This window comes from Magnolia sinica, chromosome 1, assembly GCF_029962835.1.
Source record: "Magnolia sinica isolate HGM2019 chromosome 1, MsV1, whole genome shotgun sequence".
Lineage (NCBI taxonomy): Eukaryota > Viridiplantae > Streptophyta > Magnoliopsida > Magnoliales > Magnoliaceae > Magnolia > Magnolia sinica.
Genome location: NC_080573.1, coordinates 92553662 through 92625750, shown reverse-complemented (window position 1 = coordinate 92625750; position 72089 = coordinate 92553662). Strand labels below are relative to the sequence as shown.

General features: G+C 39.6%; 1 protein-coding gene and 1 non-coding gene across 2 annotated transcripts; both read left to right on the top strand.

Moving 5' to 3' along the window:
- The first annotated feature begins 18620 nt into the window (after positions 1-18620).
- On the top strand, positions 18621-69326 carry LOC131251625 (protein TIC 100). The gene is made up of 11 exons (XM_058252465.1): positions 18621-19337; positions 30037-30108; positions 30861-30950; positions 31068-31241; positions 31323-31413; positions 32217-32279; positions 32373-32439; positions 43081-43184; positions 43255-43381; positions 67503-68233; positions 68811-69326. Exons 1-11 carry the CDS (start codon positions 18697-18699, stop codon positions 69201-69203), a joined length of 2553 nt encoding a protein of 850 aa, XP_058108448.1. The 5' UTR covers positions 18621-18696; the 3' UTR covers positions 69204-69326.
- On the top strand, positions 38392-38498 carry LOC131221786 (small nucleolar RNA R71). Its single transcript, XR_009159590.1, has one exon. It is a non-coding gene; the product is annotated as a small nucleolar RNA R71 (small nucleolar RNA).
- Positions 69327-72089: the final 2763 nt, after the last annotated feature.

Genomic DNA, 72089 nt, shown 5'->3' with positions numbered 1-72089 from the left:
GCTCAAAAGATTATGCGTCAATCCTTTAATACGAAAGGCATTCTCATTTTTGAGAATATTTATTCCTTTGATAATTCCCTGTCCAATTACCTTAGCAGTGCTTCCATCTCCATAGGTGACTATCCCATCATTAAGATTAGAGTAATTTGAGAGAAGGGATTTGTCACCCGTGACATGTCTTGAGCATCCGCTATCTAGGTACCATTTAACATCATTGCCTGCTATATGAGTTGAGTGATTAACAAGACAATTTTTCTTTTCTTTCACTACTGATTTTGTGATAGGATTTCTTATTGCGGTAGTTTTTGTTTCTTTAATCAAGTTGGGTAACTGAATCGTGTTTCCTTGTCTCATAAATTTATTAGTTTTCTTGTTTAATTCAATCACTTAATTCAATAACTCCTTCATTTTGTTAGTCATTATGGGTGGCGATGGATGTGTATTTTCTTTATCCATATTCCTAAGTGGACACCTGACCTCTTGTATTGTCTTTCTAGTTGGTCTGAATTTACCTGCATGCTTTTGACCAGAGTTGGGTTGTGTCCTCCTAGGAAATATGCATTCAAACTTATAATGACCAAAATCACCACACAAATGACAAACAGGAGTAATCTTTGTTTTACTTCCTGAAGCAGTAGATTTTTCAATTACTGATGCTGCATTTGTTTTAAACTTATCGTATCCTAAGCCACTCTTGTCTTTTCCTTGTCTTCCCATCCCTAACAGTTTCTCTAATTTTTCACCACTTTGGAAAAATTTATAGTTTAGTTCAACAAACTTTCTGGCTCTCTCTAAATAAAACAGAAGTGTGTGATTTTCATTTTGATGATGTATGTTTTTATATTTTAATAGTTCATTCTGTTTGCTTAGTTTTTCAGACTCAGATTTAAGAAAAGTATTGATTCTTTCGAGCCTATCATTTTCTGAATGGTATTGTTGTAGATCATTAATTAGATGTGTATTAATTTTCAATGTTTTACCAAGACCTTTTTGCAACAATTTATTTTTATTTTTGGTTATTCCAAGTCTTTTAAGGATATTGATGCTATGAATGTAGAGTTGATTGTAAGCATCCTGTAGTTTATCCTTTTCTTCTTCTTCTTTCTCAGTTTCCTCATTATCTGATGGAAATGATTCAGTGGCCTGCGGTTCTTTAACGTTCTCGGTTTCAATGGGAATGTTTGAGGCAGTAGAGACCATAAGAATTTTCAGAGATTTTTGGTCTCCATCGCTTTCTGAGTCACTATATTCTGAGTTTGACTCTTCCGTGTCATCCCATGTGGCTGCCATCGCTTTTCCTTTAGTTTTCCTATTTGGGCATTCGATAGATAGGTGTCCAAACTTTTAACAAGTATAGCACTGTGGTTCCTTAGACTTTTTACCACTTTTACCTGTAGAATGTTTGTTGTCCACCTATCTTCCTTTAAATGGACAGCCACGATTTTTCTAAAAGAACTTTCTGAATTGTTGTGCCAACAAGGCCACTTCCTCATCTTCATTCTCTCTTTCACTTTCAATGTCCTCATTTGTTATATTCTTTATAGTTTTGAGGATAGTAGTTTTGGATTTAAGGGTTTGTTTGAAGTGTAGTTCAAATGTTTGTAGGGAACCTACTAGTTCTTTTACTTTCATTTCATCTATGTTTCTACACTCTTCAATGGTTGTTACTTTGGGATTAAACCGTTCCGGTAATGATCTTAGTATTTTCCTACAAATTTTTGGGACCGGAACTTTTTCACCTAATCCACCCATGGAGTTACAAATGATGTTTAATTTTGTGAAAAACTCCATGAAGGGCTCATGCTCTTCCATTTTGAGACTTTCAAATTGTGATGTTAGGAGCTGTAATTTGGACCTTTTTACTATGCTTGTCCCCTCATAAGTTGTTTCCAACAAGTCCCATGCTTCTTTGGTTGTACCACACATACTGATTTGATTAAAGACTTCTTAGGACAGCATAGTAGATAACATTCATGGCTTTAGCCTCAAAGGTTTGTTTTTCTTTATCAAAATTTGTCCACATCTCTTTGGCTTTTGGTTTAGTGATAGTTATGCCATTTTCAAGAACTATTTGATCAGTTGGTGGCACATATCCTCTTTCAACTATATCTCAAACTTCATGCTCCAAAGATCTCAGAAAGTAATGCATTTTAGCCTCTAGTATGCATAATTTGATCCATCAAATACTGGAGGTCTAGTGACAAATGAGCCCTCTCCTTTGGCCATATTACCAACTTCAGTCAAGATCACTCTCTAGGCGGTGAAGCCCTTAAGAGAGATCCTCTCTGATACCAATTAAAATTGCGGTAATGACTGCTTTAGTTGAAGTGGGAATATGCCAATATGTCTTAGAGGGAGGTGAATAGGACTTTTTAGTATTTTATAGTAATTCAAAATCCTATTAATCTTATCCTGAATAAATATGCGTGTATCAAGATTTCTTCAAAGTAACTCTAATGGCTTCCAAGCCAAATAGAGGATCCAGTTATAAAACTATTTGAAAGATAAACAAGATGCAAATTATAGTTTATAATGGATGTGGCTGTGTGTGAGGTGTGATCTCAGATAATCAAATATGAAAACATTTATGAAAATCACACAAGCAATAGAAGACAATACCAATCTCAAACACAGTCATTTTTATAGTAGTTCGACTACTTGTTTACTCCACTTCCAGTGGACGCACTCAACCCTTGAGTGTACTGGATCTCACTAACGGAGGTTTCACAATAGGTTCACCTCAAATCAGAGGTTTTAAATCAAGTTCACCTCAAACCAGTACAACTTACACTAGGCTGACTCTAACGTGTCTACACGACACAAGTTTATGCCCCACATAGGAGTAAGGGTTAACACACAGCACTTGAGTTTTTCTGCCACATAGGCCAAGGATCCACACAAGGAACCTCACAAGTTTATGCTTTCATGAGCAAGAGTCAACACACAGCACCTGAATTTTAGATCACACAGGTCAAGGGCCTACATAAAGACCTAAGAATTTATGCTCTCCACAGAGCATGGGTCAATACAAAGCACACCCCATATACGCTCCCGTCGGAGGCCTCCTATGAGGACTTGAAAGGGGTGAGAAACACCTTAGACCCTGTCACGCCCCAAACTCAGAAATCGGGCTCACAGAATTCTCGATCGCCGAATCCGGCACTGACAGCCTCCGTAGAACCCCATTCTCAGCTCCTCGTGCCCATCCGCCAGGTTCTGATCCTGGGATGCCACGAGGAGGATTTTCAACATCAGTTTGATTCATAATAAGCATAACCAAAGTCATAACCCACAAACAACAACCAAAAACTCTATCACTTTTCCACTATGATCAAAACTTTACAAGTACAAAGCGCATAAAGGGAAATACAATGATGATGAACAAAAAGCTCCAAGATGATCTGCTAAGTGCTCCTACCTCAGCGCTGCTATGGTCCAACGTCACCTGCACGCAACGGTCGTACATAAGCTTATGGAAAGCTTAGAGGGTGGTGAAAGTGTGTGCGCAAGGTAGTAATACAATTCTGCAGTATCAGAGTAATGCAAAATATGCTGATGAATTCATGAATACTATTAACCGTACCAAGGCTATGCGATGTAAGGCATGAATGATGTCGGCCATACCAAGGTCATGCAATACGAGATACAACTTAAGCATATGAATCCTTATCTAAGTCTACATATCAATACAACTCAACTTTGGAATATTACCAGGGTCTAGTACACTGCAAACCAAATTACCGCCCCATCGCGTGCAACAAGGTGAGTGGAAGAGACCTCACTATCTATCTGCAATATCAGGCCCGACTCGTCGATAGCAGACCCATTCCTCGAGCTGGTCAAACTCAGCCTAGCTTTGCCCCCACCACTCGGGTGGATAAGGCCGCACCCCCTTCCAACCAACCACGACATAGTGAAAATTACAGCCTCTTCGGCACTCATTGCTCATGCATCCACTCGGTCTAGACGTTAGAGCAACATCCTGGTACCATAAGGGTTTAAAGACTTTCACCCAGGTATATCTATAGCACCCCATGTAGAATAAGATTTTCGATATCCAATCCTGCCAACCACGATATGCCTGTGGAGGCTATGGCCTTGATGTCGCTAGGGCGTACAGTATACATGGCACACAATGTGAGATGCATGAATCACGTAATCCAGTCATACAACAATTATGCGCGTACCGCGCGCTCATGTGGGCATCTCCCTTTTTTAGGGAGTCCCATAACAATCTGCCCAATGGCATGTATTATGATCAATCACTCATCTCATCACAAGCATGCAGATGATGCGTATGAGCATGTATTATGATGTTGTGTTGTCACATACTCATAATCGGTATCGATAACCGGTGTCGGCCTTGATAATCCATAGTATAAAGATCGGCACTCGGCTGTGGTTATATCAAATCTGATAGCATAAAGTCATTCGTCTAAGGCGAATGGGGCCTACTTTTTAGGTTAACCTATTAAGGGAATGATGAGAATGGGCCTAACAAGGCCTAAGGGAAGGTCACATTGTGGACATTCAACCATCATTGCCCGTCAATGTGGACATCTAACCACATTGCTCCCAAGGAGTGGCCTACATAGGGCTAAACATATGGTGGGCTCATGGCCTCACGTACAATCATGATGGGCCTCATTTACGTCACATAGGCCTCGTCATATGGGCCAACATACATCTCATCGGGCCTCGAATATACAACAGGTGGGCCTCTTATATCAAGCGGGCCACATCACATGGGTCGTATTTATGGGCCGCACCAATGGGCTTCATGTATATCAAATGGGCCGCACCGATGGGCCTCATTTATATCAAATAGGGCTCAACCTTATTTATATTTGAGATTCGACCTATTCATAAGTTAACATAGAGATAAATGAAGTGAAAACAATATCAGCTTAATTGAAAACTACCATGGCCCTTAGAAGTTTGAACGGTAGATGTCACTATCCACTATTTAAATGGTGGGGTCCACTTGAACTTTGGATCTGACTCACTCATTTTTCCATGCCATAAAATGATCTCACAAGTGGTTGGACGGTATGGATACAGCGTGCGCATCATGGTGGGCCCCACCATCCAAATAGTGGACGGTGTAGAAATACATACATCAATGTGGGGCCTGCAGGCTTGCTGTCATCAAAAGGAGCAGCAATATAGCTGTTGTACGTACAGCTTGCTGCACTAGAAAGGCAAAGGTGGGTCCCGCAAAGGGCCCACCATCATGTATATATATAATATAATACAATATATATATATATATCAATGTAACGTCCAGGCCCTTGGACGGCCTGGACAATCACATACATCAAGGAGGGCCCCACACGTGGGGTGTGTCCCACCATCCAAGGATGGTGGATACCTCGCATGCATCATGGTGGGGCCCATCTAAATGGATGGACGTCGTGAAAGGGTCCCATGGACCCCACTGACGTTCACACATCATTGTTAGCCACCCGTACAAGGGAATAAATGCCAAGACCTCAGCGTTGAAAAGAGGTATCTTTCACCCAGTCTACCTCTTAAACTATGGATCTGGGTCCCACTATTTGGATGGTCTGGATCTTACGTGGGACCCATAGAACTGCTGACGTTGAAAAGGCAGTGGGTCCCACCATCTGGTAGATGGATGGCGTGGACTAAAACATCAAAGTGGGCCGTACATGGCACCATCCAAACGGACAGTGCTGATGAACCATGTAGGCCAAGGTGGGGTTCACGAGCGTGGCCCACCAGAGGTTGCTGTGTACAGCAGCAACCTTGCTGGCTGCTGACCAGCGTCACACCAGCCAATCTGTTTTCCCAAATAGGTGGGTCCCACATGGGGCCACACGTACATATGTTTTATAATATTATAATATATATACGTGTCATACCTATATTAATATAATATTATATCATATTATATATCATAATATAATATAATATTATAATATATATATACATACCATGCATATTAATATTATATATATATATATATGTGTGTGTGTGTGTGTGTGTGTTTGTTTAAAGCAGCAACGTCTAGCCGTCCATCTGGACGCTGGACAAAATACATACGTCTTGTGGCCCACCGTCCCATCCTTGTTGGGTGGACGGCTAGATGAGAAACACATACATCTGGTGGGCCCCACCTTCACACGTGTCACATGTGTGGGGTGGCCCCCATGCAAATGGATGAACAGTTTAATAAAACACATGAATTCATGGTAGGGCCCATATCTTGGTCGATGGCAATATAGCAGTCACCTTGCCGCTTTAAGATGGATGGACGGCGCGGATGATATCATGCATCAAGGTGGGCTACAAGCCATCACACAAAAAAAAAGAGGGAGAAAGAGAGAAAAAGGAAAGGGAACGTGTAGGGGAGGGACCCCGCCACTATTGGGCCCTCCCTTGAACAATACATCCATCAAGTGGGTCCCACAACAAGTGGGCCCTTAAATCACCAAAAGGTAAAGATGTGGGTCCAAGATCACCCACCGTCCACTTCTTCTTGCTCCCTAGGCTTCCTTTACTCCTTAGCTACGATCCTAACGAAAGAGCTAGAGTTTTGATAGTTGAGATGGGGGATGAGAGGGTAGGAAGTGGGCCATACTAAAGCCCCTTCATGAGAGCTTAGGAGAGCTTGAACGTGAAGCTCTTTGGTTGCTTGGAAATGAGTTTGAGAAATGAGAGGGAGAGGGTTGTACAGAGAGAGAGAGAGAGAGAGAGAGAGAGAGAGAGAGAGAGAGAGAGATGGGTGATGGAGTGATGGATGTGGTGAGTGATGGGTGTGTAAGAACTTTTTGACTTTATCGGTAGATGGTATAAGAAAGGTATGGGGTATGTAAGAACTTTATTGACTTATAGGGTTGGTTGGGGATATGTGTTGTTGTGTACTTGACAAGTAGTTGGCTTTTGATGGGATTGATTGATTAATAAATGTGACATTGGGTAGAGATTCTCTTAGGTTTAGCAACACGCGGCGTTTTCTCGAACTGAACGCGGGCCCACATCTCCTACCTGGGTATCGCCTCGGCGCGCGAGACACGGCATCGGAACCATGGCAACGGCGCGGTCACAATGGTACAGGTCTCAGGTTGAGCCGACTCTGGTTTGCAAGACTCAGCTTAGGATCACATGCAAATGTCGGATAAAGGTCGAAGGTTGCCAAAATTCGATAGGGATGATCGCGGGAACCTACAGAAGGGTACGAACTAAGATACAGGTCTTACAGACCCAATCTTACAAAAGGAATTATCACAACAGTCCTCTAGACTCTAATAACTTACAATAAGTAGATGAGCCCCATTCAGCAAGTTGGTGTAGATCTCCTCCTTTGATGACGAAGAATCTTTGGCTCCCTTGAACCGCAACTCAGAAGATGTACCAATGTAAGGTGACGGGTTAGGTCAAGGTTATGATGGAATCCTACTCTATTAAATGTTTTCCTATAAAGGAGACAGAGTGTTTCCAATCATCTATGCATTCAAGGCATCCCAGCTTAATGATTTTCCATTAAGATGGTAGTTGAAGGATCCTTGAATGCTAAAGTCCATTCCCCAATCCACTCTATTGAATGTCAATGATGAGGGTAGATTGGAGAATGAACTTCCATAAGAGAAAAGGCTTAAGGTATATGATATGGGGTTAAACACTTAAAAACACTCTCTATTTTCTCTACCAACAACTAAGGGCAAGCTATCATTAAATAGGTAAAAGGTTCTAACGGATATAAAATGGTCACATTTTTTACAGAGTTTGATATCATTGAGCAGGGTCGATATCATCGAGCGTATACTCTCGATAGCATCGACTGACCACTCGATGATACGAACTCAACTGTCAAACGCTTTTTAAACTTTTTGCCAACTGGTCGAGGAGATCAAACATACATCGATGTCATCGAATTTCGAACTCCGATTTCATCGACACTGGCTTCGATTCCTCGACATTTAAAAATGTGAGAGCACTTGCCTTTGAAACAATCAAGTATAAGATATGATCGAGCATCACTCAATATCATCGAAATTTGAATGTCGATGATATTGATGACAATGTCGATTCATCGATAATTCCAAGGAATTTTCCTATAAGCTTGCTGGACAGTTTATGTCCACTTTCGATGACATCGACCTTGCCTCGATATGATCGATATTTGAATATCAATTTTATTGAGTGACTCTCGATCCAAGAAAAAATAACCTAAAAGCTTGCTGGATAGACTTGTGTCCCAATCCGATATCATCGAAGGTCTACCGATATCATCGAGATTTGAATTCCGAGGATATCGAGGAGCCCTTCTGTAACACCCTGAAAATTGAGGGTCGAGCAGAAGCTTGGCTCTCGAATTCCAACGCATCACTTACGCAACATAGATAATGATGATTAAATGTTGTCCGTATTAGTACATTAACCATGAATGGAATTACACTAAATCAACATATCATACTCCAGAGATAATTAGATTATGCAAGCGAAAGACTGTGATAGATATATAAAGCATTTAAGTGGTTGTAAGTCCCTAGAGTATGAACGTATTACCAGGTTAAATAATTACATGTATAATTTCAAATTTTACAAAATGATAAGGTGTAATGTTCAACTAGTCCATATCCCTGTGATCCCGTCGACGCAACTCCAGGTCTACATAGACCCGCCAGAGAGTTGCAAGTAGGAGAACTCCTCATCATTATAGAAGTCGGGCTCTACCTCGTAAGCCACAACAGCATTTGTAACTACAACAGAGTCTGGTTGGTATTTCAAAACACCGTCCCAGAGTGGGAGTGAGTGATCAACTAGTGGAGCTATAAGGAAAAGTTTAACATGTTATCAATTCAGTCAAACAGTAATGATAAAGCAATACAACAAGCATTCCTAAGGACTCTAATTAATGCAAGGATGATATGTATCAATGATGCATGCCCTCGCCTACACTCCTTCTGCGACATCATCTCACAGTCACGCATGCTAAACTCCTACTGTGCTAAACTCCCATGCCAAAGGCACATGCAATGCGATGCATAATTGTGTTAGCCAAGTTCTTAATTAGACCCATTCATACAACAGATTCGGGAAGCCAAGGTACCTCCCTTTATATCATTTACCCAAACAATGATCCATCTAGGGTTGTCAAGCCTAGTTAATCACATACGATAGGCAAGTTATAAGGCAACGTCACCCTTGATTTAAAAACAGTGGACATGCAAGTTCAGGTTACTATGGGAGGCTCGTCACCTCGGCATAGGCCTAGTCTATACTCGAAGTCACTATGAAAAAGGCTCAGCACCTTAGCGTAGGCCGACAACTAGAATACAATGTGTCATACCACCGTATTCGACTCATGAGTTTGGGTTGCTCAATGGACACTACGGGGAGGCTAGTCACCCCAACGTAGGCTAACAGCTCGACCACAGTGTCCCATACCATCATGCTCGGCTCATGAGTCTTGACGGATCACAGTACCAAGGTTAAACGGGTTTTTCAATGGTAAGTGGTACCTTAGATTCAAGCAGTAGCGTCCATACATGGTGAACATACATTAGGCCAATCGGGTTACTTGACAAGCTTGACTAGTCCGAGCGCACGTTGAATTAATCGACATGGAGCGCATACACACTCCTTGTGGCCTAACCACTGTCGATAATCATCGTATGACTCAGATTCATCGAATGTGTCAGTGGTGGCGAAACTGATTCAGTCACTCGATTAAAAGTCGTTACTAATTGCCTGGACTACTTATTAGTCCCAATTACACTCTAAAATAGTAGCATTCATATATGGTAGTTATAATAGTATTAAACAAACAATCCAAGCATCGTAACCATTTGAGCATTTCATATAGGACATAGTGAACATGACATCATACATATGCATTTCATACATAAATCACGTGCTAGCAAGATAGGTAGCATGAAGGAAACTATAACTATAGCTAAAGTAATTTAGAATCCTATCTCAACACCCTTATAAAATACATTTCAATCAGCATTTTCTCATTCAGACATTTTACCAAACACTTAGACTACACATATCAACCTACATGTAATAAGTTAGTCAAAACATATATAATAGCAAATCCTTTCACATAGAAGTTGCCACACATACAACAATCATGTATTCTCATTCAACAATCATGACAAGCACAAATCATGATTTCATATTCATTCAAACATTTCAACAAACACATGGAATGCATTATATTCGATATAGTTCATATATATGTATAATACTCGAAAAACAACGCATCTAAGTACATGTGACAGCAATCAAGTCAGTCATAAATCATTAACTGACATTGAAAGCCTTGAAAACTATAACCTAAATGTTTATAGTCTGCACCTTTCGTCGGTACACCAATTACAAACTCAGCTCGTACACTGCACCTTTGTTTACGGCACAACGGCTACCTATAGCATGAAATAGGTTAGCTATTTCACCGATCTACCTATTTAGATACCTAGAACAGATTAGGGTTAGGATTCCTTACCCAAAAGTAGAGTAAAAATCACTGGTATAGCAACATGGAATGGAGGATTTAGCACATGGAGCGGTGGGATCGAATACCAGCAACTATCTCTCACTCTCTCTCACTTCTCTTCACTTTTTCCTTATATTTTCTCCCTTCTCTCTCCTAGGGTTTAGGAAATTCGTATGAAATGAGAGGGGTGGGTTAAAGCCCTTATATAGGCCAAGAAGTGAAGTCAATGGCCCCAGGGCCAAGGTATACTTAGGTTATAGCCAAAAAAATGACTGATTCGGGCCAACGGAGCTCATCTGGAGGTCCATTTCCTACATATGGTCCAGAGAAAGTTCCTTGACCATGGATCTAAGCTTGGCTAAGATTTCGGTCCGATCGGATTTATGATCGACCGCGGAGGACCAGTTTCAGTTCAACGACTATCGTCACTCGATTAGGGCCACAAGTACACTAACATGTGTTGGAAAATTTTCTTGATCCAAGGGTGTAATTGGGTCAGAATCTGATAGTCTAAAACCTTAAATTTATCCTGCAAGTGAACGGCCCAATTTACTTAAGTTAGAGTTCATTTTCTAAAGATATTTGCGTTTCTCACATACTTCGCTTCGGGCTCAAGTTATGCATTTTCAGATATTATTTAGACTTGATTCTTGTCAAGCCCAATAAGGCGGTCATAACCATATAGTTTCACATTAATCAGACTTTCGACGCATTGTCAGTCTGATACGAAGTTTCAAGATGCTCCCGAGAGCAACTGGGTTTTGAGGTTGATCCTAGGTTTTTAAGTAATGTAAAGCTAGCGATTCTGCTGGTTTTGGGTCTTGTAGTTCGTATAGAAAGTGATTCGAACTAACTCACCAATTAATTCAGTTTAGTACTTAATTAATTTTCATCTAATTTCTAAAGGATTCGGTCCTTAACAATTTCTGCCTAAGGTGGTACTCGGGTCATTATACAAATTTTTCCAAGACGTTACACCTTCGATATATCGAGAATCACATGACTTGCCTTAGTAGCATTTTAGACACAATTGACCAGATGTCGATTTTATCGAGTCGACTCGATGGACTCGATATTCAAAATTCGATGATATCGAGAGGTCCATCGATGTATCGATAATTTAGTCCAGAGATCTTTGTAGTTGCTGGACATCTTAAGTCCTCATTTTGATAATATCGAGTGAGCTTCAAGGACATCGATAACAGGGTTCGATTTCATCGAGTTATGTATCGATAAATCGACAAAGGTAGAAAACTTAAAGATTTTCGTGAGTTTGAAAAAAGTTTCTAACAAAAAACCCTAGGATGTTCTATACAATTTTAAGAGTTTTAATTACCTGGTGTTTTGGGACATGGGATGTGAGGCTAAGATTTACCTGTGACGAGTTTGGGCACATATCCTGTTGAGGCTGACGCTTGATCAATCTTCCTATGGGGGCTCCTTTGTCTAGCTAACTCCATGCTAATGTTAATTGACAAACCAGGGCACTTTCATGGGGGAGAATGGGAAATGGAGTGTTTTGAATAGAGTGGTGTGAGGGGATGGGTAATAGAGGTATATTGGAAAACATAATTTGTAGGTGTGGTAAAATAGGGACAGTTTAGGTCTTTTGGTTAATGGGTAGGTGTGGAGGGTATGGGTGAGGGTGAGGAGTATTTTAGGATTTTAGGAAAAGTTACTTTTGGAGATTCCTTACTAGATATTCTAGGTGGGCCCCACATCACACGTACGTGGTGTAGCCCACCTTGATTAGCACTCATGCATGCATCTTTTACTCTAGGTATCATAATAGGGCGTGTCATGCAGCATTGGAATCGCAGCACCCGCGCGATTGCTAGGGTACAAGTCTCGAGAAGGTTGTGATAAAAAATAGTCGATCTGGTCTACTCAGAACATACCGGTGCCAAAATTGAAGCATCGGTCGATTAATCGGGGCACATGTCTTAAAATAGTTATATCTTAGAGGGAGTGATTAGGACTAAATAAAATTTTACCAATTAACACACAATCACTTACTTAAACTAATATACCGATTTAAATTAAGGTAATTAATTATAAGCCTTCCAAGCCAATAGAGGGTCTAATTATATAGACTACAATACATATGACATTCAAATAACTAGTGTATATATGATAGTATACATGTGTGTGTGAAATGTACTAATTTTTAACTCTTAGCATTCATCTAATCATCATACATATAATTCATTAATCAATCACATAAGCATAATTAAACTAGTGTTCAAATGACAATCCTAAATATAAGCATGTATAGTGGTTTGGTTTCCCTACTTCACTCCTAGTGGACACACTCAACCCATGAGCACAATGAATTTCACTATCAGAGGTTTTCAATCAGGTTTATTTCTAACCTTTACGACACTACACAAGGACCTAGATACACTCCTGTCGGAGGCTCCCATAAGAGATTTTAGTTGGTTTTCTATTGGCTAACCAACAACCTCGGTCCTTAAGGACCTATGTTTACTCCCATCAAAGGCTTTCATGGAGACTAACACATAAGCACTCATATCTGGTGGATTCGACCTTACAAAAGAGCCTGTCCTATACAAGAACCTATCGAGTTTGTGTTACAAACTCTTACCCTTATTCTTTTACAAGGAAAGAGAGTATGGACTCACTAATTGATACTTGTCAAATTAAGCCCCTTTGATGCGTCGTCTCAGGTTGCTTGATTAATGCTCTCCCTTACTTCAATCAGCTCCCCCTTTAATCTCCCGATCATTGATGCAGACAACTTTCTAATGCTTTAGATCTAAGATCAAACACCTTACATGTGATGCTCTATAAAGGTGACCAAGGTGATGTGAGGTGGGTAGAATCTCCTACAATTAATGAAAAGTTGAACTCCTAGGGGATTCTCCTTAATGAACACTTTAGAGGTTGATAGACACAAGAATTTGCCAATAGAATCAGTATCTAAACTTTAGAAAAGGCTTGAGATCATGATCTCTTGTATAGGAGCTTGAAATGGTAATTAGAATGAATAATCACCAATAAGAGAGCATGAATCTCATTAGGATAGAGCCTAAGAGGTTTAGTAGGGTTTGCAATGCACTAGGTTCTTTAAAATACCAAAATCCATAATTTGCTATATATATATATATATATATATATATATATATATATATATATATATATATATATATAACTAAAGGCTCCAACGGATCCTTAATAGCTAGGTTCGATCGATCGAGTTGGGCCGAAAATGGTCAAGTAATTCGTTGGACTGTTTTAGCCATGTTCAATCGATCAAGCTTGTGCCTCGAGCACTCGAACTAATTCATAATTAGGCTACATGCTTGCTGGATGTTTTTGGCCATGTTCGGTCGATCGACTCAGTTGATCGAGTTTTACTCGAGTACAATAAAAAGTCTACTAGTTTGGGTAGTTCGATTTCCAACAGCTTGAGACCTTTATAGCCTATCTTTTCATGTTTCAATTAGGCTCATAAGTCTAAGGGATGATCAAAATAAGGTTTATCTATTAAGTCATGATCATCTAGAGGTTTAAGGTTGTTTTGGCTCAATGTTAGGATCATTAAGGCACCTCATTTCTTGTTCTTTACTCCTTGATGCTCCACACTCTCGTCTTTGATCTTTAGCTTCCAAGGGCTCAACCTACAACATGACACATGGACTCACATGATTGACAAATAAGGTGCACAAATCGTTGTATTAATAAATAGGACAACCATCCATATGTTCCAATATAACTTGAGGTTTAAGGTTTTGCGACATTACGAACAAGGGTTGATTAAAGATTACCTTTTCCGCATGTATACCTAGCTCGATGGTAATCGAAAGTGTACTTTTGCAATTTGTCAGTAGTTAATGGGTTATCTCCTCTTTTACCAATGTTGCACCTATCTCTTTGACATCACCTTTGATACTATTTAACTGATTTGACTTCGTTAGGAAATTAACAGGAAGCATGAACACTATGTTGCAGGTTACTTTTAATGGTGGCCATGTTCCAAATGTGATAGTCATCATCTCTTGTTCACCAAATTCCTCACTATGTTTTAAGTTTGTGGCTTACTGAAAATTGATGTTTTCTTATAAAATCTTTGCATTCGCCAATATTTTTTCAATTATCAGATCTTCTCCCAAGGAGCCATCATCATTCGAATATTTTTCTGACAGGTCATCTTGCTTTGCTTTGTCAGTGAATTCTTGTTCATTTTGGATGATTTGTTAGCTCTCACATAGGGTAACCATCTTAGCTTTTGTTTCTTGTTCGAATTATTCACCCATGTCCAATTTCAACTAAAATTTTTTTGACCATAGACAACGGGCCATCTTAGTCAATCATATGTCAGATTCTGCATTTCTATACTTTTTTTTTTCACATCTCTCTGTCGTTGTCAATGGCGTTTTTACATTTTCATCATTTCCTACGGATACTACGTAAATTTAGGAAGAATGACCCTCGTCCATTGATTGGCCGTATTCGCAATTGGTTTGACCATTCTTGGTCATTTTCCATGATATCCTTCAGCTAAGCTTTGCTGATTCGTACTTGGATTAGTGTTCTTTGTGTGAACAACTTGGTATTTTTGAATGTTATTATACTTGTCATATTTATTAACTTGACCCTTTAACGGATGATATTCCTTCATCGATCGTTGCCGCTAAATATCTTCATGGCATCTTTCACATAAATCATTCTCTTTACCTACCACTTTATCACCAAAAAAACACTGCCCCTTAATGTTTCTTCTAGACTTGCCTCTCTTGCCGACGTAACTTGATTGATAAGGATGTTGTTCTTTTGCCGATGCAATATCTATTTTCTATTTTGGGGCGTTCATGTTTCTCAGATTCATAGTGTCCATGTTGTTTCCCGAGGTTGGTGGAAATGGGTCAGGGTCAACTAATATCGCTTCACTCTTCCTTTTTGGGAACTTAAGCATTATAGTATCTATAGTCCTAGATTACATCCCCGAAAGCAATACAATTCCTTATTGAATGAGAATATGAGCAATGCCATTTACAATATTCTATTTTCTTTAATTCTTTCACCAAAGGAATTATTTGTTTTAGTGGAAGTTTTATGAGCTTGGCAACCTATAAGAGATCAAATATTTCATCGGCCTTTGTGATATCATGAAAGAAATACCGCCTACTTTGTTCTATACTTCCTTTAATTGTGTTGAAACCTTGATGAGATGACTCATCTATTGCTTTTGTTAAGGTCATGCACACGAATGATTTACCAAGACTTGTTTTGGCCAAAGCTATTTCATAGTTTGAATCCTAATAATAAGTTCTTGACGAGGAATTTTTCTTTTGATTTTCTTCTCGCAAAATCCATTCATATTTGATCGCCTTATCAGACAAATCAACCAAATATTTGAAGTCCATTCCTTCAAACTTCAATGTGCAGACCTCCTATAGCTAGTTTAACAAGCTAAGCTTCTGGAAGAAATACTTAGAACTTGTTCTTTACTTTCTTGAATTGAGTAATGTATATTTCATCCAGTTCACCAGATCGTTGTCTTAGGCATGATAAATCGGCTAAAGAATATTCAAGTTCAGTTCAATAGAATTGAATATCAAACAATTCCTCAATGCTTGTTAAGTTTGAATTGAATTTACCAACAAACTAATATACCATGTGAATGTCATGCTAGTCATTGAATTTGCAAACCATTTGAGTTTTAAATATTCATTTGCTGAGAACTCACCATATTGTACGATGAAGAGACCAATATATTCCACCGTGGACTGGCTTATATCCTCGTAAAATAATGAAAATTCTTGTATTTTCATACCCCTCAGTACTTTAGCAAACCTATCTACCCAATATGTGTATGGCTTATGATAAATGGGTCAGTTAGTACGTCGACCATGGAGATGGTCGGTTACCTCGTTTATCAAATTAACTATTTTCTCGTAGCCTACTGGAGGCAGTTCCGGGTTAACCATTGGCAACACTTGTGCGACTTGGGTAGGTTGTACTATTGGAACCTGCCCCCCAAGTGGTTCATTGATTGACATGAATGAACTTGCAACAAGTATGCCGTGATTCATATTATTTTCATTTAGACGGTTGAATTGACAATTTCGTCCATTCCTTCTAATGCCTACCTGAAGTGGCATGTTTCAGCCTCCCAGGTTTGGATCTGGCTATATGTTATGTGGAAGCATAATTGGCGGCTCTGGGAGAAAACATTGCCGAATCTAGGCATCTCTTGATTAAGCTGCAGTAATCAGGTAACTTGTCATTAAGGAAAGTTATGAGCCTGTTTATAGCCTTGGCTTGAACCCAAGATTGTTCCACTTGTACTCTGCATTTTTTAGTTAATTATTTTAAACTAACATTAATACTTTTCAAAACTCCATTAGCTTTAACGTAATTATTTTGGGATGATGATCCTACTTCTGGAATAGCTAGAAGTGGAGGATTAGGGACCTCTAGTTCAGCTGCATTTAAAAAGCTTCAAGGGCTTCATTAAAATATTGTTCTTCAATATTTTCACTTGCTTGAGTAGATCACTTGTTCATGTTGTTATAAACGTCAATTAACAACTGCACACCTGTCCCACCAAGCATACCAAAATGGTGTTGGTCTCGAACTCGGCTATGCGGAATACATGCATGGATTGCGGCCATGCTAAAATTGATTGAGTTCGATTTAAACCGTGACCATCGACCCTTGGCATTGAGATAGAGCTAGGTTTGGTTGTGGGCTCGACCGTTCATCTATTCAACCAACTGTCGTGTGCTTTTTACTCGGATGATTAGCGGCGGTTGGGGCTCTTCCTCTAATGAGCTCTTTTTTGCCTTGAAAATTCAAGAACTTTTAAAGGTACAACAATTGTATGGTCGAAATAGAAAAGGTTGGAGAGAAATGGATGCGGGAAAAAAGTGTATAACTTATCACTATAGTGGGATCACCAACCTGGCTAAGAGTAGCAAGGTGCTTCTGAAAGTGGCATGCTGATGAGCAAGGCAAAGACAATATTGAAGATTACAACTAGTGTCAGCCCATCATATGAGTGTAGGCGGACGGGTTCCTAAGCTAAGGTCTTCCTTTAGATATGGCATGCAGGCACAAGTGGAAGGGAGTTATAACTAATGACCATGATTAAGAGTCAGTTCAATGTAGGGGCAAAGATGGACTGAGACTAGATCTACACTAAGGGTTCGTTGCTACTGAGCAGGGGAGAACTAAACCTAGATACACAATGTTATGCTGGATTTGTAGTTGGATTTTTGCTCTGGATATACTTATGCTATTTATAGCTTTTCGAAAGATACTGAAGAACAATTGTCAATCCGATATACTTATGCTATTTATAGCTTTTCGAAAGATACTGAAGAACAATTGTCAATCCACGAAGCGTCTTCGCATGCAACCAGGTAAGAAAATAAAAGTTACATTTTGTCAATCGTGACCTTATCTTCACTGTATGCTTAGAACGTGGTTAGGATTGACATGGTTAGAACAATTGCTTATCTTTATCAAAAGAAAACCAAAAATACCGAAAACACTTTTTAAAATGTGAGTAGATTCCTGAATCCTCGACGCATACTTCTCAAACATCGTTTAGGCCACGTGGTTGCATCAACATCGTTTACCTAATCCGTATAGATTTTGGTGCAAACAATTTCAAACACCATCATTGGTTTATTTTGTTGTTGATTTGATATTGATGTAATGTAAACTTGCCAACATTATATTTCTAGTATGATAAACCAAATGATGTAATTAGTGTCATTATTGGGTTAAATGCAACTAATGTCATCAGAGAAATAAAATAACTTGTAATCTTCCCATTTCTTTCAATGCCATAATTAGTAAAACAAATAAGCCCTTAAATTATTATGATAGCTTAATGAAAACTTTATAAAAAGGCATGGAAGGTTAATTGTATATTAAGTACGTAAATTTTTTTTCATTATATAAAATTGGCTATATGATTAGGGCTGTAAGCGGGCCAGGCCTAGGGTTGTAAGGAATTTCGACTGCAGAGGCCGGGCCTGTTCAAAATTAAACATTTGCTTTGGTCCAAGCCTTGCCCATTAACAGCCCTGCCGGCTGGGCTGTGATGTTGGGCCCTATTCGATAGGCCCAATGCCTGGCCCACTTCCATCAAACCATACCACACTCCCCAACAAAAGCTCCAAAATCGCAACGGGCGCAGCTGCTCTCTCTTGCCATAACCTTATCTCTCCCTCCCTGCTCTCTTTGCCCAGAAAATGCCTGAGGAGAAGGTCTCAGACGACCCAAATGCTCAAAACCAAGAATCGGAATCTTCAAAAGAATCCAAACAAGACCTTCCATTGTTATCTTCTTTATCAGAAGAAGAAGAAGAAGAAGAAGAAGAAGAAGAAGACGACGACAACGGCTCGGATGACTCCGACAACGACGACTTGGCCTACGTCGACGAGTCCGATGGCGAGTCAGCGAACGATGACTCGGCCGAGACGACTGTCCGCATGTTCAACGAAGTCCTCGACAGCAAGCAGATGCGGAAGCGCGAGGAGGAGGATGACCGGAGTTACGTCTACTACGAGGACCTATTCGACTTCCCCAAGGACCCTGAGAAATGGCGGGAAGAGGATCTCAAGGAGCTCTGGGCTGACGGCCCCATTGAGATGACCAAACCCGGGTGGGACCCTGTGTGGGCTGACGAGGAGGACTGGGAGATTGTCAGGGAGGAGGTCAAGGCCGGGCGCGACCCGCCCATCGCACCCTTTTACCTTCCATTCCGGAGGTACTACCCAGCGATTCCAGATAATCATTTCGACATCTCGAGCCCCAAGTCAGTGATTGAAGAATTGGATAGGATCGAGGAGTTTATGAAGTGGGTCAGCTATATTTTCCCTGATGGGAGCTCGTGAGTGCGGTTTTTTCCATTTCTTCTTTCTCCATTTTCTCCTTTCTTTTTCTTTTTTGGTTGGAATGGATGCAAATTGGATTCCGATTTTCATATCATTTTTGTGTCTTCCTTAGATGGGTTAGTTACATTTTTTTTCTTCATATAGAAAGAGATGGCATGAAATATTCAATCTGTGTATGGCATTCCCATCATTTATTGTGCTATTTGATGTGTTCAGAATGAAAATTTTATTGTGATGGATGTGATTTGGGTTTTCTTTCTGTTTTTATCCAGATGGGTTGGTCTTGTATGATTGGTACAATGTTACTTTCAATATCTGTATGTATGTATCCACCTGTATAGTTATTTTTATCTGTTTGAGCTTCCTTTCGCCAGGTTAGGCACACTTTTATTGATATGATTTGCAGTCTCACGGGTGCATGTTTGCTGGGTCTGCCTCTCAGAAGAAGTAATCGGTTTTAAAATAGAGACCTGCTAGGATACACATTGAGACATCCGCCCCTTATACATTATTGGATTCAATTTCCTATTCAACTCAAACCTTAAAAGCTGCAACGTTGGATCTCTCGACGCTCGAGGAAGTGACTATCATGGAACAAAATGAATTGCACATGATAAACGGGTGAAGAGAAGATGGAAGTACCAGATGCTTATGCAATTGCCATGTGTTTGGACATTAAAAGTCACTAAGGAAGAAGATTAATCTAGAGTCGTGCCCTTGTGTGGAACAACTGTGTGGGTACAAAATAGTTCAGTATGAAGCCCTTCGTAGAAAGCATGCTCCCTGTGGAGTTAAGCATTAACAACATGGTGCCGGTCATGCTCATCTCCTAAGCGAGGGAGCGCGACATGCAATCGAGTGTCCGACATGTCTGGGTTCATCTATAAACCCTGCAGGGGGTCATTTTCAGGATCAATTTTCAGATTCTCACATTGAGAATCATCATTTGGTGCCATACTCTTGCCAGTGTGATCAAAGCTCACACTCTTCCCTCGTTGTAGGTGCAAATAACCCGATTTTGCTACATTGCTTATGCCATGCATTGCTTGTGCTCTCTAGACTTGGAAGCAACAATGTACAAGGAATGGTTCGTGCAGAGGCCAAGCCGTGATAGGAGCTGTTGTAATATTTCATAGCGGGTTGGCATTATCACATTATGTAGAAGTAGAATCAACAAAAATGTACATATTATGAAGTGGCATGCAAAGGTTCATTGTTATAGACACGATTGAGACTTTTTAGCATTGACTTCTCATCTTGAAATGTATAACCCAGTTCAAAACTATCCCAACATCATTAACAATGTGAAGATGGTGATAATGAGGTATTTCAGTAGGCCAATGAGTCTTTGATGCATGCTAGGATTGTCTATTTCATTGGACTCTTGATCATGCAGTTTATGATTGACCTCATTAGGGCATTGACTGGACGAGTAGCAAGCAATCTAGGTTTAGTAAGGAGGTTGAGCACATACTTCCATTGGGATAACAATATTCCTTCATTGACTAGGAAACTTCAATATTGAGGAAGTATTTGAGATGCCCAAGGGCTTTCATGTCAAAGGATGTGGCTTGGAACGTTTTAACTTGGTCAATCTCCTGCTTGCTATTTCTAGTAAGAATGATATCATCAATATAAACAATAAAAATGGTAGAATTGCCATTTGCCCTCTTGATGAACACAAGGGAATCGGAGGAGCTATGTTTAAAGCCAATTTGGGAGATCATAGTGCCGAGTTTTTTGAATTAGGCCTCTATGCGATTGTTTGAGGCTGTAAAGGCTAAAGAGCTTTTCTGAGCTTTTAAACTTGTGCTTTCTCCCCCCTTAGGCCGAAATTTAGGAGAAAGAGCCATATAGATATCCTCTTGAAAGCCACTGTGAAGAATAACATTCTTTTCATCTAGTTGGTAAATAGGCCAATCAAGGTAAGGTTTGACTTATAGGAGTATGTGAATGAAGGTCAAATTGGCAATCGTGGCAAATGTTTCTTCATAATTCCCGTTGGGTGAATCTTTTGGCTAGGAGATGAGCCTTATATCTTGCAATAGAGCCATTGGACTTGTATAGAGTGTGAAGATCCATTTGTAGCTGACCACATGTTTTCCATTTGGGTTATAGCAACCAAGTCCCAAGTCTTCTATTTTTCCTGGGTGGGCATTTCTTACATCATTGCTGCTTTCCAATTGGGATCTGCCAGGGCATCTGCCACTCTAGTTGGAACAAAGACAGCGGATATAGAAGACAAATAAGATAGATACGATGGAGAAAAAGATTGATAATACACGTAATTACCGATTGAATGGAGAGCTGATGGATCGAGTTCCTTTGTGGAGGACGATAAGAAGATCCAAGTGTTCTGGTTTAGAAGTTGAAGGTGGATGGTGATCAAGTAGCATTGTTGGGTTTTCTCCTTTTGGAATAAGCTAGCTCAAGGACTTACTGGTTTAGGTATATATCTCATGTGGTCCCTAGGTCATTTTTTGATTTGAGGAGAAACTATGAGTTTTTAAAAAATGGCCAAGATCTCTACTAAGAACAAAAGTTTGGCCCTCTTCAATGTTTGACGTTTCAATAACAAGGACCACAAGAGTATCAAACAATGTATTGATATGCCTATCTAGTTTGAAATATAGTATTTTTTTCAAAGAATGTAACATCCTTTGAAACATATCGTTTCTGATTTCTAGAGCATTAACACTTATAGCCCTTTTGAGAGTTGGAATATCCCAGAAATATACATTTGATGTGTTGAGGTCATCTAGTTTGAGATGGTCCTCGTATATGCACAAACACTTAAGGGGAAGAGTAAAAAAAGGAGCATCTGATTCCAAGATTTTTAATTGATATTTTCCTTCAAGAACAATAGTTGGAGTCCAATTGATAAGATGGCTAGAAGTATGGCTTTACCCTAATATGACTTTGGTATTGGCATGCCAAGGATCGAGCCACCTCCAATAGATGTCAGTTTTTGTGTTCTGCATCATCATTTTGTTGCGGGGTATGCAGGCATGAGGACTGAAACTCTACTTAATGTTCTATGAAATATTTCTATAGATCATGGTGTAGATATTCACAGGCATTGTCAAATCTAAAGCATTTAATTTTGGCATCATATTGGTTGAGAACCATCTTATGGAACAACCTTGTTACTGTTGAGACTTCTTCCCTACTTTTCAAGAGATAAAACTATGTAGCGAGTGCAAAATCAATAGAGGACAAAGTATTTAAAACCAAATATTGGAGTAACAGGTGCTGTTTACCATGAGTGACTGAGATGAAATGGTTGCACACTATTCCTATTACTTGGAACGGAAGAAGTCCTACAATACTTAGATAATTGACATGTCTCACAATAAATATTATCACAAATATTAAATTTCTCTAGAAATTATAAACAAAGGGATTCTAGTGATAAACGTCCTAATCAAGTGTGCCATATGATTACTCGATCTCTATTTTTGACATCCAATGTGAAGACTAGAGCAGAACTAGGATCCCATGAGTTTATGAGATAAATCCCACAATCTTCAGGACCACCAACAATCTTAGTCGTTGCTGAGTCTTGGATGACACAATGAGATGGATAGAAAACAATACAACAATTCAGTTGTTTGGTTAAAGTACTAACAAACAACAAATTGGAGAGAAGATGGAACATGTACTGTGGATGAAATGGATAAGGAATCTAAGAGATAAAAAGTTCCTAACAAATTCATCAACAATCCTACTATCACTAGAAATAGGAGAATAGGAAGTGCAATCTTCTGCTGTTCCGATCATGTGGTCAGATGCTCCTGAATCAATGATCTAGGAAGTTTAAGATAAGTGATTGGCAAATGCAGATGTTCCTGACTGCTCTCCTAAGTTAGTAGTGGAGATGGAGGGTTTAAGAACTGCCGTTTGTTGTTGCAGTCTGTTGATTTCTTTATCCCTTAAGTCTTGATCAGTATTGCCAGATGATGTTTCCCCATCAACCATAGTCATATTGGCCCTTGATTTCGTCTGGATATCTTTAGGTCAAAGACTAGGATTCAATATCCAACATTGCTCTTGACTATGTCTTCTCTTTCCACAGTAATTACAGGTTTTTTTTTTTTTTTTTTTGCCTATATTCCATCAACTAGGACTTTTCCCAAATTTGGAGTCTTTGCCAATGCTGATGTCTCGGGGATCACGGAACTCTGTGCGTTTGCTTTATTGTGCTGCCAAGCCTTTCCTCAAATACAATTGTGTACAGATTCTAAGGAGGGTGAGGATTTCTTCCCAAGCACCTGTATGTGTTGATGCATAAAGTCCAAATGAAGGTTAGCAAGGAACTTGAAAATGCATAGTTACTCCATTTGTTTTCTAACATCATCTGGATGTAAATGCATTGTTCGGCAATGGTATAATTCTTCCCATTTCTGATAATGACCTGTAAAGTATTCTTCCATTGTTCTATCACCTTGCTTAAGATTATTAATTTCTGTTGGAATCTGATATAAGTTGTCTACTTCTTCTTGTTGGGAACATGTCTTTGCAATCTTATACCAAATTTCTGTGGCCATTTTAAGAAACCAATGTTGTGCTGCATCGAATGCAATGGCCAAGAGATAACAAGCACATTATTACTTTCCTAATCATCGTGGATGGATCATCAGTTTTGAATCCTTTATTGGTCCTGGTACTATGCCAACCCAGGTGTCCCGTATCGGTATCGGTTGACGTAACGGTGCCCTCCGAAACCGATATGGATACGGGGGCGTAACGGCAATACGGGGGCATAACGGCACGTAACGGCGCAAATTTTTTTTTTCCCAAAAAAATATGAAAAAATATAGATTAAATCCGGAATATTCTAAGCATTCCAAATATGCATTCATTTATAAATTGGAACATGTTTATGGTGGTGTAACGGTCCACTCTTTGGTGAGAAGTTGTATCGGACTGTCTGATGAATTTATGAACTAGATAACCTGAATTTGACTACAAAATTCATATATTTAATTTTCTAACTATCTACTATCAATGATAGATATATTAGAATGAATGTAATATGAAAATATCTTACATTTAGGTGTTTGCAATTATTTTTTAGGGCCAAAATTCATGCGTAAATAGAAAAAATATAAAAATATATATATATAAAATGGCACCCCAAATATGTAAAATGCACATTAACATATTCTATTATGATTAACACATCATATGGCATCATTAAAACAGTAAAAGAATCATTAAAAAATGATTTTTCGAATTTTCAAAAAAAGGGCCGAAATAAATGCGTAAATAGAAAAAAATATAAAAAAAATATAAAATGGCACCCCAAATATGTAAAATGCACATTAACATGTTCTGCTATGATTAACACATCATATGGCATCATTAAAACAGCAAAAGAATCATTAAAAAATGATTTTTTGAATTTTCAAAAAAAGGGCCGAAATAAATGCATAAATGGAAAAAAATAAAATATAAAATATAAAATGGCACCCCAAATCTGTAAAATGCACATTAACATGTTCTACTATGATTAACACATCATATGACATCATTAAAACAGCAAAAGAATCATTAAAAATGATTTTTTGAATTTTCAAAAAACGGGCCAAAATAAATGCGTAAATAGAAAAAAATATAAAATGGCACCCCAAATCTGTAAAATGCACATTAACATGTTCTACTATGATTAACACATCAAATGGCATGATTAAAACAACAAAACAACCATTAAAAATTGATTTTTTGAATTTTAAAAAAAGGGGCCAAAATTCATGCGTAAATAGAAAAAAATATAAAAAAATTATTAAATGGCACTCCAAATCTGTAAAATGCACATTAATATGTTCTACTATGATTAACACATCATATGGCATGATTAAAACAGCAAAACATATTAAAAAAAGTATAAATACCTATTTTTAACGAATTTCTAAAAAATGGCCCACCGAGCTTTGATTTAAGAAAATCCGTAATATAATGTGTTTTTATCTCAAATACCTAGCCAAGGTTGGTCGAAATTAGTAGTAGAAGGAGTGAGAAATAGTTTGGAAGCAAGAGGTTTCAAAAAAACAGCAAAAACAGAGCTTAAAATGAAAAAAAAAAGTTACCGTTATTCAGCCGATACGGGTACAAAATTAGGTTACGGCCGATACGTAACCGTTTTGGCACACCATGATGCCAACTTTTTACAGGTACCTATGTACATTCTTGCAAACGGGGACCACTCTAAATAATTAGTTCGATTGAATTTGATAGTAACAATAACAAGCCTAGGATGATCAGTTGGTCCCATCGTAATCTGTACCTTTTGATTGGTCCTTGATTGGTCTCCCATTGATTAAAAAAAATCTGACCATAAAAGGCCATAGAAAAAGGAGCATGGTGGACCTGAGAGCCTGAGAAAAGTTGAGAATGGGTCATTAATCTTGACAATGATCTCAATAGAGGTTGTAATGCTGGGGCATTTCACACCGGGCTCGAGTGGGGTAGCCCATGGGATGCGAGGACACATTCGGGGTGGGCGGCCCATGTGATTTGGGGCCCACGAGCCCATAAGGGGGTTCGGCCGAGGTCCTAACCCATGAGATGTGGGGCCTGGGCTATGAGATAAAGGGTTTAATTCGCCATACTCTAATAGTTCGAGCTACTCATGAGATGTGGGGCTTGGGCTATGAGATAAAGGGATTAATTCACCATACTCTAACAGTTCGAGCTTTTAGAGCAAGTGGTTAATTGTCCTGCATCAAATTGGTATCAGAGCAGGAGGTCTCGTGTTCGAGACTCTTCACCAGGAGTAATTAATGCATGGCATTTCACACCATGCTCGAGTGGGGTAGCCTGTGGGATGTGGAGACACACTCAGGGTGGGTGACCCATGTGATTTGGGGCCCACGGGGGAGGTCTCCTGTTCGAGACTCCTCACCGGGGGTGATTAATGCAGGGGCATTTTACACCAGGCTCGAGTGGGGTAGCCCGTGGGATGCGGGGACACACTTGGGGTGGGCGTCCCATGTGATTTGAGAGCCACGAGCCCATGAGGGGGGTTCAACCGAAGTCCTAACCAATGAGATGTGGGGCCTGGGCTATGCGATAAAGAGATTAATTCGCCATACTTTAACAGTTTGAGCTATTAGAGCAAGTGGTTAATTGTCCTGCATCAGGTTGGTCGAGTTGGCAGAAGCTGTCAGCAATGCAATTAGACCCAATTGAGGTTGCCGGTGCTTCCCATTGTTTTCAATATCGGCATTGTATGGGCCGATACGGCCATATCCTATCCATATCAATGTGTATGGGACTAAATCTGCTCAAACTTAAAAAATGGGCCGTAGCTATATGGGCTGATATGCCCATAAAGGCCCAATCTTAATTTTTTCTTTTTAAATTTACTTATTTTTTCCTCTTATGTTTTCATTCAAACCACGGAAGAAGCTTGGAAAGTCATTTTAGGCTAGATCTAGACTTATTTTGGGTTCGAAATAAATGACTTGAGTGAGATTCGATAGATTGAAGCGGAATGGACCATTATGCGAAAAAGTCAGAAAAAGGGTAAACCTTCACTTTCTTTTTTATGTTCTCATGTTCTTTTTGTTGTATTTCAATGTAATGGGCTCTAATTCACCAAATCATGCTGGACTTGTGTTCAATTTGGGCCTATTTGGTTCACTTTCAATAGGTTAAATCAATAGACAACATTCTTATCAAAGAATGCAGAATACATCATTATATTCTTGTCCATAATACAAAAAAAAAAAAAAAAAAAGGATAGATTTTTGAATACCGATATGCAACGCCTGTATTGTATCTATTTTTTGGGTTAAAAAGCTGGTCTCATTTCCCCCTTCTTTCAAGATATTTTTCCTTAATTCTTTGGCTTTAAAAATTTTTGATCAATATAGGCCGATACTGATGTGCAACACCTGTATCGTATCGTTTTTGAGCCAAACCAATATGCTCCTTGATACCATTTAATGCAGGGGCATTTTCACACCGGGCTCGAGTGGGGTGGCTAGTGGGATGTAGCGGCGCACTCGGGGTGGGTGGCCCCTATAAGGCGGGTATCTCGTGTGAGGCAGGCCCCACCCGTGTGAGGCAGGTGACTTGTGTGAAGCGGAACCCGTGTGAAATACAACCCACGAGGGGGGTTCGACCGAGGTCCTAACTCATGGGATGTGGGGCATGAGCTATGAGATAAAAAGATTGATTCGCCATGCTTTATCAGTTCAAGCTTTTAGAGCAAGTGGTTAATTGTCCCGCATCAAAGTGGTATCAGAGCGGGAAGTCTTGTGTCCGAGACTCCTCGCCGGGGGGGTTAATGCATGTGCATTTTCATACCAGGCTTAAGTGGGGTGGCGTGCGGGATGCAAGGGCACACTCAGGGTGGGCGGCCTATGTGAAGCAGAACCCTTGTGAAGTGGGGTCCACGAGGGGGGTTCGGCCATGGCCTAACCCATGAGATGTGGGGCCTGGGCTATGAGATAAAGGGATTGGTTTGTCATGCTCTATCAGTTCTAGCATTTAGAGCAAGTAGTTAATTGTCTTGCATCACCATTACTCAGAACCATGGTGCTGTCCGGTGTCTCTGGATGGGGCTATCGACGCTGATGGTAGTTCCAATAGGGATTGCTGACTCGTCTAGAGGTTCAAATGGAGAACTTCGACCAGAGCTAATGTCTAGGGAGAAAATCCCTTTGTTTTTGGTGGAGCAATTCACCTTCGAAGGAGAAAGCATGCCTCTAGAGGCTCATGTGAGAAAGGCCTCTGTATGATGATGATGGGAGAAGATGGGGACAAACATTGTTATAAGTTGTCCAAATTGCCAAGAAATAGTTCCTTTGCACGAGTTAGAAACCGATGTATTTCCATGACGACAAAATATTGCATCATTCAGCTGTGTCAATTGGACCATGATCCAAGAGAGACTGATGCTGTTAAAGAAGAGAAAAGTCCCTTTGGAGGATCCGACTACGGGAGAACTAGGAATGGAGAGTTCTTCCACTTTTTCTGCCTGACTCTTTGGTCTTACGAATGTTTCTTCCTTCTTTCTACCTTCTTTGCTCGTTCTTTCCTTCATTTTGAGGGTCTACCACCCATCCCCCTTTATTCAAAACCTTATGTGATGATGGAAGAAAGAGAGAAGGGGAGGGATCAGAAGAGCTCCCATGTAGATGGAAAGAGAAGAAGATAATGGGAGATGTGGAAATGTGCGGAGGGAAGAGAAAGGAGAGGATTCAATGATACTTTGCTCTAGAGATGCTTTATTTATTGAGCTTTCTAAGCCCACATGTACACAGTACACAATGCCAGCATGGCCCATAGATACGACATCCTATCCATCCGTCAAATTGAGGAAATCATGTGGATGCTTTTGCCAAAGAATGACGCAGGTCCACAAGTTTGCTGGACCAAAGTTTATGAAACAATGTAAGGCTCAGAAAAACTTTCCTGAAGTTCTCTAACCCATTGTCATGTTACCTATATCATGGCCCAATCGCTGATCGGATCATGTTTACTTTGGGGGTAAGAATATCAACACAGTTTGATGTACCTAATGGGTGTCTTGAATATTGAATGGTACTGCCACGCTGGCACATGTAGTGGTGTGTACATGAGCCTTATTGTATGTGCATGTTGGCTTAGCAAAGCTCTTCTTTATAATAAGAATGGGCTACAAAAGATAAGCTCCAATTAAATACTGCGTAATCACAAAAGATACAACAATATCTCCTAAAATACGGTGCTTTGAAGGACGATGGCGTGCAATGTGCACTCCCTTATTTTATTTCAGTGCACCTCACGTTCACCAAGGCCTGTTCACTCTAACACATTTTATTGAGCGTTTTAATATCCACTCTCCCTTGAGACCAAGGCTTGAACATTTGTTACCACTTCATTAGATGGAGTTTGTGTCTTTTCATTTCCTAGCCAACGAAAATTCCTTTTTAATCTTTCCTGGGTCTTGAGGGCATTGATTAGACACTAAAATAGGGACATAATGTAGAGCAGAATATTTGTAAGGCTGCTTCAATAAGCTGGCTTCAACCTTGACATGAAAAGGTACTTGCTTTTCCAAGCCAATACTTTCAGTCCTTTACAAAACCAGTCTAAATGACCCTTAGCTTGCTTCCTGACACATAAGGGGAGACCAAGATAGGTGCATGTTGGCTTCAAGCTTTACACCTAAATACGCTCGCCAATCTCCCCAGTATCTTCCTTCGCATACACACACCTAACATTTCGCCGTTCTGCTAGTTGATTTTCTGGCTCGAGACTTTTTCTTCAAAGTATCACAAACTCTCCCTAAAAGTTTCCACTTCAATGTGACTGGTAAAACAAAATAGAAGAGTATTATCTGTAAACCATAAATTGGCCACCTGGAAAATTGCAAATTTGCCTTTTCATGTGTGTATATGTGAATGTTCCTTGCACAATATATGTGGATACTATTTTTTTTTTTCCTAAACGGCATGCTATATATGGATAATATGCTCTTTTCAATTGCAATTGTTACACTGTTACACCAAATCCTTCTGTTTGGATATTATGCTTTTGCTGTTATCATTTTCAGTTTTTTCTTATCCCTGTACATGGTTTGTAAACCGTACATTATATTGATCTTCCTGGAGGAAAGGTGTATATGTTGCTGAGCCAGTGGCCTTTATGGAGCACCAGATGTTTATGTTGCTTATGCCTGTCATATTATTTATTTTGTTAAAGGTATGAAGGGACTGTGTGGGATGACTTGGCCCATGGGAAGGGTGTATATGTTGCTGAACAAGGGCTAGTAAGGTTAGTTTATTCTCTAAGTTTAATCCCATACTGTCTCCTGTGTTGTTTACTACTTAAATTTCATGGTTTTAAAGAATTCTTTAACTTTTCTTGTTTTTTATATAAATGTTGTTTTTGTGTCCAATTTGTAATGGTTGTATATGTCTTAAGCACATTAGATACAACATTCATGCACTTTTATTTGTTTGTTTATTTATTTATTTTCCTTTCTTTCTTCTCTTCATACACTTTTATTTGTTTGTTTGTTTATTTATTTTCCTTTCTTTCCTCTCTCTCTCTCTCTCTCTCTCTCTCTCTCTCTCTCTCTCTCTCTCTCTGTGCATGAGATTTTCATCTATTACTTGATGTTGTAGGGAACAATTGTTGCATGGAAGATATGACAACTGTTAATGATATTGAGATCTTTTTGTAAGAAATTCCATTCAGCTTTTGGTTCTTGCAACTTGTGCTTAAGGACAAAATCTTTAAATTTGTTTAGCTTATCAATTCACATGACTCTGTTAGATGAAGAGAATAACAATTTCATATATAATTTGCTGGATAAGGCCATAGAATTTATTATTTGATCAGCTTTCCCCTTATTTCTTTAAAACTTACTGCAAGAATCATCTTTTTCCTCGGCTGGTATTTTTGGAAACTCTACATTTCTTAGTTGAAGTTGACTGCCATAGTTCTCAACAAGTTTGGGGCTTCCAAAGTCTGAGTCCTAATGAAAGACAAGCTACTGATGAAGAGGCATTTACTGCTTGCAGATATGAAGGGGAGTGGCTTCAAAACAATATGGAAGGTCATGGAGTTGTAGAAGTTGAGATTCCTGATATAGAACCTGTACCGGGTTCCAAGTACGTTACTCATTATTCTATTCAATATCACTGCTATCACATTACAATAGCTTCCGAACGACCCACCCGTCTGTTTGATAAATTAATGTGGTATGGAATTTGCATTTGCCTTTACAGGTTGGAAGCTAAAATGCGTGCGGAAGGCAAAATCATATCCAGGGATTTCATGTCCCCAGAGGATAAACGTTGGCTAGAAATGGACATAGAAGATAGCATCCGCTTAGCTGGTACGAAGTATGAGATCCCATTCTATGAAAATGAGGAATGGGTCAGGCAGTTTGGGAAGAAACCGTAAGATTTTTTCATCTTATCCTGGCTGGTTGCTTCATCACTTGAGAAGCTCAGATAACAATTAGAGTCTTTCTATGTCAGGGAAAAAGGTCGATACAGGTATGCTGGGCAGTGGAAGCATGGTCGCATGCATGGGTGTGGTGTATACGAAGTGAATGAACGCATTATATATGTAGGTCCATGGAATATTCCACTAACCAGGATAATGCTTAATTTTTTTTTTTTTTTTATAGGTAACACTACCAGGTATTGAACCCTGGATCACTCACGCACACTACAATGCCTCTACGAGCTCAGCTAATGAGCGGGAGACTCAAACCTTGATTTCTTCTTATCAGGAATTTTCCTTTTGAGTGTTGAGCTGATGACCAATGTTCATAAACTCGGTGGTTGACTAGAACCTTAGTTGAGCTTGGTTTTGGCTATTGAGTCCAATCTCCAATCAGGGTATTAAAAAACACTTACATAACAGCTGTTACGTGATGGTGATGGTTGGGACCCTTATGCATTATGGGACCATAATGGCCTGTAATGGGCGTTACGGGCCCAATATAGGTTTGTTTGTTTTTATTTTTTATTTTAAAAAGAAAAAAGAAAAAAGAAAAAAGAAAAAGAAAAGGGCCATAACGACCCAATACAGAAGAGAAAAAAGGTCATTACAGCCTTTACGGCGGCCCTATATTGTTACAGTAACTGCACTGTTTGTTATGGCTACTGTTACCGTTATTAAATGCTTTGCCTCCAATCCATAAAATTGACCTGGTCAATCATGAAATTGGCTGAGCTGTAATTAACATGATCATTTAAAAAAAATATATAATTTTGGAACACAAGCAAGTTTTCCATAAACTCGATCAGGTCAAACTTAGAAATTTTATTACCAGATATGAATTGAGTTTGATTTTCAGAACATATTTTGTGACTGTTTGCTGCCTCCTTGCATTGTGAGTCTAAAGTCATTCTTCATGCACTCAGGGTAGATTCTACTTTGGAGAGCACTTGGAGGATTCTACCGGCTGTGATGCTGATGTTTCAGGGGTATCCAATATTTTATTTCATTGCATGTTATAGCCGTTTCTTGAAATTTGTGTTTGCAAATATGGTTTGTGGGTCACATGCATGTTTGCACAGCTGCATGCAGGAATAGCCGAAGTTGCTGCTGCAAAGGCTCGGATGTTTGTTAACAAACCTGATGGAAGTACACCTCTATCCAATCTATCCTTCTTTTCTAGATGCTTAGTAGAGGAAATTTTGTAACATAGTTGCTAAGGTCATTTCATGTTTAAAAATTGGAAATCCATAAAACTTGGTACTTTTGGTAGATAAATCAATATTCATAATTTGTTTTAACATGAGAGGCATTTAAAACTTTAGGCTCAACTTGGAAATCCTGCTTTCGAGTTCTGAGTTTAACTCAGCTGAGTCAATGAGGAACTTGATGATTTTACGAAGGCTCGGAGGTTGGACTTGGCACTTGAGCCTTGAGCTGAGCTTCGAGTTGATCAATGAGTTTTCAATCACTGATTCAGAGAAATTTGAATTTGATGTCTGTAAGATACTAGTAAAAATTAGATAACAGCTTAAACTGAACTGTTTAATGGTCAGGACCCCCAGAGGGTGTGCATAGTATCCTTGGCTTTTATGTTTCTACAACTGAGGCCATGTTTCAGAAATACCGATCATTGTTATATGATGAGCCCTACTGCTGATGTACCATGCCCCAACAAGCTCCTAGATGTGATTGAAGATCCTGGCTATCCAATCTTTGGTCTTTTTCTTCAGTCGAATGCTGACCAGTGCTGCAGCGCTTCTCTTAATCGTTTGCAGGTTGCCAATCAAAGGGTCAGCACTGTCCCATCAAGAAATTCGGTGGCATGATCCATCCAATGTGGGACTCATCATATCAGTGGTCTGGATCACAAAACCATGGGCCCCGAAGTTACCTGGATAATCTGAAATATGTGTTGTTGGTCTACACCATAGGTTTGCTCCCTATAGGTGTACATTTAATTCCCTATGAATGATATGTGAAAAAATTTGGGTGTACAGTCTTCATCATAGGTTTGCTCCCTATAGGTGAGGATTTGATTCCCCTTCTTGGCTTTCCAAAGATATCTACGTAAGAGCGGGTCAGCACAAGAGAGAAACCAACAGAAGTAAAATAAAATAACAAAAATAAAATCCTACCTATACCACTTTCGTAGGTGCTCTCGATTGCATTTAGCGTATGCAACAAGCCTTTAAACCCCTAGGTTGCCCTTAGTGGACGAGTTGTAGTCTCGTGAGGGTTTGCAATAATGTTACCCACAAACATTGAACTAACTAATTAAGTGAAGAGCTGGGTTGCCTCCCAGGAGCGCTAAGTTTACCGTCTTCAACCAGACAAATAAAGCAACTACTCTAGTCCTATGAAAGCGATAAACCTACCTGTACCTCCATCAGACTAGGAGATCAATCTTGGTAAACAGGAGCAGTCAGGGGCATGGACATGTCCTCTGAATCAAATTTCTCGACAAATGGTTTCAATCGATGTCCATTGACTTTAAACTCCTTGCCATTGTCGGGATCTCTTATCTCAATGGCCCCATGAGGAAAAACAGTAACAACAATGTAAGGGCCGGTCCAACGAGATCGAAGCTTACCCGGAAAGAGATGTAATCGAGAATTGTACAAAAGGACCTTCTGACCAGGCGTGAATGATTTTCGCAAAATGTGTTGGTCATGAAATGCTTTCATCTTGTCCTTGTAAATTCTCGAATTATCGTACGCATCATTCCGAATTTTCTCAAGTTCATTCAATTGAAGTTTGCGTAGCGAGCCAGCGTTGTCCAGATTGAAATTAAGATTTTTGATCGCCCAGTACGCTTTATGTTCCAGCTCTACAGGCAAGTGACAAGCTTTCCCATAGACAAGTCTAAAGGGAGACATTCCAATAGGGGTTTTAAAGGCAGTACGGTATGCCCATAAGGCATCGGTCAATCGGATTGACCAATCCTTACGATCAGGGTTAACCGTTTTCTCCAAAATGTGTTTAATTTTCCTATTAGAAATCTCAGCTTGCCCACTTGTCTGTGGGTGGTACGGGGTGCTCACCCTATGAGAGATACCGTATTTCTTCATTAAGCTCTCAAATGGTTTATTACAAAAGTGTGAGCCCCCATCACTAATGATGGCTCGAGGCGTTCCAAATCGAGAAAGGATGTTTTCTTTTAAGAATTTAATGACCGTGCGATGGTCATTAGTTCGACACGGAATCGCTTCAACCCATTTAGTGACATAATCTACGGCGAGCAAAATATACAGATTTCCAAACGATTGGGGGAATGGTCCCATGAAATCGATTCCCCAGCAATCAAATGCTTCAATGATAAGGATGGGATTCAAAGGCATCATATTTCGACGGGACAATGCTCCCAATTTCTGACAACGCTCACAAGCTTTGCAAAACTCATGAGTGTCCCTAAACATAGTGGGCCAGTAAAAGCCACACTGCAGAATCTTGGCCGTGGTCTTTTTAGCAGAAAAGTGACCACCACAGGCCTGTGAGTGACAGAAGGAGATGACGCTCTGATGCTCATCGTCTGGTACACATCTCCTTAGGATTTGGTCTGGGCAATATTTAAATAAATAAGGATCATCCTAGAAAAAGTTACGCACCTCGGTGAAGAATTTCTTCTTATCTTGCGCAGTCCACTGTGTCGGTATGGCACCTATAGCAAGATAATTAGCAATATCAGCAAACCAAGGTGAATGGGAGACTCTGAACAGTTGTTCATCAGGGAACATGTCGTTGATATGGGTCGTCTCAAGGGAATCAGAGGTATGAAGGCGAGAAAGGTGATCGGCCACAACGTTTTCTACTCCCTTTTTATCTTTAATTTCCAAATCAAATTCTTGGAGTAGAAGGATCCATCGTATCAGGCGGGGCTTAGAATCATTCTTAGAAAGAAGATACTTTAGTGCCGCATGATCTGTATAGATAATAATCTTGGATCCGATCAGGTAGGACCTAAATTTGTCCAAGGCGAACACTACGGCTAAGAGTTCTTTTTCCGTAGTTGAGTAGTTCACTTGGGTCGGATTTAAGGTCCTACTCGCGTAATGGATGACGTAGGGTCTCTTATGCTTTCTCTGGCCTAGAACCGCTCCAAGAGCATAATCAGAAGCGTCGCACATAAGCTCAAAAGGAAGGCTCCAGTCGGGTGGCTGCATGATAGGTGCAGTGGTTAACGTGCCCTTAAGCTTGGTGAAAACTTCCTGGCATTGCTCAGTCCATTCGTACGGAGCATCCTTTTGAAGAAGATTACATAAAGGACGAGAGAGGAGACTAAAGTCCTTTATGAATCGCCTGTAAAATCCTGCGTGTCCTAAGAAGGATCGCACGTCTCTGAGGTTCTTGGGTGGAGGTAGGTTAGAGATAAGATCGATTTTTGCCTTATCTACCTCGATTCCCTTGGACGAGATGATATGCCCAAGGACAATTCCCTTTTGAACCATGAAATGACACTTCTCCCAATTAAGTATCAAGTTATTTTCTTCACATCTTTTCAGCACACATTTAAGACTTTCCAAGCACTTGCTGAAAGATGGACCGTAAACAGAGAAATCATCCATGAAGACCTCTAGATATTACCCCACCATATCAGAAAAGATACTAAGCATACATCGCTGAAAGGTGGCAGGGGCATTACATAGTCCGAATGGCATCCTTCGATAGGCAAAGGTGCCGTAGGGACATGTAAATGTGGTCTTTTCCTGGTCTTCAAGGGATATCACTATCTGGTTGTAACCCGAATACCCGTCAAGGAAACTGTAATAGGAATGACCAGCTAACCTTTCCAGGATCTGATCAATGAATGGTAAAGGAAAGTGGTCTTTTCTCGTAACGGTATTCAACTTCCTGTAGTCAATGCACATTCTCCAACCAGTAGTGACTCTAGTTGGCACGAGTTCATTATTAGCATTGGCTACGATGGTGATTCCGGACTTCCTAGGGACCACTTGAGTTGGACTCACCCATTGACTATCAGATATAGGGTATATGATACCCACGTCCAATAGTTTAAGAACCTCGGCCTTAACCACTTCCTTCATGTTTGGATTTAGTCTACGTTGTGGTTGCCGAGCGGTTTTTGCATTATCCTCAAGATATATGCGGTGAGTACAAATCGAGGGATCGATTCCCTTGAGGTCCGCTATCGTCCATCCCAGGGCTCCTTTATGCTCAATGAGAGTAGATATGAGCATACTCTCCTGTTCTTTCTCCAGGTGGGCAGAGATCACCACCGGGTATGTCTCATCTTGACCTAAATAGGCATATTTCAAATCAGAGGGCAAAGGTTTTAGATCAAGCTTCGGCGGCTTGAGATTAAACGGTAGAGGCACTACATCGGTTTGTGGCAATTCTTCAAATTGTGGCCTCCACCGGTTAACTTCAAGTACCGGTGCAGTATCAAGCAAGGCGCACGTCTCCCTAATCATGTCATCATCAAAATCATGGGAGTGGGCCAGTCACGTCTCTAGAGAGTCAGAGGACAAGGTTAGAGGTGTCGTATCTTCCACGAAAGAGTCAATCATGTTAATGTCGTGGAAATCGTCATCCTCCTCTAAGTTTCTGCCGTTATTGAAAAAGATGTTTGACTCCAATGTCATATTCCCAAAAGAGATAGTCATGACACCATTCCTGCAATTGATAATTGCATTTGAAGTGGCAAGGAATGGGCGACCAAGAATGACGGGGATCTGAGTGCTTATGTTATTGATGGGTTCGGTGTCCAGGATGATAAAATCTACAGGGTAATAAAATCTATCAACTTGGACCAACTCATCCTCAATTATCCCTCTTGGTACACGAACAGAGCGATCAGCAAGTTGTAGTGTGGTTAGGGTGGTTTTAATTCACCCAAACCTAACTGTTTGTATACCGAGTAGGGAATCAGATTGACGCTCGCTCCTAAGTCAAGAAGTGCGTGATCAATTCGATGGTTCCCGATTACACATGATATGGTTGGGCTACCGGGATCTTTGAATTTCTGTGGCACGTCTTGCTTTAGGATAACACTCACTTTCTCAGTCAAGAAAATTTTCTTTTGAATACTTTGCCGTCTTTTGGTCGTGCATAAGTCTTTCAGAAATTTGGCATATGAAGGAATCTGTTTCACGACATCAAGTAGAGGAATGTTGACTTTCACTTGTTTCAACACCTCTAGGATATCCTGAGAGTTAAAGAGAGGTTTTGGTGAAACCAACCGTTGGGGGAACAGAGCAATTGGCTTCTCTAGAAGTTCCGGTTCTAATTTTTGTGGGGCATCACTGGATCCATTATTGTTGTCTCCTTCTGGTTCTTGAGGCTTTTCGGGCCTAACCGGAAGAGTTTTATCAATGATCTTTCCACTCCTAAAAGTGGTGATGGATTTAGCGTGCCCCATCTGATTTGAAGAGCTGGGATCATTAATCTCGTACTGCGGTTTAGGATTGGGGAGAGGTTGTGCAGGAAGCATCCCCTTTTCTATAACCGTCATACGAGAATCTATCTTTTGCATAAAATCTGTAATTCCCCGCATTGCCTGAGCCAGCTCTTGTATGGAATTTTGAACCGGTTCCTCTTGAGGTTTCACTTGATTTGGATTTTGATTGAAGAAACCTTGAGGGGTAGCCGTTTGTCCATTCCTCCAACTAAAGTTTAGATGATTTTTCCAACCAGGATTGTACGTATTGGAGTTAGGTCTAGTAAAAGGTCTTTGATAGTTGTTTACAGCATTAGCTTGTTCATTCAACACTCCTCGAAAGGCGGGTATTGTAGGATAATTTTCAGTTGTATGAATGTTGCAATCACAGATGCCGCAAACAATTTCATTAACCTTATCCTTTTTTCCTTCCATGTATGAGAGTAGTTACTTTACACTTGAGATCATCCTCTTTTTTCAAGAGATATAATCCACCTTTCTCCTTTAATTGAGTCGGCCTAGACGTGGTGTTCGACTTTGGGTAATAGTCCCATGATTGTGTTTTTTCAGCAAGACTATCGAGGTAATCCCATACCTCGTCAACATCTTTATTAATGAACTCTCCATTACACATTGTCTTGACCATTTGGCGCATGGAAGATGTCAGTCCATTATAGAAAAAATTTGTAATGCGCCACGTTTCAAATCCGTGTTGTGGGCATGAACTGACCAAATCTTTGAACCTTTCCCAACATTGGAAGAATGTTTCATCTTCCTTTTGGGCAAAGTTCATGATTGCTTTTCTGAGGGTAATCGTTTTATGATGTGGGAAGAATTTTTTTATGAATTCCCTCTGCATGTCGTTCCATGTGCCAATGGATCTAGGACGCAGTGAATGTAACCACGTCTTAGCTTTCTCTTTTAAGGAAAAAGGAAAGAGTTTCAGCCTAATTGTATCCTCAGATACATTAGGAAAACATAATGTAGCTATAATCTCATCGAACTCTTTCAAATGTAAATATGGACTTTCTGATTCAAGTCCATGGAATTTGGGAAGGAGTTGGATAACTCCTGGCTTGATGTCCATTTGTCCTGTGTTTTCAGGAAAAATCATGCATGAGGGCGTACTCACTCCCGCCGGTTGTAGATAATCTCGTAAAGTACGAGGCGGGGGTGCCTGATGCACCTCATTCTCATCTTGGGTATCCTCCACCCTGGGTGGAAGTAGAGGAGGTTGGTCTTCAGCCATAACTTCAATTAACTCAGGGGATTTCGAGTGGTGTCTAGTCCTGCGATGGATAGTCAACCCCTCAACCAATCCTCCTTCAGTCAAGAGACGTCGAGTGTTGTCACGAGCCCACTTGGGCATGAAACACTCGCAGCCCTAAATCAAATTCGAACGAAAAGAAAATCTAGAAAGAAAGAGAGAGTTGGAAAGAAATTACCAAATTGGAGTCCCTAAGTTAAAAACCTGCAAAATAAAACAAAATAAGTTAGATTCTAAAAAGGAGAAGAACAATCCTTTAAAAGAAAGATAGCAGTAAACTGATTTCTAAAAGAAGGAATTCCTAAAAGAAAGTGGAAATTTCTAAAATAAATTAGGAAAGTCCTAAACTAGAAAGTAAATTACTAAAAGAGAACTGAAAAATAGAAAGTAGAGAAGGAGCTTACCGAATTAGAAATTTCTATCTTAAAGGCCTACAAAATAAGAAGGTTAATTTCTAAACAAAAATTCTACAAGTAGAAAATTTCTAAAAGTAAATTAGGAAACAAAGTTAGATTCTAAAAGAGCTAAAATTAAAAAGTTACTAAAAATAAAAATAGAAAGTTAATTCCTAAAAAGGGAAATAACTAACCTAGTTTCTAAAAACAAAAGAGGAAAATTTCCAAAAATAAACTATTTCCTACAAATAGGAAAATATTAGAATTAGAAGATTTCTAAAATTTAAACCCTAATTTTAAAAGTAGAAAAAGTAGAGAAATTAGGAAGGAATTACCAATTTAGGAACTTATGTCAGGATCCTACAAAACATGGAAAATAAGTTCGTTCTAGAAATCAATTAAAAACCTAAAACTAAATTTAGTCAAATTCTAATATTAAACTAATTCTAAAACTAATTAATTTCAGAGAATCGCAACCGTCAGTCCCCGGCAACGGCGCCAAAAGCTTGTTCACTCCCCAAGTATAGGGTTGTGATGTAGTAATAAACTCGGTGAGACCGAGGTCGAATCCCAAGGGACTGATACCTGTACGTTATCTGAAACTAAGTAGAACTAGAACTAGACTAAGATGTAATCTAAATTAAATAGAATTTAAGGAATAATTGTGGAGTAATTATCTAAAACTTTAAACAATTTAGGGAAGGGAAACTAGGGATTCAGAGGATCCACTTATAGAGATCAGGGAGATCTTATGCCTGCATTAAGAATCATGGAAATCAAACTGAACTTACTTGATTTAGTCTTCACGTGATGAAAGGAATATGAATCAGAATGGATTTCATCATCAAACCATGCCCAGGAGACAGAGCAAACAACAGAATTAAACCAATTACCAACCAATCAGATGATTATGAACGTTAGGAAGGATACTGCCATCAAACCATGCCCAGGAGACGATGGCGAACAACAGGGCTTCCTGACGTCACAATCAAAATAAGGAAAAAGAAATACTCAAAGCCATTGCAAACCCATTGTAATGTCAGTCACAACAGGCCATTAAAGACTACAAATATTCTCATAATAAAATTAAATCAAAAATCAATTCAGTCTAAATAAAAGGCATAGCAACAGTCTCCCATCACGCTACAGGCTTCACCTCTTAGCCCTAGCTAAGAGGTTCAGCCAGACATGGATGAGCTGGATCTCTTAAAAATAAACAAATTATAATCAAAATAAAAAGAAGAAGAAACTCTCTAGCCTCCTAGTCTGCTCCACGGCTGCCTCCAGCCCCACGTTCAAGCTTCCCTGTTCAAAAAGAATCCCCACCGATCCCCTGTTTTCCTCCACCCGCTCTCCCCTTCCTCCCGTTCTCTCCCTCTTTCTTATAGCCCCAGGGCCCTGGAGAAGTCGGTTTGATGTTGCTGCTGTTGGCGGGATTTCTTACGCAGCAGCGTGCGCAAGTAAGGCCTGCGGACCGAGCTGCGTTGTTGGTGGGGCCCATGATCAGTGTTGCGTGAAGAATCAACACCGTCCATCAGCTTAATGGCGGGATTTCGGTCTGGGATTGACCGTTTTGGCTGGCAGCTGAGGCGGTCCACCAAGTGGATTGTGCAGAGACTGTCCCAACGTCCAGCAAGATGGAGCGCGATCCCTGTCGTGTTACTGACCAATCTCACCTACATCTTGGTCTAGATCATTGCCCAGATATATTGGACGGTCTGGATCATGCATCCGACCCCCACCATGGACGTATAATGGCCCAAGAAAGCCGGGCAGCGTCCGGTTTTCACGGACGCCCGCAACAGAGCACGCGCTGATGCGTGGTGGGGCCCACTTTACTGGTGGTTTGAAAAATCCACTCCGTCTATTCGTTTCAGCTCGAAAAACCAGGTGGGAATCATTGTTTTTGGATAAAAATCGGTGTGGTCCAGGGATGATTTCATTCAGCCGTCCGTCACACGTTTGGGCAGTTAAAGATCAATATCCGCTGTATATTGAAATTCTGTCGCCTAGGACTTGGTGAGCAGGCCGTTATGGATCCGATGAATGGCTTGGATTCTTCATTTGGACAATGAGTGGGGCCCACAGCATCAACCGACGATGACAGAGGATTTCGCTGTAACGGCAGTTGCCGTTTTGGAGAAGGAAGTCGGTCAAAACTGACTTTGACCGAGCTTCTCAATCCGGTGCACCTCCAGTGCACGTGTGCTGAGCACACGCACTCCATGTAAGTGGCTCCCACCGTGATGTTTTGAGAAATCTAATCTGTCCATCCGTTCTTTCAGCTAATTTAAGGGGTTGAGCCCAAGTTGGAAGCATATCCAGAGATCCAGTGGGCCCCAGGTTGATGATTCATGGGCTGATATGAACGTTGGGCCACGTCCACAACGATCCAACGGCCGAAATTTGACGTGTACGGTTAATTTATGGTCCTTAGGCCATATGTGAAGTTTCGAACTGAACGGATGGTAGAAACCCTGTGATCTTGCATTCTGCGCCAGTTTCGGGCCTCTTTAACGTGAACGGCTTTATTTCCTCGGATCCCTGGTGTGTAAATCCTCTATCTTGGTCCCATGGAATCCCGTCCATGCCTTTAGCATCCTTTTCAATCCATGCTCGTCAATTCTCCTTTCATCACAAATACGGTTAAAATAGCCCGTTAAAACATTATCATGTTCGTAATTTAGGTAATAACTGGGGTCTAATATGCAATATTTGACCCTCAACAGTTGTACCCCTATCGAGGACTTCATCTCAGTTTTTTGTGTATTTCAAATATCAGGTTGCCAATAGAGTTTTCCTACTTTAGAAATCAAGGTTCTGATATCGATGTTGATCTTGTCATAGCTGTTTCTATATTGGGTATTGGCGGAAAAGATTAATCCTTACCCATGCAACCAATCTGCGATTGCTTTTGTGGATCTGAATTCTGCTTTTCCTTTTAAATAGAGCTAGAGGATAATTGTTTCTTATTGCTGCACCATGAAAGAACCATATTTTTTGTATACACCTAAAATCTACACATTGGTAACATCTCACTAAGTTCCTCACATCATGTGAGGCTTCTAAAAGGGATGCAACAGGCACTAACTGATTGAAATGCGACATTATTTATTGTTTTCTTTTCTAGAACCTTTTTTTTTGTCACTTAGGTGTCAATGCTTGACAACGCATGACAGCATTAGCCACAGATACGAGCTGTTAAACATGTCAATTCTAGGAAACCTAACATGCCTGTATGAACATGTATCATAATGTGCCTTGATAAATTTTAATGCATCACGTGTATGTGCACACATGCGCAGATGATAAATTTTAATCCTTACCTTGAATACATGATTTCTGCGTTTCCTGTTTCTCGCTTTAAATGATTGTGTACTTTTGAAACACTATAATTGTTCTGTTTTCTTTTTCTTCAAGTGCTCACTACCGACCAACATAGGAAGATTTCTTTTTAATTGGTTGATGGTTTTGTATCTATGTTTTGCTGCTGAAGCTTTGTATCTAGCCAGTAATGTTGTTAGGAAGTTGATCTCATGCGGTTTCTTATATGTGATGTTCAACCATATACTGTTTGAATACAAGCACCATGTATTGTTGTCTCATCACATGTATTGATTATCAGATAAGCAAACCCATTTTAATGGAAGTAAGAAAATTTAAATACAACTATCTGCTGAATACGACTCTTCTCTCATTTGACTACTATGGGATTTGTTTTGCCTGCACAGTGGTAAGGGAAGAGAGAGGTCCATATGGTGACCCTCAGCATCCCTATTTGTATGAGGAAGATGATGTATGGATGGCACCGGGATTCATTAACCAATTTTATGAGGCAAGTGTTTGATTTTGTTAGTAAAACCAAAGATCTTTGTCACTTTGCAATAAGAATCCGTTTGTGGCAGGTTCCTGATTACTGGAAAACATACGTGCGTGAAGTGGATCAAGAAAGAGAGATGTGGTTGAATTCCTTCTACAAAGCACCATTAAGGATTCCTATGCCTGCTGAGCTTGAATATTGGTGGGCAACAGGTATGAACCTCCAACCACTTTTAAGGTGCTTCTCAGACCTGTTCTTGATAGTAAATGATGGTCACAGATTTCACCTAAATGATGCTGTTTGCAGATTTCACCCTGCAACTAAATCAATTGCTTCATGTTCCATAGTAATGAAGCAATGCATTAGCTCTTATTGCCAATCTTAGTTGGGTGTAACATTCTTGGTTCATTGATTTTGTCTGAGCAATTGGATGAACATTGTTGATTTACTTGGCAATTTTTTAATTTTTATTTTGCAGCAATGACAATTAATTTGATTTATTTGTTTCTTTCATTTATTTATTTATTTTATAGGTAAGCTGGGATCATACCCAAGACCTCAATGTTGAAACACTCCCTCCCTACAGGCTCAACCCAGATACTTTAGCACCTATTTGCAATGTACAAAATTTTGTGGTGGGTTGTGTCGAAACTGCAGTAGAATGAATTAGAGGGGGATCATCCCTTGGGCATTAATTCTTAGAGAATTCCTCAAGTCCAATAGAAGTAAGATGGTGGATGGAAGCGGTAGATGGATAAGGTATTAAGATCACAAGACCTGCTAGCTGGAAGCCTTCGATAGATGAAAGGTTCCAAGAATTGCCAGCTGGAAGCCTTCCTCTATTTGGTTTCTTAAAGCTCAATGTTGTTGCCCCTCTGTATTTGTTTCTTAAGAGTTACTAGATCCAAATATGTTTGCAAGAATGAGAAAAGAAAGTACAAATAGGGAACCATAATACAATGAATCATGGCGAATGATAGGAGTTCACTACACAGAGATGTCCTAACAACCCCTGTTTTAGTTGAAGAATGTGCAAATGAATTTTCCTTGCCAGGCACATGTCTTCACTCCTAAAGTAAAGCACTAATTGGGTTGCCCTTGTCTTGCTTTGGTGGAAATCTGCAATGAATGGGGCAAGTGCTTTCTGCCCATGAAGTAGCACTTTTGGAACTACGATTAATGTCACATAAAGGTATCCTTGAAGAGACAATTGTTGACCTAATTTGCTGACATTTCTGCCAGTTAGAATCCCCAGGCCAGAGGTACCGGGAAGAACGAGCTCCAGTCTCCGTCGAGGCCTAAAGTTGATACATTTAAAAACCTTTTTGAGACAAGAGGCCACAGCTCATAAATGGGTGTTTTGATCTTCTATAAGGGGCACTAGAGAAGTAAGATCCTGATTCCTGACCCAATATTCACTTTGGAATGGCCTAAAAACACATGGAACCTTAGGATAAGGACCGAATCTTTCACGAACCCTTGCAATGGAGGAGGCATGATCTATGGATTCCACTTTCTTCCAAATAAATAAAACTAATATTGGTAAAATCATGTTTCCACTTGGAAGATGATCCAATGTGAGGGTTTATTGGCTGTAGCCATCCAATGGAGATACAACCATGAGCTGGTGGAGGTTCGCGACGAGTTCTTCAAGGCAGCGGAATCCTTTCATCCCGCTAATGAAGTCGCAAGCATGGATGTTTTGACAGCGTGCTAGATGTAACCCTGTTGCAACTTGCAAGTTGTTAGGGAAATTCCTGATGGTAATGGTGATTCTCTTCGTCTTTCCATTATGGATGGATCTTCCTTTACCAGGGGGTTCTCGGCCGATGTCAGAAGAGGAGCTGAGTTGGTATAGAGATATGTTGGAGCAAGCGGGGTGGTCGATAGGGATTACCTTTGAAGCAGGGGATGAAGATGTTCATGAATTTATCAAATTTGTAAAAGAGAAGCATCAGGAAATCTAAACGGGGGGCTAACTAGGTGGATGAATTCCCCCTAGTGGGTTTGCCAAGAACATGCTCATATCATCGCCCTATTCTCTTGGAAGTGGAGGCAAGCTGGGGGACCAAACCATTCTGCTTTGAGTTGGCATGGCTAGAGGTGGAAAACTTCAAGGAGATGGTTCGATCTTGGTGGTAGTCTTTCGCTAGTACGGCTGGTTTCATGCTAGCCCAAAAAATTAAACTTCTCAAATCTAAATTATCCATTTGGAAGGACTTCTTTAGTAAACGATTTGAAAGGGCCAAAAGCATTACACGTGAGATTAACGAGCTGGATATCAAAGAAGAAGGTTTTGGTTTGTCTAAGGAAGAGCGGAATAAGCATTTCAGCTTATCAATGGAGTATTCCAAGTTTCTTAAAGAAGGAGAAATCATGTGGAGGTAGAGATTAAGAGCCTTATGGCTAAAGGAAGGCGATTCGAATACGTCCTTTTTCCACGGTAAGGTAAAGGCAAAGTGTGTTCAACCATTGTGGATTTCTATGATAATCTTCTTAAAAGTGAAGGTCGGGAGAGGCCTTTGTTGGATAATTTGCCCTTTTGACGGATTTTGGAAGTGGAAAAGGAAGCCTACATCGGAAGAAGTGATAAAGTGTGCTATTGAGACCCTGGGCAGAGACAAGGTGTGGGGTCCTAATCGCTTCACATAGCCCCTAAGAGAGACAGAGCAGAGTCATTGTCAAACTTTCGGATTATCAGTCTTATTGGAAAACCCTACAAAACATTGGGCAAGGTGCTGGCTAACAGGTTCAGATTGGTGCTTCCCTTGGTCTAGTAGAGAATTAAGGTACATTTGTAGCAAATAGACATATTTTGGATAGTGCACTTCTTGCTCACGAGTGTATTGATTCAAAACACAAGGAAGGAACCAAGGGAGTGGTATGTACTCACGAGTCTATTGATTCAAACACACAAGGAGGGAACCAAGGGAGTGGTTTGTAAGCTAGAGTTAGAAAAGGCGTACGATCACGTGGAATGGAAATTCTTGGTATACATGTTGAGCAGGATTAGCTGTGGCAACAAATGGATTAAGTGGATGGAGGAGTGTGTATCATCGGCATCCTTCTTCGTGTTGGTCAATGGATCCCCAAAAGGTTTTTCAAAGGATCGAGGGGTCTAAGGCAAGGGGACCCGCTTTCCCCATTCTCGTTCATAGTGGTCATGGAAGCCTTGGGTGGGTGATATGCTTGTTAATAGCCAAAAGGTGGGCCTTCTTTTAGATTTTAGCGGGTCAAGGAATGGGGCTAGAATCACCCATCTACAATTTGTGAATGATACATTATTGTTCTCAGATGCTGACGAAGCCATGGTAGATAACTTAAGAAAGATTTTGGGTTGCTTTGAAGAAGTTTCAGGGTCGAAGATTAATATTTAGAAAAGCGAGATGCTTGGCATCGATCTATCTAGTAGTCCCTTGGAGTTAGAATTCCCATCTTTGGCTCTCTCTCCCTTGAAGTATATATCCATGGCTAGTTGCTTCTCTGCCGTTGGGGGAGGTGGGGTTTGGTGTTCGCCATGCCGTAGGTCTTTATATGACGATGAGGTGGAGTATTTCACAAGGCTAATGGCGTAGCTTCACCATATCCTCCCATCTCCGAGCTCCCTGGATCGATTAGTTTGGAGCGCCTCTCCTTTTGGTGTGTTCATAGTCAAGCCTTTTATCAGAAGATCCGGTCTTCAAGGAATTTGAGCAGGGGTGATTATTTTCACGCCTTTTGGTTTTATGGGGCTCCCCCCAAGGTGGCATCTTTCGCTTGGTTAGTGGGCCAGAAGCATATTCTTACTGTTGATAACCTTCAGAAGAGAGTTATGATTCTTCACAATGTTTGCCTTCTGTGTATGAGAGATGCCGAGTCATTCGACCACTTGTTCATCGCAGCTATGCTCATCAAGTGTGGTCTCAGTTGCTCAAATCTTTCGTTTTAGATTGGGTGATGCCTCTTCAGTAGATCACTTGTTCAAGATGTGGCATGATGTACAACTATCTAAGGATAGTCGGATGATCCTTTGGCGATTGTCTTTGCTAGCGGTACTTTGGAATATTTGGGGGGAGCATAACACTTGATGTTTCCGCAACAAGTAGGGCCCTTGGGAAAAATCTATTTGGAAAATCAAGAAGGATGCAAATGCAATAGAATGGGCATCTGGTTCTTGTAATGTGGATGTTTCAGTTACGCATTCAATTTTGGATGTTAATTGGTCTTTTGATGTATTGTTTGCTGGCTTGTAATTCTTCAAGCAGTTTTTAATAAAATTAATGCATTATCCTTCAAGAAAAAAAAGAAAAAAGAAAAAAAGAATAGATAGCTTCAACTCTTTGAGGGCCCAAGGCATCAACTATTAGAGCTTAAGATGGGAGTGTAGAATGGGTTTGGCTACAGTAGATGCAGTTATTTGGGACTAGCTAAGGAGCTTAAGATGGTTATTTTGGAAACCAATTGGGATTTCAGACTTGAGTAAATTAGGATTCTCTAATTTGGTTTAAAAGAGATCTTGCTGGGGCTTGGAAGATTACTCATGTTATTATGTGGATGGATGATAAGGAGGATTGGAGGCAAGCACATTGCGTTGAAGAGTTAGGCAGTTGAGAAGGAACTATCGGATTGTTTTATCACCCCTTGGGGAGGCTACCATGGAGGGTTTACTGGTTTGGAAGGAGGTGCCTGATTTGACATGAAGGGATTGGTTCCTAACTAGTTGTCTTCTTTATAAAATTTTATGGAGTCTTATTCACTGGGAAACTACCATTTATGAGCATGCTCCATCCAAGATTGAATCAATGATATGGGTTGCCTACCCATGGACCTGCAATTAGGATGTTTCTAATGACCAAGGGCCAGGGTATTTTGGAACTCTCTCCTATTCCTTATGAAAAGGCATCGCCCGATTTTTCACCTACCACTTCATTTTGTTCCTCGTGCATAAAGGTCTTTGAGCCAAATCTCTTCCTACACATTGTAAAAATCCTATTGTTTCTTCCACCCAATCTATGAGAATCAGACAACCTTCGAGACATTGTTTTGTAATGCAGAATCAAGCTTTCAAAATTTCTTGTGGAGTTCAAGGTCTAGTTGGTTTGTGATGTCCGTGTTGTGGTTTGGTTTAATTGCAATCCAAGACCTTTGTGGAGGCTCTTGTAAGCTAGATGAGCTCTACTAGTTGTAACAGGGACGGTCAAAAGATGATCAATTTGTCTTTTGGATGTGTTTGGATTTGGATTCATTGTCTTGAATTAAATTGGATGCATCTCTCTGAATGAAATTGTAATTATTAGTTTACTAGATAGGGAAGATGGAAGGCCCAAGCTACTATGGTTTGGTCCCTCTAGATATCTTCTTATTTATTTATTTGGCAAAACTTGCATCTGGTGCTAGATCCCTAGTGGTGATTGGGTATTTGTCTTCATGAGAATTGGTAAGATGGTTCATCGGAAGAGAGATTGAGGACATTTGTGGGAATGTACCTTTGGAGTTTTATGTGATTGTTGCATACCAATCAAATTGAAGGGAACTTTTATAGGATAGCTATAAGAACATCCATGCTTTATGGAACAAAATGTTGGGTAATTTAAGGAACAAAATGTTCATAAAATGAGCATAGTTGAAATGAGGATGTTGAGATGGATGAGGGCAATGACATGGAAGGATAGGAATAAATGCATTCTAGGGAACCTAGGAGTAGCATCAATATAGGTAATAAGATGAGGGAAAGTAGACTTACATGGTTTGACCATGTGCAACTGCCACTGGTTAGGAGTGAGATTAATGCAAGGGCATTTTCACACCGGGCTCGAGTGGGGTGGCCTGTGTGAAGCGGGAGCACACTCGGGGTGGGTAGCCCATGTGAGGCGGGACCTATGTGAAATGGGGCCCACTGAGGGGGTCGACCAAGGGCTTGACCTGGGCTATGAGATAAAGGGATTGATTCGCCACACTCTATTAGTTTGAGCTTTTAGAGTAAGTGGTTAGTTGTCCTACGTTAAAAGTAGTATCAGAGCAGGAGGTCTTATGTTCGAGATTCCTCACCGAGAGTGATTAATGTAGGGGCATTTTCACACCGGGCTCAAGTGGGGTGGCCTATTCTACTTAGAAAAAACTCTATGGTTTACTCCTTCAATCTTCATGCGATGTGAAGACAATTTCCAAGTTATTTGGAATGAGGATTGGTGTGAAGACTTTCTTCAACAATGGAAGTGCGAAGCTTCCATCTATCATCCGCAGTTTCATCTTTCTCCATCAAAGGTACTTCTTCAAGTTCTCATCTTCCCTCCTTTCCTAACCTCCAAAACCCATCAAAAATCCTTCTCCATTCTTCCCCTTGACCTTCCCCACTAAAACCCTACCATTGGAACCCCAAACCCTAGCCCACAAGACCTACATGTGAAGCCCCATAGCTGGCTCTACGGATCTTCCTTCTTCCCTTTTGATTCCCTCTTGTTCTCACATCAAAACCCCTTTATTTCTTAAGCTTAAACCTAATCCTAACCCTAAATCCCCAATTGTTCAAGTTTTCCCAAATTTCCCAAACCCTAGATTCCCAATTTCTTAATTGACCATAAATCCCCAAACCTCCAAGCATCCAAATCCCTAATTCCCTTATATTAAAACCTAAAGCCTCAAATCCCTTTTGCCAATTAAGTCATCTAAACCCTAATTTCATCTTCTTCCCAAATTCCATGAACCCTAGGTTAGCCTAGTGTTCGTAATATCTATACTATCGGCTGATATATCAGCTGATAATATCGTTATCGCATGTAAGCGATACGAAACCCCCAAAAAGCACTCGAATTTTTTATTTTTTTATTTTTAAAAGGATTCTTTGTATTGTGCGATATATCACAAGATATCGCACAATTTTCATCGATATTGTCACAATTTTCCTTGATATTGTCAGGATATCATGCATTATTTGCAAATTTTATGAAAAACATTTCGACGATAAAAATGTCGGAGATGCTGAGGTTCCATAACTATTGAAAAATTGAGAAAAAAAATTTAAAAAAATGAAAATATTTGAATCGATGTGAGAGGGGGTTTCAGTACCTGTAGAGAAGAAGATTGCGTTCTCGGACCAAGAATTTGGTGGGCCACTCCATCGATCAACAGCGGTGTGTGTAAGTGTAATTTCCTTTTTCTCTTTCTTTGAATGAATAAAGATTCAACTAGCAATGCAGTTTTCAGTGAGAAATCCACGAGATTTGGGGTTTCGGAAATGGTGAAATTTCAGGGATTTTGGGGTTTTGGAAGTACCGGAACCCTCTTTCTTCGAAAATGGCTTCGGCCAGTCTTTGTGAGAGAGAAATCCGATCCCTTTTAACAGGGATTTAGCATGTATGTGGTTTGTCCACGCCGTCCGGTCTTTTTAAATGGTAGATCCGATACTCTTTAACAGGGCTTTTGGGCCCATCGTGAATGTATCTGGTTTATCCACGCCGTTCATCCGTTTTTCCAGCTCGTTTAAAGGGTTGAGCCCAAAACTGAAGCATATCAAAACCTCAAATGGACCATATCATAGGAAACCATGGGAATAATGATTTCCATCGTTGAAACCTTTGATGTTTATTTGTCATCCAACTGTTCATAAGACCACAATAACATCAAAACCTCTGTCGGCTATCCCCCAAGAAAGACTTCTCCATCAACAACTGCTATTCCTTCTCCTCTGTCCAAATTGTCTGGGACATCAGAACCTCTAGAAACCTCTCAGATAGCGAAGCTGCGGAGTTTGAAGCCCTCATGGAGTGCGTCCTAAGATCTGCCCCCCACAGTAATCATCCTGATAGACTCGTCTAGCAGCTAGAGAAATCGGGTCTCTTTTCCATTAAGTCCCTCTATGCCGCTTCGCGTCTTCGGCTACATCAAGTGCAAGAGGCTTCGTCATTCATTTGGAAGTACCCATTCCCTCCAAAGTTTATATTGCTTTGCTTGGCTAGCAAGGCGGAACAGAATTCTGACGATTGATAATCTCATCAAGCGCAGCATGCAGATCGTGAACATTTGTTCGTGCTGCATGAGTGTTGTGGAATCGGTTAACCATCTGCTGATTCACTGTTCCTTCCATGTCTAAAGGGCGGAACAGAATTCTAACGATTGATAATCTCATCAAGCGCGGCATGCAAATCGTGAACATTTGTTCGTGCTGTATGAGTGATGCGGAATCGGTTAACCATCTGCTGATTCACTGTTCCTTCATGTCTAAAATTGGGGCCGAATTCTGTCAGATTTTTTCAGTGCTATGGTGTGATCCAGAATCGACCACTAGCTTCCTCTCGACTTGGAATGGGCTTAAATTGGGGTGGGTCAAGTTAATCATTTGGCGCATGGCCATAATTTCAATCTGGTGGACCGTTTGGGAGGAAAGGAACGATCGTTGTTTTAACGACGTCTCTTCGTCTGTTTCAGTGGTCGGTTCTAGGGCTAAAAAGCTAGTGATTGAATGGACCTCTAATGTAAAGGATCTTAGGTCTTTTGACTTTAGTTTTCTAGGTTTTTAGGGCTTGTCTGCTATCTCAGCAGCAGTGCCCCTCTTTTCTTTGTTTTGTTGCTTTCCTTTTGTTTCTTTCGTCTTTGTTGGTTCTCCTTCCTTCCTTTCAATGAATTTCCTAGTTGCTTTTTTTTTTTTTTTAAAAGACCACAATAACATGGATGAAGGGAAAACACAAATATAAGCTTATCCAGAACTTTTGCGGCCCTCAGGAATTTTTCAACAGTGGAAGTTCAATTCACACTGTTTTCCGTGGTGTGTTCCATTTGAGCTTTGGAGCTTTGGATATGCTTTATTTTTGGTCTTAAGCCCTAAAATTATATTATAAAATGGATGGAAGGAGTGGATAAAATATATAAATCATGGTGGACCCCATAGAGTTTACTCAGTCCACGAGTTACACTGGACACGGATTTGATGCGGTATGCAAGTTACACCGACGCAGATTCGATGCGGAAGCCTTTCGTAGGAATTTCCGCGCTGGAAACCTATGTGGGGCCAAAGTTGATGTTTGTGAGAAATCCATACCATCCATCCATTTTATGAGATCATTTTACTGTATTAAACCAAAAGTGAGTAGGATCCAAGACTCAAGTGGTCCGTACTAAAGGAAAATGTGGTTAGGGAATTTCCTACCGTTGAAACCTCCTTGAGGTTGACACTGATGTTTACACGCCATCCATACCGTTCATAACGTCATTCCTACTGGGATTTACTGAAAACACAAATATTAGCATTATTCAAAACTTGTGGCCCCATGAATATTTCAATTGTGGATGTTCAATCCTAACGTTTTCGGCCCACTTGAGTATTGGATTCAGCTCGTTTTTGGCATCATGTCCTAAAATGAACTCACAAAATGGATGGAAGGAGTGGATTTCTCACAAACATCACAGTGGGCCCACCTAGGTTCCCAACAAGGAACTTCATGCAAAAGGCTTTGGCAGCTGCGCCAGTTACGGCCGTGCGCGTGGATCCATCGAGGTGGATGAGACTTTGATTGTGGGGCTCACAATGATATGTGTCTTAAATATACACCGTCCAATAGTTTTGAAAGATCATTTTAAGCTATGATCCCAAAAACGAAGCAAATCCAAATCTTACATGGGTCATACTACAAGAAACATTAGTGGTTGAATTCCTACCATTAAAAACTTTATGGGCGCCACCGGAATGTTTATTTGTCATCTAACTTGTTGATAAGATCACAAAGATCTGGATGAAGAGACCAATAAAATACAAGATCGATCTAAAACTTTTGTGGCCCACATGAAGTTTTTAATGGTCGATTACCACTATTTCATGTATTATGGTCCACCTAGGATTTGGATCTGCTTCATATTTTGAATCATTGCCTAAAATGAGCTTCCAATAGGTGTGGATGGTGTGGATGTAGCCACATACATCACAGTGAGCCCCCACAATCAGGGGTCTCACCCACCTCGGTGGAATGATTCAACGAGGATTGCGTACTGACAACGTCAGTAGTGAGGTGGCTACTGACATTGCTCTGTGGGCCCTGCACAATATGTGTGTGTTTTATCCAAGCCGTCCATCTATTTTTCCAGATCATTATAGAGGATGAGCCTAAAAATAAGGGAGATACAAATATCGAGTGGACCACACCACAAGAAAATAATGGTCACTGAATGCCCACCATTAAAAAAACTCTCTATGGCTTACTATCATGTTTATTTGGCATACAACTAGTTGATTACGTCACGCACACTTGAATGAAGAGAAAACACAAATATTAGCACAATATTGTCGATTTGTAGAGCAACAGTACTATTCCTAGCCCCGTCGAGATGAAGACGATGATTACGAGCCACCGTTCAACTCTATATGGGTCTAGGCCACAACGAGTCGCCATCATTGACATGTATATTTCTCAATTTTTACTTTTTTTTTCAATGAATTGGTGGTGTTTTCATATATGTCTATGATACATTTATAAATGTCATACATTCAATTTAAATATTGTTGCATTAGTTCAGTTAAACATTGTATAGCTTAGGACCCTATACAAAGGAAATTTATTATGTGCACTTATTTTTTGAGATGTTATGATTTAAAAGTATGTATTGGTCTTTTAACAATCCTTGACGTTTCATTGAAAAATTCAACCATTTTCCCAATGTTTCCCTAAGTTTCCCAAAAAGTGCGATGAATTATGCGATATAAACGATATATCCCATTCGATAACTGATATGTATCTGTATCCCAAGGGTCCGATGCATAGCACGATACCGATATTTCAAACACTGGGTTAGCCTACATCCTAATTGAGCAAACCCTAGATAGTAATAGTTCTTCACTTTTGAAGTAAATTCATTCCTATTCTATTTGGGTGTTCTTACATCCATTAGATCCTTCTCTTTTTTTTTGGTATTTGATGATCATACATTACGTAGTTTGTTAAATGTGGCCTAAACTATTTATAATTTCATGCTAGATTCATAAGATACTAGATAGTTTGGCATGATTTGTGATTATTTAATTTAATTTGTTGATTGATCTTGCTCAACCAATTAGCCACATTCATGTATTCTGCATCAAAAGTGGTATCAAAGTGGGAGGTCTCGTGTTCGAGACTTCTCACCGAGGGTGATTAATGCAGGGGCATTTTCAGACTGGGCTTGAGTGGGGTGGCCTGTGTGAAGTGGGAGTACACTCAGGGTGGGCGGCCCATGTGAGGTTGGACCTATGTGAAGTGGGACGCACGAGGGGAGTTCGGTCGAGGGCCTGACCTGGGCTATGAGATAAGGGGATTGATTCGCTGCACTCTATCAATTTGCGCTTTTAAAGCAAGTGGTTAGTTTTCCTGCATCAAAAGGTAGTGGCATTTTCACATCGAGCTCGAGTGGTGTGGCCTATTCGAAGCGGGGGCACACTCGGGGTGGGCGGCCCGCAGGCGGCTCGTGTGAGGCGGGACCCATGTGAAGTGGGGCCCACGAGGGAGGTTCGGCCGAGGGCTTGACCTGGGCTATAAGATAAAGGAATTGATTCGCCACGCTCTATCAGTTCGAGCTTTTAGAGCAAGTGGTTAGCTGTCCTGCCTCAAAGTTGGTTCAAGTTGAAGGCTCTAAAAGGGAATGGTAAGGCCCAAAAGGATGTGGGTGGAGGTAGGAAGGAAGATCTTATGGTTTAACTTGGGATATTGTCCTTGTTAGAGTGGCATGGCAGAACATGATTTGTATAGCTGACCCAAATTAGTTGGGATTAGGTTTAGATGATTATGATTCGTGGCAGCGCACCGACCTGGCACATACGTAACTGATCCAGACCTTTCATCAGGAGAGGCTCACATTTGGGGAAGTTAGGGCAGTCCACTCACCAGGTGGGCCATATGTGTTACTGTTTGCCATTTTTTCTTAGTTAACCATTTCCATAATACATGTGTATCTACTTGATGACTGGACTGTCTTGATTTCTTTGTTGGCCATGACATGTTTGTTGTGGCCCCACCTGATGAATGGCCCAGATCTTGTGGTGCATGTTCAGTGTGCGTCTCATCTGATGAATGTTCTAGACCTTGCACCAGTGTGAGACGTCGGCATATCCCAGATCTTGCACCCAAACTGGGGTCAGACTTCAAATGGTAGATTGGCAAAAGTTTTATGATTGACTGCACACTGGACAGCAACCTTCTTTGTTAACCTAGGCTGTGGAACTGGCCATGCCAGCGGCCGAGATAGAATCAAGTCTAATTAAGAGGAGAAATGTTGGTCCGAATTAAATGCATGTCCATTTCTCTCAAACAGCTATTACTCAAATTGTATGAATTAGAGATATATTTTACAAAAAAGGAAACGCTTCAAGGGTTTTGAAGTAGATGTTTCTTCCATGTAATTGTCTATTTAAAAGATTTTATGTTTTGTTCTGTTGATGAAATAACTTAGCACATTTTCTGAACTCCAAAATAACTTAGTAAGATGAAAGCATGTCACCGTATGTTGGTTTTTTCTCATAGTGTTTTGAGGTCAACTCTATATTTATGATTTTTTATGGATTAACCACAGCTTTAGGGGCCTAATCCTCAAGGCAGTATGATTACAAGACTGACAAATATTAAACCTTTTCTTTTAGACAGTGCATGTCGTGGCTTTGATACCATTCTACACTAGGATGTTATTCTAAATTACACCAGGATATGTATAATATAAAGATCGCAAACCTTTATCACAAAGATAATAATAATATCATTAAAAATGGCAAAATGATACTTACAAACAGACTGGCTGTCATCTCTTTTTTGAGCAAACTCAGAACATTTTATACTTGACATAATTGAAGTTATCAAAGATCTTAATCTACAAAGGCCTTATGCGATCAAATATTTAGAAAAAGTCAAACAAGGTCAAGGCAATAATTATATGAAAAAAGGAATCAAAATTAAATGAAGCATTTTATACACAATCATCTACCTGAAAGAATTAAAAAGAAATAATCAAACACCAATCACTCTCAAAGATTTAAAGAGAACTTAATGAAACAAAATTAGAAGTTAAACAACTAAAACAAAATAACATCCTGGTGTAGAATGGTGTTAGAGCCATGGCATGTACTGTCCACCTGTACGTTTTAGATTAGCCTTACATCCTTCCATGTCTGTGGTTGGAATTGAAGAGCATGAAGCTCTTGCCAGGACTCATGAGCAATTTATTCTAGTATTGTGAAGAATTCTTTTATTATAAGAAATTTAATTTCAACATCACAATCAGATGTTTCTATAACTGATTCAAGTTCATGGTTTTCGAATGGCTTAGCTGGGACTGCTTTAAAAGTCCATGTCTCAGGGAGTCTTAACTTCACTCTGGTTTATCATTTTAGAAACAATTAAATTGTTCTTCATATTAGTTTAAAGAGTGTTGTTAACCCTTTGATGTTGGAAGTTACCGTATGAGGGATAACTGTGTTCATTACTTTATAGTAGATCCTATATGTAAGAGATAAATTTTCAATTCTAGATCTATCTTTACCCGTTCTGTTTGAATACTTAATGTTAAAATTATAAGGATTCATGGGTCAGTTAGGAGACGGAGAAATCAGCCAAGCAACTAAAGAACACGGGTCCCTTTTTCAAACTAGCCTCAACTAAGGAGTCAGAAAAGCACAGATGTCGACAATCTCTTAAGTAGATCAGAAGTGAATGATTTAATCCTCTTTGGTTTAAGGATTTGACCAAGACTTGTATTAATCTGAAATGGAAATAATTATATTTGTTTTTAAATTGATTTATTACCTTTGAGGTAAAAAGTTGAAAATTTTCTTCTGTTGAAATTAGGGAGACAGTTCGTTCTATGGTTTTAATTACGTAGTTTAATTTATCTTTCAAAAAAAAAAACAAGAAGAAGAGAGAGTCAGTTTTTAATTTGAAAAAGCCTTGCTTATATACTATGTTTAAGGGTACCTTAGGCATTTTCTAATTTTGAATTTCTTTCTACATCATTAAAATTTAATTCTTCATAATTTATAACAAATATGGTTCTAATATAACCAGAACTAGTATTAGGACTATCAGAAGTTCTGGTGAAAGATCTCAGCCTAGCCATAAGTCATAACTCATAACTAAGGTTAAGGGGATAATCTAATTTTTGTAAAGCTTTATAATCAACTAGATCTTGATGGCCTATCAATGTCAGAAAATTTCCAAAGAAAGCCCTCAACGCAGTACAAGCAACAACAGGCATAAAGGAGTGAAAACTGCGACTTTAGGGGCCTAATCCTCGATGTACTATGATTATAAGAGTGATAAATATTGAACTTTATCTTTTAGACAATGCACGTCATGGGCCTCATGGCTCTGATACCATTCTCCACCAGGATGTTATTCTAAATTAACAACAGAGGGTAAAATTCTTCATTCTACACCAGGATATGTATAATATCAATGATCTCTGACAATGATGTTGAAATTAAATTTTCTTCTAGTAAAAGAATTCTTCTCAATACTGGAATAAGTTGCTCATCAATCCTTGCAAAAGCTTCTTGCTCTTCAATGTCACCCACAGACACAAAAAGATATAAGGCTAATATAAAACCTACAGGCTGTTGATTTTTGCCTGCCTTCTTTTTTTTTTCCCCTAAATATTTGATCATTATAAGACCTTCATTAATCAACATCTTTTATGCCATCAATTATGTCAAGTATAAAATGTTCCTCATCGAAAGAACATTTATGCTCTCCTCACTTTCTGATTTACAAGCATCACAATCACATAAATATGGATTAGAACAAGCAATTTCAGAAGATTATGTTTCTTTGTCAAATTCAGAGGATGTATTGTTCATTTCATTTATAAATTTGTCAAGTCTTTTTTATCTCTTCTTGAGAGAGATCCACATTGTTTATAATTTCATTTATCCTATTCTTGAAATTCTGCTTAAAACATTTGTTAGCATAATGCCCCTTTTGTCCACATTTATAATAAGTTGGCATATAATTCTTCTTCATTTTTTAGACGAGTTTCTTCCAAAAGTTTTTTTGTTTTGTTTCGTGGTATTGTTTGTCTGCATGCCTCTTAGCTTTGGCATATTATGACCTTTGGTGTATAACGAAATTAGTAACAAAAATCTCCTAGCTCTCTTTTATTAATGAGTTTTTCTTTTGAAATTTAGTGTTTAATTTTTAAATCATTACATAATGATAATCCAACATAGTTTATTTTCTGAACAATTTTCCCATAGGACAACCTATCATAAATAATAGTTACTCCATTTCTTAAATGGGTCTGAACTCTTTCAACAAAGAGAGTAGGAAGACCATAAATAAAATTTTCTTTCCAAATTTTTTGATTTGCCTGTTGAAGCATACATTCTCTGTTTTTTCTTTTTCTTTTTCTTTTTCTTTTTTGAGTGATTAGAACAAAATTTATTGCAAAAGAGGCCAAAGCCAAAATATACAAAAAAGCAAAATTGTACATCCACCCAAAGGGCCTCTAAAGCTCTACCCAACCGGCCGGAAACCAATTTACGATCTTCATGGCAACTGCCCATTCTATTACATGAAATTTAGCTTTGGAAAACACTTCCTCAACTCGATCCAACCGATTCCTAAAAGTTCTATTATTTCTTTCCAACCATAAGAACCATAGTCCTGCCAATAGAGCAAGGTGCCCACCCAAAGTCTGATAAGGTGGGATATCTTAGTTTTATTAACCGTTGTCTTACCTTTTTGTAAAGGTCATCTACTTTTTGCACAAAATGGTGTATAATATTAGTTAAAAGAGTGTAACTTGTGTCATACATAGGGTTTACTTTAAAGTCTATAAGAGGTTTTTCATTTGGTCCTTGCTCAAAATGGTGTAAAGGTCGTCTACTTTTTGCACAAAATGGTGTATAATATTAGTTAAAAGAGTGTAACTCATGTCATACATAGGGTTTACTTTAAAGTCTATAAGAGGTTTTTCATTTGGTCCTTGCTCAACAACTTAGTTAATAGACTCTTGTTGAGGAGTGAGATAATTATCCCATCATCCTCTCGATTGTCATGAGAAAGAAGAAACCATCATTTTGACTATGGCATTTTCATTGTTGCTTCTAATTTTACAGGCATCCAGATACATTGGTTTTTTAAATAGTGTCACTACATAGCTTTAGTGTAGCCTACATGCTACATAGTGTCGTAGTGTACAAAAGCAACGTTTTTGCCTTATAGTGCATGCAATAGGGTGACAGCGCGGTGCGATTGCTTACTTTGGGTCCCAAAACCTCAGTTTTTTTTTTTTTTTTTTTCGAGAAGTCGGAGGTGTAATCGCTTACTCCGGGGGACTCGATCGAATGTTGCATCAAGGATTTTTAGGAGGGCTCCTGACAATAGTCGGAGATATAAGAGTCGCATGAGGATACTGAGGAAGACAACTTTGAATTGTCATTGGTGTGTTTGGAGGATCCAGATCAATTTGAGCTTGCAGTTCTCCTTCCAAGGAATGCTCCTCAAGGCAACAATTTGCTCGATCCTTTGGAGGTCACCCCTCTATGTGCAGCTAAAGTGGCGGTTGAGTCTATTGTAATCAGTCAGGACGCTTCAAAGGAGGTATCAATGATCTAGAATGTCAATGTTGGGGTACATGAGCTTTCAGAGGAATAGGTAACTCGGTCCAAAGATATACTCCAGAGGGTGGGGCGAATGATTGGCGTCTCCTGCGGGACTTAAAATGAGGATGTTAGTGCGTTCCTTCAATTTGTTGAAAGTAGGGGGAGGCAGTTTTGTTAGGACCTGAAAATTGTTAAGCGAAGGAAATCACCCAAGGGGTGGAGGGAATTGTTAAGCCTTGAATGTTTGGTTAAGTATGATTATGTAGGAAAGGCAGGTGGCGCTAGAAGGGAAAGAGGGGCGAGGTTAGTTGCTTAATGTTAGTTCTTAGCTAGAACATTAGAGGTCTGGGGAGTAGGGATAAAAAGGCCCAGGTTAGAAAATGGTGCAAAAAACTCAAGGCAAAAGTTATGTCTCTAGGAAACTAAGATGCAAAATCTTGATAGATGCACATTAGATTCAATTTGGGGAATAAGAAATAAGGATTGGATAGCGTTGGATTCTTCAGGTTCAGTATGTGGTATACTGGTTGCTTGGAAAACAAATGTTTGGTGCAGAGAGGTTAGTTTTGTTGACAACTATTCCATCTCAATGGTTCTCAAGGATATTTCATTTGGCTTCCGATGGGTGTTTTTAGGGGTTTATGGACCCGATCTAGCAGGCCTTAGAGATTGGTTGTGGGATATCCACAGTTAGAGAAAGGTGGGGGTTTCCTTGATGCTTCGAGGGTGACTTTAACATCATCCAGTTCACATATAAAAAATCACCAAGAGGTCGAGCGTCGCGTGGTATGCGTGACGTTGCTGATTGGGTTAGTAGGAATGAGCTTGCAGATTTACTTATGGAGTGCCAAATTTACATGGTGGAACGGGCAAGAGCATGTTGTTTTAGCACATCTAGACAAATTTCTAGTTTCTAGTGATTGGTTTGAGAAGTTTTCGCTAGTCCATCAGAGAGGTCATCCAAGAATGGTCTCAGATCGCCCGCCCAATCAGCTTGGAGGTTTGTGACGGCGATTGGGGTCCAAAACCTTTTAGGTTTGAACTTGCTTGGTTTGAAGTGGAAGGCTTTGCTAAGTTAATAGCTAATTGGTGGGGATCCTTCTTGGTGAAGGTTTTGCTGCGAGGTCCAGACTTGGACATAAGTTAAAAATGCTAAATGATAAACTCAAGGCCTGGAAAAAGAGATTCTTGGAGTTTGGGATTCAAATCTTGATACGTTGGCTCAAGAGATTCATGAGCTTGATTTGAAAGAGGAAGGCGGTGAACTGTTGGCTGAAGATATAATTAGGCGCAATTCTCTAGCATGGTCCTATGCTAATCACCTCAAAGAAGAAGAAATTAAATGGGGGCAAAGGTCCTAGGCCTTGTGGCTCATGGAAGGGGACAAAAATACTCGGCTTTTCCACAATATAGCTGGTGCAAGAGCGAGATGCAATAGAATTAGTACTTTGGTTTTGGAAGGGAAAAGGGTTTCAGAAAAGGATAAGGTGTGTGAAGTAATCGTCAATTTTTACAAAACCTTGCTTACAAGAGATGATAGACCAAGACCGGGTATAGATTATTTGGACTTTCCCAGCTATCAGCAGTGGATGCTGATTATCTTGAACGGTCGTTTATGGAAAATGAGATTAAGGCAGCGATTGACTCTTTGGGTAGGGATAAGTCGCCAGGGCTTGATGACTTCCCTATGGATTTTATTTTTTTTTCAAAAATTCTGACCTATTATTAGAACTGATATAATCGAGTTCTACACTGAATTCTATGAGAGAGGTCACCTTTTTCGTGATTTGGGTGCTTCATTCATTGCCTTAATCCCTGAGAAAGCATGCGCGGAGGACCTTAATGAGTTCAGGCCCATAAGCCTTATTGGAGGACCCTACAAAGTCCTTGCCAAGACTCTCACTCATCGATTTCGGAATTCAAAATGTTTTATCAAGCATCTTCTTTGAAGGCCAAGGTGCCTTCGTTCAAAGTAAACAAATTCTGGATAGTGCTCTCATTGCTTACGACTGTATCGACTCTAGACATAGAGATGGCATGCGCAGGATGGTGTGCAAGCTGGATATGGAGAAGGCATACGATTAGAAATAGAGGGATTGGGCATTCCTTGATTATATGCTGGGAAGATTGGGTTGCAACCAAAAATGGAGAGGTTGGGTGCAAGTTTACGTCGATTCAGCGGTTTTTCAGTGTTGGTTAATGGCTTCCCAAAAGGATTCTTCATATCCTCTAGGGGTGTTAGACAGGGAGATCCCCTATCTTCCTACCTTTTTGTGATTGTAGTTGAGGCTCTCAGTAAGATGTTGAAGAAAGGTAAGGTGGGTTTAATCTCAGGTTTTCAAGTCAAAGAATCAGGGGTGAAAGTTAGTCATTTGCAGTATGTGGATGACACCTTATTATTTTGCGATGCGGATGGTGAGGAGGTCGACAATCTTCGAAAGATTGTCTCTTGCTTTGAGCTAGTTTCAGGTCTGAAGATAAATTTTTTTTAAAAAAAGTGAGATCCTTGGAGTCAGGTCGCAAGTGTTTGGCTGCAAGGCGGGATCATTCCTTTCCAAGCATCTAGGTTTACCATTGTGCATTGGGAAACCACCCAAACATCTTTGGGTTAGGGTGGTGGAGAGAATTGAAAGAACTTTGTCGGTATGGAGAAGTCGTCACTTGTCCTTGGGAGGTCGGATCACCCTCATCAAAACTGCCTTCTCTAACACACCACTGCATTTCATATCTCTTTTCAAATGCCCGAAGTCAGTGCTGGCCAAGCTGGAAAGGCTAAGAAGGGACTTCCTTTGGAGGGGGGCAGAGAATAAGCACAAGTTTCATTTGCCCAAGTGGTTCGAGGTGTGCAAGCCGCCAAGCTGATTAAGGATGATGGGGCAGGAGTAAGAGTTTTGGAGCTGATTAATCTGGCTCTTTAGGGTAAATGGTTGTAGTGGTTTGTCATCGAAGAAGGTATGTTGTGGAGAGAGCTAGTTGTATGCAAGTTTGACACTTATATCAGGGGATGGAAGATAAAGAGGTCGATGCATCGCGCATCTTCGATATGCACTTGTACAGGGGGATGGAAGATAAACAGGTCAGTTTATCACGCAGCTTCGATATGGAAAGCAGTGGAGTCAGTTGCAACCTTGTTCAATGAGTGTATCTCTTTTGCGTTAGGTGATGGAACCCAAATTCGTTTTTGGGAAGATCCATGGTGCAGGGGAAGAAGACTTTGCAACGCATTCCCGAAGGTGGCCAATTTAGCTATAGAAAAGGATATGATGGTGGCTAGGTGCTATTCCTTCTCCGACATTTCTGGAGTGTGGCTACCTCCCTGTAGAAGAGATTCGTTGGATGAGGAAATATTGGAGTTAAGAGTCATTGTTGGACAGTTTTCTCCTTTTCTCTCCATCTCTTGGAGAAAGTGACTCTTTAGTGTGGCATGCACACACTTCTGGCTGTTTCTTCGTGCGGTCTTTCTATAGCATGTTTTATGATTTGGTATTGGCAATTGGTTCTTCCTTTGCCTCCCACTTCTTGTCCTACAAGGCATCTCTGAGAGCGGCGGCCTTTGTTTGGTTATTGGGTAGGAGAAGGGTGCTAATGGTTGACAACTTGCAGAAGAGATCCATGATCATCCCTAATATTTGTATCATGTGCATGGCTAATGTGGAATCAATAGATCACCTCTTCATCCACTGTACTTTCACTCAAAAGGTTTGGGATTTCTTCCTAAAAATTTTTAGTATGGGTTGGGTCATGCCTAAATCGGTGGATAGCTTGCTTTGTGCTTGGTATGGAGGGGTCCCCGGTAAAGATGTCAAGGCTTTATGGTAGCTTCTGTTGGTCGCTGTTTTGTGGGGCATTTTGGGGGAAAGGATCGGGCTTTGCTTTCATAATAGATGCGCATATGAGGAATAGGTGTTTAGGAAAATTTCCTTTCTTGTGAGAGATTGGGCCTCCAATGTTTTGGTGGCGGGATCTGCCTCCCTATTTTCTTTTTCTTTTTCATAGCTACGGCTGCCTTGTTTTCCTGGTAGTTGTCTAATAAAAAATCTTGTTATCTCTCTCTCTCTCTCTCTCTCTCTCTCTCTCTCAGAAAAAAGGGTCAGCATATGCTACAAGCTACGTTGGGTCCTTAGCATATGCTACAAGCTATGTAGCGTGTAGTGTACAACTCTAGTTTTTATCTAAAAAAAGATAACTTATATGCTGTTAATTCAAAGGTTGATGTAAAATGGTGGTGACTCCTCATTCTCAATGTGGCAATAATGTAGAGCTTTCTAGACTATCCAAATAGTGGGTCAAATAATCAATGGATCACTTTTCTAAAATAAGTTAAACTTTTGCAAGAAAATTTGGAATGATATGTTTGGATCTTCCTATAGCCTTTTGACATAGAAAAAAGCACATGGCGAGTCCACTATATATATATATATATATAATTGATGAAAATAATATTCCTAGAAAGGTAAGATAGACCCAAACAAATCAACGACTATTTGAAATTTGTAAAAAATGAAATATCTGAATTATTAAAGAAATATTATTTGGAAAAGTTCTTCTTGGAATTGTTTTGACTTTTATGTAGAAAAGGCCGTTGAATTAAAAAGAAGCGTCCCACCCTTAGTTATTAATTATAGGGCTTTGGATAAAGTCTTATAATGGATAAGATATCCAATTCCAAATAAACAAGACTTGATAAAAGAATACATAATGTTATTATTATTATTATTATTTTCCAAATTAGATATGAAATCAGGATTTTGACAAATCCAAATCAAAGAAGAGGATTGATATACGATGACCTTTACTTTTCCTTTTGGATATTATGAATGGAATGTGATTCCTTTTGGGCTAAAAAATGCTCTCCTTGAACTTCAAAAAATAATGAATGAAATATTTAATCCCCAAACACCATTCTTGATTGTTTATACCGACAATGTCTTAATATTCACCAGTAATATTGATTAACATTGGAAGCATCTGAACATCTCTTTAAGGGTTGTTAAACACCATGGTCTGGTTGTTTCATGAAAAAATAAAAAATAAAATGCTTTTAGTTGGAAATTTAAATTCTTGGATATAAAATACAATAGAGAATAACAACACCTGTTAATAAAGTAATATAATTTGCTGAAAAAGTTTCTAATGAAATTAAAGATAAAAAACAACTTCAGAGATCCCTTGTCTGCTTGAATTATGTTATTTTTATAATTAAAAAAAAAAAAAACTGTCAAAGGTAGAAAGCCTTTTAACCGAAAGATTAAAGAAAAATCCTCCAAAGTGGACTCATGCTGATAGAAAGTCTGCTTAAAACATTAAAGAAAAGGTTAAAAAAAACACTGCTCTGTCTTAATATTGCCAATCTAGATGGATATAAGAGAGTATAAACTGATGCTTCAGACACTGTATATGGAGGAATCCTCAAACAAAGGAATAATGAAAAGGAATAGGCAGTAAAATTTACTTCTGGTATCAAAATGAAACCTAGAACTATTTTGCAATGAAGAAATAAATTCTGTTATTTGTTTATTGTGTTATCAAATTTCAAAATGATCTTCTAAATTAAGAATTTTTGTTAAGAACTGATTTAGAGGGCCACAAAAGATGTCCTAGAAAAGGACGTAATGAATTTAGCATCTAAACAGATTTTTGCTTGATGACAATCTATACTAGTAATTTTTTATTTTCAAATTGAGTTTATTAAAGGACAATCTAACTCTCTTCCCGACTTCCTCTATAGAGAACTTTTGCAGCTAAAGAACTATGCATCCCAAGATGCTACATAGCTTTTTAAAGCCAATGTTTTCACCTTACAAGTGGTCCCCTTCTGCAAGGAAGGCATCCCTGACTAAAGAAACCATTATTCTCCGGCTAATATTAGCTCAAATCAAGCTAATTCCAGCTCTGACAAATTATTAGAATTGAGTCTTTATGTCTTAGGACCACACCTTTTTTATATTTTTTTTAAGAACAAATTGATTTAATATCTAAATGATCAATTCTAGGTCTCGTGTCAGAATATGTACTTCTGGGTTATCATCTTATTCCTGAAGCCCAAGGAAAATCACAATATATTAAATAAATAAAAATCTAGAAGAAACCCATAGTGCCAAAATTAAGCACTATTTGAGGAATTAGTAACTGACTATGCCTATTCCGATCTCTCAATCCATGATATTATTCCCCTTTAAAATAATGGAAGATCCTTTCAAACTCCAAAAATATTTCCATCCCATTATGATCCTCATTATTATAATTACTGGGATCATCAAATGACCTAGGAAATTGTCTTATTCATACAAAATAAACAACTTAATCATGGTTTATTCGATTTTCCAACTAGTTTTCCTCTCATATTCCAAATTGATTCATCTTTTAGTGGAAACCTTATGGCACTTCCTTATGGCACTTCTTTAGCCATCCTTCTCAAAACACTGAATGAAGTGTTTGCTGTGATTATCTTTAAAATTTCTTCTGATCAAAGTTAATCTTCTTCGATTCTTTTTCAAATATGGAATTCCAGGGATCTTGAAATGGTGTTATGTTATTGTTATAGAAATCATTCCTCCATCTTTTTCTAGACTTATCTTCATTAAACGGTGGGATAAATACGATTATTACCATGTTGTATCAGCCAATAAGAATTATCTCTTACAAAAAGGGTCAGTTAGCTTAAAGCTTATTTCTAGCTGTTAAAACAACTTCGTAATCAAACCCTATCTGAAAATCAGTCTTTATTTGAAGGAGCCATTCTCAGTAAAGTTAGTCAAACTATCCTTGGAATGGACTCGACCTAAATAAAGATAGGCCATATAATGAAAATGAAGATGATTGCTTCAGAATTAGTCTCTCTTCATCATCTCCAGTATCTCTCTTCTATGTTGCAAGGGACATTGAAGACAAATAATGGTGGGATAAATATGATTATTAACATGTTGTATCAGCCAATAAGAATCATCTCTTACCAAATGTGTCAGTTAGCTTAAAGTTTATTTCTAGCTGTTAAAACAACTTCGTAATCAAACCCTATCTGAAAATCATTCTTTATTTGAAGAAGCCATCCTCAACTAAAGTTAGTCAACCTATCCTTGGAATGGACTCGACCTAAATAAAGATCGGCCATATAATGAAAATGAAGATGATTGATTCAGAATTAGTCTCTCTTCTTCATCTCCAGTATCTGTTTCTTCTATGTTGCAAGGGACATTGAAGACAAATAATCGTCGGATAAATATGATTATTACCATGTTGTATCAGCCAATAAGAATCATCTCTCACCAAAAGGGTCAGTTAGCTTAAAGCTTATTTCTAGATGGCCATGGCCTAGATAGAACCAATTCTAATTAAGAGGAGAAATGTTGGTCCGAATTAAATGCATGTCCATTTCTCTCAAATATCTATTGCTCAAATGTATGAGCGCTTCGAGTGTTTTGAAGCAGATGTTTCTTCTCCGTATTTGTCCATTAAAAAGATTTTCCATTTTGTTCAGTAGGCAAAATATTCGTTTTGTTCAGTTGATAAAATAGCTCAGTGGATTTTCCTAACTCCAAAATAACTTAATAAGATGAAAACTTGTCACTGTATATTGGTTTTTTCTCATTGCGTTTTGAGGTCAACTCTATATTGTATGATTTTTAATGGATTTCTCTGTTTCCCTACTAAGTACTAATCAATTTTCATTTGGATCGTTTCTTATTCTTTCTGTTGCCTTTTTTTAAAATTTTTATTTTTTATTTTTTTCACGTTCACTCTAACTTAACAATGTGCCTGACTTGACCTTCTTTTCTTTGGCATGATGTTACACATGTTTGTTCCTCCAGATAAGAGTCCAGAATTTGTTCTTGTAAACAAGGAACCAGAGCCAGATCCTGAAGACCCATCCAAGCTCATATATACCGAAGACCCACTCATTCTACACACACCCACTGGACGGTTCATAAACTTCGTAGAAGACGAGGAACATGGTGTCCGCTTATTTTGGCAGCCAAATCTTAAAGACGGGGAGGATGTGGACCCAGCGAAGGTTGAATTCCTACCACTTGGCTATGATGAGTTCTTTGGGCGATCTGTGAAAGGCATCAAGAAGGAAAGCAAATTGGCGAGCTTCATAGCAGCTGTGGAAAGTGCATGCCGGCCTTTCTTCGAAAGACTTGAGAAATGGACTGAAGAAAAGAAGAAAGAGAGCGAAATGAAACTCAAGTTGATAGAGCAGGAGCTAGAGTTCATTGAGGCTGAATTATGTTTGGAAGAGGCAATGGAAGACATGGAGATGGAGCTAAAGATGAAGCAGAAAGAGGAGGAGAAAAAAGCCGTGATGGATGAAAAGGCTGAGGATGCTTTGGCTTCTCTCCATGAAGACAACATGGATTCGGATCAAGAAGAGGAAGAAGATGAGGATGAAGAGTCACCAACAAGCTTTGGCTCAGTCCTTGAAGAGGGTCGAGTAATGGGGCCGGACTCGACGAAGGATGATAAGAAGGGAAGCAAAAATGGGAAGTCTACTTTTGCTGCAACTTCAATGTCCTTTGCTTCTTGCAGCCTCGCATCGGTGGTGAGTTCTGTCCAAATATACATGGCTTTTGTAACTCCAATAACTTTCTATTTTTGAAAACCAAGTTCTGAAAACTTTAGAACTCGACATTCCCGAGACCCGCTCAAATTGAAATGCAGTTGACTACTGCATTGACTTGGGTTTAGAACTCCGATGCTAGGATTTTTTCGGTATCTTTTTCAAGCTGTTGTTCTTCAAGTACTCCATTTTAGGGTTTTATAGAAAGAAATGAGTTACTCTGATTATTCAACGTGAGTTCTTGAAGTTAATATTGGAGTACTCAAATCTCGTCTTAAATGCTATAGATTTTTTGCTTAGGTGCGTTTGGTTGTACTTGTACCAAATATCATGAAATTTCATGATTAATCAGTCTAATTTGGTTCATAATTTAATTATATTTCATGATATTTATGCAACCAAATGCACCCTCATCCTTTTTTCCTCTTTCTCTTAGAAATTTTAATTTGGTTGTTGATCTCATCAGCTCATTGATAAGGGCGGTTGAGCTCCAAACCATTTGTTCGTCAGATTCAATTCTCGGGATGCTAGTTTAAACTGTTTATTGTTGGATTCGTAGGTCCCGTCCATTCTGCAGGAATCCTTTGTATCATGGAAAAAAGGAAGAAGATCGCCTGCAGCTACCAAGCTTTCTGATTCTTGTCTTGAGATCCCTGTGGGTCCTTTGCAAACAGTGCAGTCGGTGCATTTTCCATGTCTGTTCAGGCCACATGCAACAATGAGGGCGGCACAAGAACACCGGAGCTTTCAGAAGAAAAACGGCAGGTTTTCTCAGCTGCATTCACTAGCTCAGATTTTGTCGGGTCCTGGAACTTCTGCACAATTAAAAGCTACCTCGAGTGTGGGAAAACTGGCTCACCATCACAAGCTGCATACAAATCCCGAAAAGAATCAGCATAACATACTGTCCATGCACGTACCCTTAAACCCTTCAAGATTATTGTACTGCTAATTTTACTTGATGCATGGCATACTCTCTAAATTTGATTTGAACTTCAAGAATTGTAGTCTGTCCAAATCATGTTTTGCTGTGACTGATGTATTCCGTAAAATAGAAGGGTATTTTGCGGGCTTTTTTTCGGGGGTCAGAATTCTAAGCATAATGATTCTTTGTTGAGGCTGTCTTTGGCTTTTGATGACAAAATAAAAAAAGAAGCTTGATCCAAGCCACTGTTTCAAAGATCTTCAGGTCCATCGCTGAATGGGTGAGAGTCGACCACAGAGTTGAGGGTTGTCTCCAGCATGACGTTCAGCATGATATGGCTAGAGGTGCTCTTAGTGCGAGTGGAAGAAAGATTGGGCCTCGCCCATTCGGTCAGTTCCTCTGGATCATTTCAAATTAGCTTCTGTGGCTCATTTCAAAATTAGCTTCTATGGCTGTTTGTTCTGCTAATACCAGTGATGTGAGGAGTGGTTTGTGATACAAGTGTTTTAGTCAGTACTTGCTGTTTTTATGGTCCTTTTGTAATGAGAGATTAGGTGGAGATGGCAGCAATGTTAGCGGCGGTTCAGGTGGCCATTAGCTGCATTTTTCTGGTCGTTATCAAGAGGGATTCCTCAAAGGTATTTCTTGGGCAATTTCTCAGGTCTGTCCATGGAGAATATCGGGAGTGATTGGTGCTTGAATTGTCAATTTTCGTTTTTGCTTGTTAATGGAGAAGCAAATGGAAGCTGATGGGCGCAAAAGTAGGTGACTTCCAACGATTCTCCATTTCCAATAGAAGATCTATCTGTTGGGGAGCATTTTTTTATACTCTTGCATGTCATTCTCGACATGCGTATAATCTCTGTTTTCTTTTTTTTCTTTTTTTTTTCCTCAAATTTTTATTGTTGCGGGTTTCTTCCTTGCTGCCTTGTTGTTGTTGTTGTTATAGTGCTTCTAAGTCAAGGATTTTGACATGGTAGTAGAATGTCAAAAAACCTCGAAACAATACTCATGTTGTAGGAAAGATATTGTTTCAATGCAAAACAAAAGAGCCTCATTTTAAGCATTTTGGAAATTCTACTAAGAAGCCAAACTCGAGTTTCTTTCTTTTTTGGTTCTTTTTCCTCAGTCCTTTAAAAAAAAACATGGCCTTAAAAGGCACGAAATGGAAATGCAGAGGGTTACAAAGAGTGAAATATAGAGATAAATTTCTGCCCTGTACCTTAGGCTTTCTGTACTGTGCATTTTTTTTCCCACCAACATTACGTGTACAGAACATTCGAACCATGCAATAGGTTAGCATTATGATTGATATGATATAACATGGTCAGGTTTTCCATATCCATACCATAAAATTAATAAACCAGTATACGAGTTTGGCCTGCCTCATGAATGGAGCATCCTGATTTTGAAAAAGGGTGATCTTCCTCACCTTTTAAAAGATTGGATTCTTACCTTTGTGACGTTGGTGGCAAAAAAGTGCAATAGGGTAAGCCTATGGTATTGTGGACCATAACCGATCCTTTTTCTGTCAAAAAGGGAGGAAGAAAAGTTTGAGAATGTTTAACACATCCTAGCTTAGGAACAATTTGAATGTTGTCTGATATTGATCAAGCATGTCCTCAGCACCAGCATTCCAGGATACACTTGTTATCAGTCTTTCGATCTCCAAAAAGTATTGTTTGTCAATTAAAACTATGTAAATTTCGTTTGGGGCCGGTCTGAGTATGGTAAGAAGACATACTGGATCGCATTGCACTGTGTTTCTAATCTGATTCAAGAAAGGGGCCTGGGAATTAGAAGGGTCAATGATGTTCATAGACGCTTGCATCTGAAATTGGTTTTGAGGCTGTTCAACTTCTCATGGGTTGTCGTTGGCCTGTTTGGATACTACCTAATAAGTAAATTTTTTTAAACTTATGTTAAGTTAATAAGTTATTTTATTATTATTATTATTTTAACGTAAGTTAATTTGGTAAGTGTCATTGTAAAAGTAACTTTTGCAATGAAAGATATTTATCTCCAAAAAGTTTTTTTTTTTTTTTTTCCTTGCTTTTAAACTTACTATTTTTCTACCCCTCTCTCTCTCTCTCTCTCTCTCTCTCTCTCTCTCTCTCTCTCTCTCCATGTGATGAATGGTCTGTACCAAAGGAGGCCCCACATGATGGGCAATCAATATCAACGGAGGGCCCACATGATGGATGGTCCACATCAAAGGTTGGCCCTTTGACCACACATTATAGATGATCCACATCAAGGTGATCCCACATAATGGATTATCCACAACAAAGGTAGGACCCTAATGGTTGGTGGCCACATCCAAAGAGGGCTTGCATGATGGACAACCCAAATTGAAGGTGGAGCCTACATGACGGATGGTCCATATAGAAGGTGGGCTCCATATAAGGGGTGGTGAAGGTGGTCCCACATGATAGAAAATAACATTGAAGGTGGGGCCCACAAAATGGATGGTCCACATCAAAGGTGGGCTCCACATGATGGGGTGGTGGACATCGAAGGTGGACCCCACATAATGGACGACCCACATCAAGGTGGGCCCCACATAATGGATGGTCCATGTCAAAGGTGTCAATGATAAACACAACCCACATCGAAGGTGGGCCCATGCATGATGGATGGCCTACATCAAAGGTGGGGCCTACATGTAACACCCCGTACTTTTCAGTATTTGGGTATTACCATTGTAATTCAACTTATATTGATTCTTAAGAAGGATAGTCACATTCTCTTGAAAATGTACCTTAAGTATCAAATTGGGGTCATATATCACCAAATCCACCATTCATCAGGGTCCGGCTTGAAGCCCTATCACTTGATCGTCACACTTAGACCATTGGACCGCTAATTCAACCATGGATCTTCATTAGACAAACCCTAGGACCCTTAGTGCCA

Coding starts and splice junctions, on each gene's coding strand:
- LOC131251625 (XM_058252465.1), top strand. CDS start 18,697: ATGCCTGAGGAGAAGGTCTCAGACGACCCAAATGCTCAAAACCAAGAA. Junction 30,951..31,067: donor GAACCTGTACCGGGTTCCAA/GTACGTTACTCA, acceptor TTGCCTTTACAG/GTTGGAAGCTAAAATGCGTG. Junction 43,185..43,254: donor TCATTAACCAATTTTATGAG/GCAAGTGTTTGA, acceptor CGTTTGTGGCAG/GTTCCTGATTACTGGAAAAC.